This window comes from Cornus florida, unplaced genomic scaffold (genome assembly GCF_030987335.1).
Source record: "Cornus florida cultivar Cherokee Brave unplaced genomic scaffold, ASM3098733v1 CherokeeBrave_3.0.0_Hap2_Chr04, whole genome shotgun sequence".
In the NCBI taxonomy this organism is placed as follows: Eukaryota; Viridiplantae; Streptophyta; class Magnoliopsida; order Cornales; family Cornaceae; genus Cornus; species Cornus florida.
Genome location: NW_026775574.1, coordinates 10,292,311 through 10,364,399, shown reverse-complemented (window position 1 = coordinate 10,364,399; position 72,089 = coordinate 10,292,311). Strand labels below are relative to the sequence as shown.

General features: G+C 37.4%; 2 protein-coding genes and 2 long non-coding RNA genes across 4 annotated transcripts; 2 read left to right on the top strand and 2 right to left on the bottom strand.

Annotated features, from left to right (window-relative positions):
- Positions 1-30,213: 30,213 nt before the first annotated feature.
- Positions 30,214-51,324, bottom strand: LOC132302712 (uncharacterized). The gene is made up of 4 exons (XR_009480903.1): positions 51,165-51,324; positions 50,937-51,054; positions 30,543-30,634; positions 30,214-30,434 (listed from the first exon to the last, which is right to left on the bottom strand). It is a non-coding gene; the product is annotated as an uncharacterized LOC132302712 (long non-coding RNA).
- On the bottom strand, positions 44,517-45,113 carry LOC132304567 (uncharacterized). The gene is made up of 2 exons (XM_059802324.1): positions 44,955-45,113; positions 44,517-44,852 (listed from the first exon to the last, which is right to left on the bottom strand). The coding sequence occupies exons 1-2, from the start codon at positions 45,111-45,113 to the stop codon at positions 44,517-44,519; spliced, it is 495 nt and encodes a 164-aa protein (XP_059658307.1).
- A 7,377-nt stretch (positions 51,325-58,701) lies between the features above and the next one.
- Positions 58,702-61,812, top strand: LOC132302711 (uncharacterized). Its single transcript, XR_009480902.1, has 4 exons — positions 58,702-59,269; positions 60,227-60,354; positions 60,914-61,428; positions 61,553-61,812. It is a non-coding gene; the product is annotated as an uncharacterized LOC132302711 (long non-coding RNA).
- A 6,974-nt stretch (positions 61,813-68,786) lies between these two features.
- On the top strand, positions 68,787-69,476 carry LOC132304706 (uncharacterized). Its single transcript, XM_059802437.1, has one exon. It carries the CDS (start codon positions 68,787-68,789, stop codon positions 69,474-69,476), a length of 690 nt encoding a protein of 229 aa, XP_059658420.1.
- The last annotated feature ends 2,613 nt before the right edge of the window (positions 69,477-72,089 follow it).

The window sequence follows — 72,089 nt, the reverse complement described above, 5'->3', positions numbered from 1 at the left end:
TGATCATCATTAGTTCCTAAATGGATGTGTCTGATTGTTCAAAAATAAATGCTAGTACACGGTGTTTTGAGGGAAAGGATATGTGCCATTGTTCTCTTTCTTTCTATTTCTTTTTGCTTTTTTTGTTCTGTTTTCTCTCTCTTGATGGGTGAAAGACACCACCGTTGTAAACTATAATAAGGTGTTCTGCCTCATTAGCCATAATAAATAGTAGGCCATCGTTTGTTGTTGTTTTTGTTATATTATCATTGTTTGTATTGTTGCTTCTCTCTCTTGATAGGTGATGGATCTGTGAGATATAATTTTATAATTGACAATATTTGTTGTCAAAACAAATTTGATGAGTTGCAATTTTAGTTTAAATTTGGAGTCACGAGTAAAAGCGGAATTGAAGTATTGGGAACATGTCATGTTCCATGAGTACAAATATTGGACAACGTAATTAAGTGTGTGAGGACACATTATTTTTATCTTTGGTGAGTTTAGGGTACTTTCAAGAGTATCTTTATAAAAGTGCCCTGCCGTAACGGAATGGTCACATCTTACGCAACTGATTGCTCACGTCTTACGCAATTGATTGCGTTGGTTGAGTTTTGAAATTTACTTTGAAGATTTATTCACTACCTTAGTAGAATCGGTTATAATTATGCACGAATTAAACTTGTTTTTAAAGTAATTTTAGGTTTTCAAAAATCTATATAAATATTTTTTTTTAGTTTGGATTTTTACAGCTTTTGCACACAAACTCAAACACACGTATCTCCACTGAGGCTCGAACTCTTGAGTTCCCTGTGAAAAGTAGGGGTTTGGTACCAGGGGTGTTCAAAAAATCCAGTAAATCGAAAAACCGGACTGGACTGCGGTTTAAACTAGTTATATAGCAGTTTGATCCAGTCTTGAGCCCAAAATTATGGAACCGTAATTTTTGGATCCGGTTATGGTTTAGGGTTTTGCTGGACCAGACTAACCCAGACCGAACCGTTACCATGTTATGTTATAATATATATATATATATATATATATATATATATATATACATATATCATACAAGCTAAATCAAGTAAAGTTCTCACCTGCCCTCCCTAAAATTTTAAATTCTATCCTTCAATTTCTTTTAAAGAAAGTCAAATTTCCCCTTTTCAAATATATCTCAATTTTCTTTCCTTTTTTCTTCTTAAAATTCTTCTTTTTGCGTGTTATATCAATACTCCTTTCGTGCTTTAGGTTAGGTACGTTAGTTAAATTATTTATTTATTTATTTTTAACTTTGTCCCCTCTGAATTAAAATAAAATAAAAAGGAAATCAACTGAAACTAACAAAGGTTTGGTTTGGTTTGATTCCATGGACATTATAGTTTGGTCTAGTTTCAAAAATAGTGGAACCGTTATAAATGGTTTGGTCACAAAAAACTCTCAATCTGGTCCAAACAGAATCATGTGCACCCCTATCTGGTACCATTAGGCCACTAATTTTTAGCATTCTTGAGAGCTAAGTTTGTGTGATTTTCTTATTGTTTATTTTTCATAGTTCAGAACATACAATACACATGAGTGATTTAGGATGATTTTCTCTATCTAATCGGAGTCCGAATCAATTAGGATCTATTGATATTGTTGAGAAAAGCAAAGCTTTTATTTTTCTACATCAAATTCTGATTTGAAGAAATAAAGAGAGCGATTACACTTTGAAGGGGTCAAAGCTTTCAAGGAGTGTTGTTTGATTTACCAGTAATCATTCTACAAGAATCAAGGTAGACCTGAAGTCAATAGCTATTTGACTGGGGAGTCACAAAGCTAAAGATAGTCAGTAATTGGTTCTTGGTAGAGAGGTTATGAGCCTAAGTCGGTCCATTGTATTTTACTTCAAACATAATGAATCGTTTCGCTCTAGATCACGTGACAGTCTTTGAAGTGTTTTCGATTTGTTGGATGATTTCTCCAACTAGGTTTCCTCACTAAGAACAAGGTGTCGCTCAAATTTTATTTTACTTATATTTATTCTTACTTTTTGGGTTGTTTTATTTACTTTCAATTCCATAAATTTATTTTTAAATTTTTTTGAGTAAAGCGTGCAGCACGTTACACTTATTCACACCCTCTAAATATTTTTAAAACAATATTCCACAGCCTATTTTGCACGGTCCAACTCACAAGCCACTCAACTAACTATAATTTATAAGGTATTCTTCCAATTCACTAGCTTCTCTTTGATCATCAGCACAAAGGTGGTTGCATAGCATAGCCACCACCTTGCTGGAGTTCTGATTGTTGGGATTTTGTGTATTTAATTATTAATTCTATTTAACTAAGCGTAAGCCAGTAAATGAAAACACATATCTATTTAATCATACTAGAATATAAATAGTATAATTATTTGCTGAAAATAAATATGAATAGTATAATTAAAGTATTATAAAACTATAGAAAAAATAAACTAAAGTAAAAGAATATATGTAAACAAACTTTTGGCTTATACAATGGAGAGCACCTAATACTGCATTGTTCCTGTTCAAGATCAGAGAGAGTGAGATAAACAATTGAGTTGTCTATAATTCTGTATATTCAAATATGTATGAATCATGTACAAAATGAGATATAAATAGGCTTGTGATTAACTTAAATACAAAAATCACGACAATAATTTTGGCAATACTCACTATACAACGGCTATAATATAATATAATATTATTATGTTAACATCCCCCCTCAAACTTAAGGTGGTAGAACAAAAACCAACTTAAGTTTGGAAACTAATTCCCGAAATTTTCCTGGTGGATAAGCTTTGGTAAAGATGTTAGCGGTTTGATCAGCGGAAGTTACAGAATGAAGATGTACAGTGCCCTGAGCAACATGGTGACGCATAATATGACAATCAATTTCAATATGTTTGGTGCATTCATGGAAGACATCATTATGAGCAATATAAATAGCACTATAATAATCACAGTAGAGAACAGTGTCGGTAGAACGAGAAACACCCATATTTGTTAAGAGCCATCGAAGCCAGATAAGTTCTTATGTGGAGCAGCAAGAATACGATATTCGGCCTCTGTACTGGACCTGGAGACGATGGATTGTTTTTTGCTTTGCCAAAAAAATAAGAGAGTTCCCAAGGAAAAAGCAGTAGCCAATAGTAGAACGTCAGTCAGTCAGATCACCTGCCCAATCAGCATCAGAGCAGGTGCGTAAATCAAATGAAGAATGAGAAGAAAAGTGAAGGCCATGAAACATAGTCCCTTAAATGTATTGAATGATGCGTATTACATCAGTACAATGAGTAGAACGAGGTGCAGATAAAAACTGGCTGACAAGATCCACAGCATAAGCAATGTTAGGTCGAGTACCAAACTGCCAGCCAACTGTCAATACAATATAGCATCACTAAGGAGTGTACCATATAGAGGAGTAAGATTGACATTAGTCTCAAGTAGAGTCGGAGATGTTATGCAATCTGTGAGTCAAGCAAGGGTAAGAATGTCAGAGGAATACTTGGCTTGGGAGAGATAATAGTCATCCGAATAAGAGAGAATCTCCAAGCTGAGGAAATAATTGAGGCGCCCAAGATCCTTCATATCAAAGTGATGACTAAGAAAAATTTTGAGTGCAAAAATACCTGCAAGATCATTTCTAGTGATTATCATGTCATCAACAAAAAGTAAAAAAAGAGTAATACCAGAGCCAGTCTTGCCGATAAAAAGACTGAAATCATATGAGCTTAAAGTAAATCCAAAATCTTTAATTATAGAACTGAAATTTGTTAACCAAGCCCTTGGAGCTTGTTTAAAACCATACAGTGCTTGACGAAGTTTACAGACTTGGTGTAGAGAATGGTCATATCCTTTAGGAGGTTTCATATATACTTCTTCGTTCAGATCGCCACCAAGAAAGGCATTTTTCATATCCATTTAAAATAATGTCCACTTATGGGCTGCTGCAATAGCTAATAGGTTCCGGACAGAAGTAAGTCAAGCAACAAGGGAAAATGTTTCCTCATAGTCAATGCCATATTCTTAGGTAAAGCCCTTTGTAACTAGACAAGCTTTGCATCGTTCCACTGAACCATCGGAATGAGTTTTGATTTTTTGAACCCATTAACAGCCAACAATAGTTTTATCAGAAGGGGGATCAACCATGTCTCAGGTATAAGCTTGTGTAAGAGCCTGTAATTCTTCTGCTATAGTTTGTTGCCAAATGGAGTTATAACTAGCCTCGTAGTACGATTGAGGCTCATGATGAGACATGATAGTAAAGAATGTAATGTTCCTCATTTTTCCTAATTTCTATTGTTCGAGAATTTTTCAATTTTTAAGATTATTTTATTTTTATTGCCCTTGTTTTACATACCGGACACTGTGGGGTTTGCCGGGTGAATTCTGAGAGTTGTTAGGGCATTTCTTCGAGTTCGGGACACCTAGAAATATATTGTCCGTCATTTCGACATTTTTTGGATTATTGGGCCAGGAGTTCTCGGGTAGGACCTGCACCCGGATTTTTCGTGCACGGGATTGTGTTTTGGGGCTGTTATATATTTCTTGCATCTTTATTTAGTGCATAATTGTGCAGTTAGATGTTTAAATTCATTTGTGTGGTGCATATATATGTGTATATATATATATGTATGCATGTGTGGGGACAAAATAATTTTTATTTTTATTTTTTATTTTTATTTTTATTTTATTTTATTTTTTTTTGCGGTGTGTAGACCCCAAATGGGGTTAACCTTTGACAAAGGGGCCAAGGCCCCTTTTTTCCTTTCAATTTTTCTTTCCTTCAGCCACTATTCTCTCTCCCTCCTTGCTCCACTGTTCTCTCTCCCTCCTTGCTCCACATTTTTTTTTTCTTTTTCTTTAAAGCTTCAAATTTCTCTTCTATTTTTCGGCCGATCAGATTGGTTTCTGAGCTCAATTCCTTGACGGAAAGTGTTTTTCTCATCATTATTTACCGCATATTCCAAGGGTTTAATTTTTAGTTAAGCAATGAATATTTTACAAATTTTTGAAAGTTTTAGATCTAAGACTTCGGAGGGGGTTTTGAGCCATTTCGAGCTAGATTCTGGAGATGTTCCTTTGAGACAATTTGCTCTCCTCGTCGTCGGCTACATTTCTGCTGAATTGTTTTCCATTCAGCCGGCGTTGAGCAGAGTTGACCAGCGTTGACTTTCCGGCCGGAGACCCCTTTTAGCTGCATTTTGAGGTAGGGGTGTTTAACGCATTACGTTTTGCCTCTGTTTAAGTTTTTCCTATTTGACTTCATCCCATATTTGTTTTAAATGATGTTGATCAAAAGTTAAAGTGATGTATATGTTCTTGGTGAAAATGTTATGTTTATGCATGTTGAAGGTATATTTGAAATGCTAAATTTGTTGAGAGCATGATATATATGCAAGTTGTATATTGAAATTTCATGATTCATTGTGAGAATAAGTTGCATTGATGCTAAACATGCTTATTTGAGTAAGGAATGTATGATCTGTGTTAAGCTGTTTTTGAAATGATATATGAACTTATTTCACGACATGAGCATGGTTTGGGGAAAATGAGGATTATAATGATTTTAAAGAATGTGTTTGGAAAGGGATGTGAGGAAATAGTTTTGTGAAAGAAACCGGTTTTCGCGAGCCCGGGGCTAATTCGATCTAGAAGGAGCACGGCCCAATGTAGGGCGTGAAAAAGTTGATACTTGGCCCCAAATGGTTGCCAGATTTAGAACCAAAGATAGTTATCAATCTTGCCTCGGTAAAGATAGTTAGCGTTACCGGGGTATTGGTTGGGAAGACAATGCATTTCATGACATATTGACATTTATAATAATGATTGATTGATGTGATGATGATATGTTAATGTGAATGGTGTGAATTGTATTTTGATAATTTCCTGAGTATGATCCCGACTTCTTTTTCCCGTTCTTTGTTTATTGGTTTAAGGGAGTCCAAAACCAATGTTTTAGGCATTTCCTACTGAGTTGTTGAGCTCACCCCCTTATCTTAATATTTTCAGGAAACTGAAGGAGAATGGGCGTATGACTTACGTTCACGGACTTAGACGACACTAGAATTCTTTATATTATTATAATGTTGTATTTACCGCCTTGGTTGCCTCATTTACGTACTTAAATTCTTTGAAATTATGTAAAGACAATTTTTATAATTTGATTATTAAAGATGTACTGGATGATTGTGTAATGGATGCATATATATATGTTAATCATGCATGTTTTCGTGACGTAGTATCATATTTGCCATGAGTTGGGACAGGTCTGACTATTTGTAAAGCCCCAAGTGAGGCCGTTCCCTTTGGGGAGATTGTGAATATATATATATATATATATATATATATATATATATATATATATTGTATATTGGCTAATTTTGTTGTCAAAACAAGTCCGATCAAGTTGTAATTTTTTGATTCATAATTTCAAGCTTGAAGATCGGATGCAAATTTGAAGAAGTTCAAGTGTTCATGGTATACTACACTCTGAGATGATGACAACAATGCTTTAGGAAGTTTTGAGAGGTAGTGAGAACATTTAGGAAGAGTTTTAGAAGTTTTTAAGGGAGATTTTACATTCTGTCCATCTTGAACTGGTTCAAGAATAATCAATTAGGTTCAACATCAGCAAAACTTCAAGACTGTCCATCTTGAGCCGGTTCAATGGGGCTGAACCGGTTTAAGAATCAAAGTGATTCACGTTGAAATCTTGCTGGCCATCTTGAACCAGTTTAACCCCTTTGAACCGGTTCAAGGCATCCTGATAGTTAAAAACTATACAAAGGAAGGGCAAAAGCCCACGGCCCAAAAGCGACAACCCAGGAAAGCTACAAGCAGCCCAACCTAGGGACAAAAGAAAAATGTTGCAATAGAAACGAGAAACAGGAACAAAGTTGCAAAGGCAACACAGGGCAAACCCTCAATGATCTCCATGAAAAATCGAGGAAGGCAAACTCCACGCAGCAGCGATAGACCTCGTAGACCTCGAATCCTTCAGCTTGCAAGACATGAGACGATTCCTCCCACTATTGTAAATCAGTTTAGTGACCATAGCAGTGGAAGCCATTTGGTTCAAGGCATGCCACCTATTCCTCTCATTCCATATGAAATACACTGTAATTGTAAGACATAATTTGAAAACATACGCCTTTAGAGCCTTGGTACCATCCTTCCACATTGACACAATCTAATTAGTGATCTCGTATAAGTTGTAATCTCCAACATAGATACCACAAAGGTATTGGAAAAACATCTAAATCTTAGAATCAAACTTGCATTTGAAGAAGAGATGTTGGTGAGTCTCAGCAGTAGTAAGACACAATGAACAATAATTTGGGGCAATTTTCTTTGCAAGAGCAGGACTGTCCCTTGTCTTGAGCTTATGACTAAAAGCAACCCATGTAATGAATGAATGCCGCATAATATGCTTTGAAAACTAGACGACCGAGTGCCACAGGACAGCCGGAGATGGTGAAATGAGAGTTCTATAGGTGGTAGCCAAATGAAAGCTACTCGTAGAGGAGAGGGTCCAAACAACAGAGTCTTGAGATCCAACACTCAGTTCAGGAAGGTGATCTGTAGTCCGAATGAATGGAACTAAATCTTTGAAAAGCCGTGGAAGTTTCTATTGATCATGCCTAATCAATCTTTGGATTTTCGCCTAATCTTCCCATTGAGAGCAAACAATGAGGTTATGGTCAATTCTGGTGTCAAGAGGACCTAATGGGAGCCAATAATCATGCCACAGTGAGACATCCTTCCCATTCCCCACCAAATGCTTGATAAAAGGTCTAGCAAGCCCTCTAAGATGGAGAAGCATCCTCCAATTCCAAGAGCACACCTGAGGATGCTTCAAAATCCAGAAACTACGATTTTTGATAAGGTTTTCATGAGCCCATTCAAACCAAATGGATTGACCTTCATCTTTGAATAGGTTCTAGATATGCTTCAGCATGGAAATACAGTTAAGAGCAGCTAAGTGAGGTATTCCTACACCCCCAAAGTCTTTAGGTTTGCACATATTCCACCAAGCAACTTGAGCACCAGTAGCTTTCAAATTAACTCCAGTCCAAAGAAAGTTCCTTAGGACAGTGTTGAGTTGCTTGATAACCATTTTAGGGAGGATTGATAGACCACTCCAGAAACTAATCATGTTGAGGAGGATGGATTTTATTAGTTACAGCCTGCTTACATAAGATAGGAATGTAATTGTCCAATATTTGATTCTAGCTGTGACTCTCTCTACTAAAATTCTGCAATCTATAGCATTAAGTCTCATAGAGTTTAAGGGTATCCCCAAGTATCTAATAGGAAGACTTCCCAACTCAAAATGACACAAGTTGATCAATTGTTGTTGAATGTCTTCAGGCACATTGGTAATAAACACCAAGCTCTTAGAAAGATTAGGAAATAGTCCAGATAACTCAGAAAATGTTGTAAGAGATTTAGTAATGGTAGAGAGGGACTGAACATCACCACGGTAGTAAAACGTAAGGTCATCAGCAAACATTGAGTGAGATAATTTGGTCTTCTTACACTTCCAGTGGTACAAGAAATTGTGATTATTATATATAGCTTGTTGTGTGATAGAAGATAAGACATCTAACACAATAACAAATAGGAAAGGGGAAAGAGGATCACCTTGCCTCAGGCCTCTAGAACCCTTGAAAAACCCATAGAGCTCACCATTGATAGAGGCTGAGAACCCAGGACTTGTAATACACGCACTGATTCATTTAACAAAAATAAGAAGAAAGTTGAAGATTTGAAGTGTGTCCAACAAGAAGGTCCAATTGACAGTGTCATAATTTTTCTTCAAGTCAACTTTCAGTGTATATCTAGGGCTATTGGAGTTAGAATGATACCCTTTCATCAATTCCTGAGCCAAAAACACACTGTCCACTAATCTTCTATCATTTATAAAGGTAGTTTGACTCTTATCCACAAAGCAGGGTAGAATAGGCTTAAGCTTATTAGTAAACAACTTTGAAATCACTTTATAAATAGTGTTGCAGGAGCAATTTCCTAGTAACAATCAAGAGTAAGCAAATGTTATGTTTTCCAGGTCCGGAAATAATCCATGTTCCAATACCTATAATCCGGGATGGAGAGATCATCCAAATTTTTCGTGGAGGCAACCCACCCCACAAATTTTGAATTTTCAAAATCAAGGACATCAAAATCAGCCCCCTTCTCAATTTCCTAATAGGCAATTTCAAACCTCTTCAAGTTGCCGTTCACCTTATAATCCAAATGTCTCTACTTTATCTCCTATGTTTCCAACTGATGAAATTCTCGCTGCAAACAAGCAAATGATGGAATTATCTAAACAAGCAAATGTTGGAATCTAACAAGCAACTCTTGACATCATTGCAGCCCACTCTCCAAATGGTTCATTCTCATACTCAGTCAATAGCTAAACTTGACAATCAAGTAGGACAAATAGCTACTTCAATGAACCAACTTCTTCAAAGAGATAAGGGAAAGCTTCCCGCTTAACCATTTGAGAATCCTAGAGGGATGCGTGTGATTGACGGAGCCCCTCCTCCGAGTGGGCCTACTCATGAACAAGTCCAAGCAATCACCACCCTTAGGAGTGGTCAAATTATGGATAACAAGGTTGATAGAGGAAAAGATAAAACACTCCTTCCTCCCAAAAATCCAAATCCTAGCTCATCTAATCCAAATTTCACTTCTAAAAATCCAAAGTCTAGCACTAAAAATTCCAAGCTTGTGCCACCAAATGTGAAGACTTCTTATGAGCCTAAGGTTCCGTTTCCTCAATGTCTCCAAGAGTTGACACATTTTGGGAACAAAAGTTGTAAAAATCAGGACATGTGGGAGGTTTTTAGGCAAGTAAAAATCAACCTTCCTCTCTTGGATGCTATCAAGCAAATCCCTCCCTATGCAAAATTTCTCAAGGATTTGTGTACTCAAAAACGCACTTTCAATAATCATTTACCAAAGAAGGTAATACTAACTGAAAATGTGAGTGCAATCATTTAGCATAGCACTCCTCCAAAGTATAAAGATCCAGGCACCCCAACAATCTCATGTGTCATTGGCAACAACAAGATAGAGAGGGCCCTCCTTGACTTAGGAGCTAGTGTGAACTTGATTCCATATTCAGTTTATTTACAGCTTGGTTTGGGAGATCTAAAGCCAACCTTCGTGGTCTTACAGCTTACTGACAGATTGGTCAAGCACCCACAGGGCATTCTTGAAGATGTCATAATCAAAGTGGACAAATTCTACTTCCCGGTAGACTTTGTGGTTCTTGACATGGAACCGGTCCATGATCCAAAGAAACATATTCCCGTGATCCTTGGTAGGCCTTTCTTAGCTACGGCTAATGCTTCAATAAATTGCCGAACTGGGGTGATGGATATCGCCTTTGGAAATATGCAAGTCAAACTCCATACTTTCCATGCAACTCAATATCCTTCCGAAGAGGATGATTGTTTCCTCATTGATGTGGTAGATGAAGTGGTTGAAGAATCTCTCTCCTTCATTCTAAGCAAAGATCCGCTTGAAACTTGTATGTCTCACTTTGATTTTGCAAACTTTGATATCCACCAATCCATCCAAGAAGTGAATTCTTTACTCGACATTGGTGCTATCATGGACTTTCCTCCTTGGAAGGTGCCAAGAGAACCACTTCCTCAACTTTCCACCACTCCTCCAGTCCCTTCCTTAATATCTACACCACAACTTGGGTTAAAGCCGCTCCTGCCCCACCTCAAGTATGTGTTTCTTGGTGCAAATTAAACTTTTCCAGTCATCATTGCATCGGACCTTTTAAAGGACCAAGAAAATAGCCTTTCAGCGGTGCTATAAGAGCACAAAGAAGCTATTGGCTGGGCAATGGCTGATTTGAAAGGAATTGACCCTTTTTATTTGTATGCATCGCATTCACATGGAGGATGACGCAAAACCTTCTAGAGAGGTGCAACGCCGGTTGAATCCCAACATGAAGGAAGTGGTTATGAAAGAAGTGATCAAGCTACTAGATGCGAGAATCATCTACCCCATCTCTGATAGCAAGTGGGTGAGCCCTACTCAAGTTGTTTCCAAGAAATCCGGCCTCACCGTTGTTGAAAATTCAGCGGGCGAGCTCATGCCATAACGCACCACTACCGGGTGGCGTGTGTGCATTGACTACCAGAAACTCAACTCTACCACTAGGAAGGATCATTTCCCACTCCTATTCATTGATCAAATCCTAGAGAGGCTAGCCGGCTAAAGCTACTACTGTTTCCTTGATGGTTATTCCGGCTATAACTAAGTGGCAATTAATCTTCAAGATCAAGAGAAGACCACATTCATATGTCCCTTTGGAACATTTGCCAATAGACGCATGCCCTTTGGGCTATGCAATGCACCGGCAACTTTCCAAAGATGAATGATGTCCATATTTTCTAATATGGTTGAAAAGTTCTTGGAAGTATTCATGGATGATTTCTCCATCTTTGGATCTTCCTTTGACTCATATCTCCACAATCTATCCCTTGTGCTTCAAAGATGCAAGGAGACAAATCTGATTCTAAGTTGGGAAAAGAGCCATTTTATGGTCCAAGAAGGCATTGTCCTGGGACATGTCAATTCTAAAAAGGGAATCGAGGTCGACAAGGCCAAAGTCGAATTGATCTCTAATCTTCCTCCTCCAAATTCTATCCGACAAATCTGTTCCTTTCTTGGTCATACCGACTTTTATCGCCCCTTCACCAAAGATTTTAGCAAAATATCCCGGCCCTTGTGTAATCTACTTGCCAAGGATATTCCCTTCAATTTTAATAAAACGTGTTTGGAAGCTTTTAAGAAGCTCCGTACTCTTCTTTCATCAGCCCCAATCATGAAACCGCCCAACTGGTCTCTTCCATTTGAGATCATGTGTGATGCATCCGATTATACATTGGGTGCGATTTTAGGCCAGTGTGTGAACAAGCTTCCGCATGCTATCTATTACGCTAGCAAAACTCTATCTGATGCTCAATTGAATTACACCACCACTGAAAAAGAGTTGCTAGCTATGGTGTACGCCGGGGATAAATTCCGCTCTTACCTTCTTGGATCCAAGGTCGTTGTCTTTTCAGAGCATGCCGCTTTTAGGCATTTGCTCGCTAAAAAAGAGACCAAACCCCATCTAATTTGATGGATACTCTTACTCTAAAAGTTTGACATTGAAATCCGGGATAAAAAAGGGACAGACAATGTTGTCGCTGACCATCTCTCTCGTTTACTCATTGAGAAATCCTCTAAATTTGTTGTAGTTCGTGATTTTTTTCCAGACGGGCAACTATTTCAGATTTCTCATTCAAATCTTCCTTGGTTTGCGGATATTGTAAACTACCTTGCAGTAGGAAAAATTTCGTCCAAATGGTCTAAACAAGAAAAAGACCGGTTCTTCTCCAAGTCAAAATTTTTTTTTGGGAAGATCCGGAGTTATTCAAGTATTGCCCGGATCAATTTATCTGGCGGTGCATTCCTGAAACTGAATTCTCCAGTGTCCTGAATTTTTGCCACACGCTTACATATGGAGGCCACTTCAGTGCCAAAAAAATCGCTGACAAAGTCCTTCAAAGCGGATTTTATTGGCCTTCTTTATTTCGGGATGCTTACAATTTCTGTAAGTCATGTGAGCGTTACCAAAAGCTCGGATCCATGTCTAGAAGAGATATGATGCTCTTAACCCCTATCTTAATCATAGAAATTTTTTATGTGTGGGGAATTGACTTCATGGGACCGTTTTCATCCTCTTATGGCTATGAGTACATTCTCGTAGCGGTGGATTACGTGTTTAAATGGGTTGAGGCGAAGGCTACCAAAACCAATGATCATAAAGTCGTGGTCAAGTTTGTTAAATCGAACATCTTCAGTCGGTTTGGTATGTCTAGGGCCATCATCAGTGACTGAGGATCCCATTTTCAAAATCGTTACCTTAAATCTGTCCTTCTTAAATACTCCGTCATTCACAAGGTTGCCACACCTTACCACCCTCAAACGAGTGGTCAAGTGGAAGTATCTAATCATGAGGTCAAGCATATTTTGGAAAAAACGGTTCGACCGGACCACAAAGATTGGTCATTAAGACTAAATGATGCGCTTTGGGCCTACCGGACAGCGTATAAGACGCCCATCGGCATAGCCCTATATCGACTTGTCTTTGGTAAAGCTTGTCATCTCCCAGTCGAGTTAGAACACCGTGCTTTTTGGGCTATAAAAAGGCCCAACTTTAATCTTAAACAAGCCGGCTCTACTCGCAAATTGCAGCTCAATGAGCTTAAGGAAATTCGAAATGATGCGTATGAAAGCGCTAAAATCTATAAGGCAAAGACTAAAGCATTTCATGACAAGCACATTGTCAACAAGTTTTTTGCCCCTGGGCAGAAAGTTTGGCTTTTCAATTCTCGCTTGAGACTCTTTCCCGATAAACGTCGTTCACAGTGGGACGGTCCATATGTCATCACATCCGTCTTTCCTCATGGTATAATTGAACTCCAAGATCTTACCGATGGATCTCTCTTTAAGGTTAATGGCCAAAGGCTTAAGCCTTATTTTGATGGCATAGTCCCAATCCACAAAGTAGAGAAAGTCCTATTGACGGACCCAATTTACTAGGACTAATGCAAAATCATGTTTGTCTAGCTATCGACTTTAAATTTAGCACTCATGGGAAACAATTCTTCTAATTTCCAAGCTTCCCTTTTTCTAAGTCGCCTTGGCCAAGGTTTTTTCGGAAATTAACTAAGTATAGCCAAAATGTGACCTCTTACAGAATTGTCTCGAATTGCGTTCCAGAAGCTGCATTTGGCTTTCTTAGTCGTTTTAAGATCTCGGTACCATTTTTGGAATTTTTCAAGGTCTTTCCGGTAATTTTCTCGTAAAATCCAAAAATCACGGGAAATTCGAGCCTAAAAAATAATGCTTTAGCAAATGAGCTCCGATTCTCGTTCTAAAGGTTTTACACGGGCATTTGGGTCCATAGAAGCTTAAATTTCAAATTTGGGAATTTTCAACCCTGGCCCGGCCTTCTAAGCAACAATCACTTTCTAGGAAGGTTTTTGCCCAAGAGCCTTGCGGGTACCGGCTAAAACAGGCAATGAGCTTGAGGAGCTGTGGGGCCCCACCGTGCCTCACGGGCTCCCGCCGTGTGTCATGCCGCCAACCCCGGGCCAAGCTTGCCAAGCCGCGGGCGCCCGCTAAAAGGGGCCGATTGCTTTGAAGACCCGCGGGTGCCCGCCCCTCATCCGGGTTTTGCATTAAAACCCCCCCTTTGGCCCATTGTTTAAGTCCTCTCACTCTCCCTCTCTCTTTCCCTCTTAGTCCTCCTTCTTATTTCCTCTCTCTTTCCCAAACCATTCTTCCTCACTTCTTCCTCTCCCTCAACTATCTCCATCATCTCTCATCCATAATCCCTATCATCCCAACCTTTTTGCACCAACAAGGGAGCTGATGAGCGCTGAAAAGTGCACTTTTAAACCCCTTAAGCTCGAGTGTTCTAGGAACTTTATCTATCTTATTTTCCCGTTTTAGTACTTATTTGTGTTTTTGTCTATTTCAGGTCAATAATGTTAAAATGGGCTAAAGGCCTTTTTGGAGTCAAACTAAGTCTTGGAGAGGATTCGGAGCAAAAGGAGGCTGATTTGGAGCAAAAAGAGGCTGATCCTGAAAAGCTGCCGAATGAGATCGATCGTGAGATCGATCAGAAAAGTAAGATCGATCAAAGTTGGATCGATCTCACTTTTTTTATCGATCTCACGATCGATCTCACTTGGCAGCTTTTGGATCGATCGAAAATCAAAGTTGGATTGATCAAACTTTTCTCTGATCGATCGAACTTTTCTCTGATCAATTGAACTTTTTCTCTGATCGATCGAACTTTTGCTAGCAACGAGCTGTTTTATTCCCGTGCGCGCCCAAAAGTCCACCTTTCATATAGTACGGGATTAGATATTTTTGGAGCTATATTCCTAACTTAGTGACTAAGAAAATGACCTTCTATATAAAGGGAAGTGACCCATTTTGTAAAGAGCTTTTGATCTTTTTATTTTTTACATGGTATTTTTTATTTCTCTCTCTAGCAAAGTTAGAGATTAGGGTTAGAAGAAAGGAGGGAAGTGGAGGCACATCTCAAGATCCATCTCTAGACCACTCTCTCTCTCCATCTCTAGAGCTTCAAAGAAGAAAAAGAAGAAGAGGAAGAAGAAGATGGAGCCATATTTGGAGCTTGATTCCATGACCACATCTACCTCCTCCATGATTGGCTAGATCTACACTTAGGGCTTGGATGAGCCCTAAGTCTTGTGTAATCTAAACCTTTGTATTTCTATTTTTGGGGATTTATATATATATTGTTGTGATTAGTGCTCTAGCCTTGTGAATTTAATGAATCTTGGTCCATTTCTATGATTTCTATGGTTTAATTCTTCCTATTAATTCTCTAGTTTATTTACATGTCCATGTGTGATTAAATTAGGAATTATTTCTTACATGATTCATATGGATTAATTCTTTCTATTGATTCTCCATTTGATTACATGTTGTTTTATGTGTGATTATTTAGGAATTAATCTCTACACTAGATTCTCTATGTTGGTTGCATGTCTATGTGTGATTAATTAAGGATTTAGTGATGGCTAAGCATGGGTTTTCATTGAATGGATTTGTCAATTAATTTGATGGTTTATACTTATGCTTGATGGGTTGTTCTACAATTTAATTCATACTTGTAGGTAGGTAGACAATCTATGCTTGCTTAGATATTTCATGGCTTATTATTGCAAATTCCATGATTCTCTAGATTGATGTGTGCTACAATTGTTGCTACTTAGATGGGTCATGCTTAAAATTGATGGGTTGTGCTATACTTAGTTTAGGTAGACAATTCATACATAAATTAGATGGTCCATGCTTAATATTGCAAATTCCATGATTCTCTAGATTGATGTGTGCTACAATTGTTGCTACTTAGATGGGTCATGCTTAAAATTGATGGGTTGTGTTACACTTAGTTTAGGTAGACAATTCATACATAAATTAGATGGTCCATGCTTAATATTGCAATTGGTAGTCGCATTTTGTTCAAAAAAATGTATTCCCCATTAATGGAAAGCAAGTGGTTAATTACACGAGCTTAGTGGTGATTCCAACACCCTAAGTCCTCTCTTCATATCTCTTAAATCCCTATCTCTAATTAGTTTTATTTCACTTTCATTTTAATTAATTGTTTTCTAGTTTAATCAACCAATCTCTATCTTTTGCAATCTTGTGATACGCTAGAGTTGAAGTTAAATTCCAACACGTATAATTCCTCGGGACAATCCCTACTCACTCTTGCTACATTAGTAGTAGTGTTGGTAATGGTTTTTATAAATTTAAACTTGACCTAAAAGGCTTTTCTTGAACCGCACATTCACTACATTATTTTGGCGTTCACAAGCGGCATCGTCAAATTTTGGCGCCGTTGCCGGGGATTGACGCTTTTGTTGGAATTAAACTAGACAATAGTATTCATTTGATTGCGTCTATTTTAATTTTATTTTCTATTGTATATTCTTTTCTCTTGTTCTCATTATTATTTGTTCAATTAGGTACTTGACTATAAGGAAGGCAAACTTTGGAATTTGAAGCAATAATTGGAGCTTAAAGTTAATATTAAAATTTGAAGTTGCTTAAGGACCGTTGTGAGCAATTCTTGGAACTCTTGTATTTTAATTGTTTCACTTCTTTGAATGCTTGTGATAGCCCTTGTTGAGGCTTATTATATTGCTTTATCTTTGTCCAAGCATAGGCCCTTGTTGAGGCCATTATTTGTTGCATTTGGGTTTTAATTGTGAATGGAGGAATTGTTTGATCCAAGTTTGGGGGGAAATTATATCCCTTCACCTTATGCTCCTCCATCATATTTTAATTCTTTTGAGATTGAGTCCAATTTATTTCATGCATCATCTTATTATGGAGTTGATCACTCATTTAATCATTCTTATGACTATTACCCTCCCCCACCATTTTATGAATAACCAACCCCACCACCTTCTAGGTATTCACCCAGATTTGAAGAAAAAGTATTAGCTTTACTTGATGTGCATATTTCACAAACTCCACTTATTAATTCTCATTCTCAAACTTTAGCCAAGCTTGAAGCTCAAGTTGACCAAATTGCAAGTACTCTTTCTCGTCAAGAGGAGGAGGAAGAGGCAAATGAAAAAATGGCAAGAACTTCAATGTATATAGATGAGGATGATGAGAGTGAAAAGGATGAAACAAGTGAGCTAATGCCTAGCACTTTATCTTGTATAGAGGAGGAAGAGGCAAATGAAAAAATGGCAAGAACTTCAATATATATAGATGAGGATGATGAGAGTGAAAAGGATGAAACAAGTGAGCTAATGCCTAGCACTTTATCTTGTATAGAGGAGGAAGTGGCAAGTGAATTAGTGGCTAATCCAATAGAGCATAACATGATTAATGAGGACTTTCTTTGTTTTGATTATGATTTTATCTATGACATTACTACTCTAAAGAGTGAGGAGATGTTGGCCACACTTGAGGTAGGAGAGAAGGAGGATGAACTTATTGAAGAGGGCCTTCCTTCTATTATCTCCAGTGACCCTCTTAAGGAATGCCTTTTTGAAATGTATAAAAATTGTGGTTTTAACCTTGAAAGCTCTAAAAATGAAGTGAACTCTCTAATGAACTCCTTAGCTTACTTGGAAGGTGAGGAGATGGTTATTTTTGAGGAAGAGAAAAATGATGAAGAGAAGGTGTTTCTTGATATTCCAAATGAGTCTTTGAAAGACATTAACTTGCCAATTCACAAAGGAAGTGATTCTTTGAATACACTTCAAGAGCACAAAATTGAGGCAAGGATAACCATGATCGATTTTGTTTTCAAGACCGTGGATGAAAGAAACAATATTATCTCTTTCATTTCTTTTCAGGTCATTCTTTTGGAGGATGATTTCATTGTTGTAAGTGGGACATTAAATGAGAAAAGTGAAAAGAGAGTCAATAAGGATGTTTCATATCTGGTTTTTGATTCTTTTGATTAGTGAGTTGACCCAACGTCTTGCTAGAGACGTTAAACACTAGTATTCATAGAGTTTTACAACTCTATTCCTCCCTCATTTCTTTTTGTTTTTCATTTCTTATGAAGCCTAGATATCTGTTTTGGGTTCATATGCATTTCAAGGAACTGTGATAAGGATTGCATGCACTTTCATGTCATAATTGAGCATTTGGCACAAGTTCGATCGATCTCAAATTGGAGTTCGATCGATCAAACTGTGGATTGCACTCAATACTTAGAAATTTTTTTGACCTGCATCCACCTGCATCCAAATCACCTCTCTGTCCAATCGATCAAAATTCATTCCTTGATCTATCTGAAGTCTTCGATTGATCCAATTTCAAAATTCGATCGATCTTGAGTTTTGACACTTAGAAAAATTTTGAGCCTTCTTTCAATCCAAAAATGTCAACTCTCAGGATCTCTATTTGAGCATATTTTCACATATTTGATCGATCGAAAATATTCCTAGATCGATCTGAAGTTCTTCGATCGATCCAACTACATCATTGGATCGATATGCAGTGTTCCCACACTTAGAAAAAATTTTGAACCCAAAAACCTGCATATTCTACCTCTCTGTCAGATCGATCGAACATTTTGTTCAGATCGATCTCACGTTTGGAATTTATTGTTTTGACTTTTAAATTTATAAAATTTCAAAAATATATATTTTTTATTTTATTAATTTTCAAAAAAAAAAAATTATTCTTTGCATTCTTTATTTCCTTGCCTTTTTACTTCTTGCATTTTTATTTACTTGCCTTTTTATTTTTATTTGTGCACATATTTGTTTTGTCTAAAAATAAAATTTTAAAAAAAAAGAGACGGTTTTTCAAAGAAACATTCCGTCTTGCTAGAGACGTTAAACTTAGCACTCATTTTGCATATTTCTTGTATTTTTCATTTCTCTTTGCATGTTTTCACATATAAAAAAAAATAAAAAATAAAATAAAAATAAATTTTTTTTTTTGTTTTGCATCCTTTATTTCATTGTATGTTTATTTGTTTTATTTGTGTGTGTGTGTGTGTGCATACTTGTTATGAAAATTTAAAAAAAAAAAAAAAAAAAAGTTTCACCATTGTGCCCCTGTGTGTATTCATGCTTTCATGCTTTAATTAGGGCTTGATCTCATATCTCTTTTTCATCTTATGCTATATTGCCTTAGAATGTTTGATTTACTTATCTTATCGCATTTGATATTTGATGTGAGTTTGCTAGTGTGGTTATTCAAGTAGGTTGTTGATTCTAAGTTTGGGGGAGACGTCTTTCGAAGTGGATCATTATCGGGCTTCATGCTTTTGCCACCACGGTATACTCTTTCCATTTTTTTCATTATTCTAATTGCACATTGAGGAAAATGTGCGGTTTAAGTTTGGGGGTAAGGTGTCTTGTTGCATTCTACTTAAAGTTGAACTTTAAATGCATGATTGAGATTTGAGATTGATTTTAGCGATGATTTTGATCTTTTGAGGACTATATTGCTTAGAATTTAAAAATTGTTTGACTTGAGAGTCCAATACTCCTTGTATGCCTTGTGGATGCCATTTAGGAGTAAATTTTTCGAAAGATTGATATCTTGCTTGCACTTGTGGTCTACATCATCTTAATTTTGTGATTGTTTTGAAATTCATTATAGTATTCTACACTAGCACAGGCACACACTAGCATTCATTTGTGGGGTACATGTTTTATTGATTATTGAATTGGTTGTATCCCAATTGGGCTAGTAGTACATTGAAAGCTTTCATTCTTGATAAAGGTGGATAACAACCCCTTTTCACTAAGTAGCCGGGATTCTAGCCTCATCAAGCATTGAACTTCTCGCGCCGAAAGGTGGAGGGCCCAAACTCTAGGTTACTAATTGAATTGAAAAAAAAAAAAGAAAAAGAAAAAGTTATAAAAGCAAATAAAAAAGTAAGGACTTCTCCCAAAAGGTAAGAAGTGGGAAATGATTAGATGGAGGTTGTCTTGATTTGTAGCCTAGTTGATTTGAGCTTGTAAGTCCGTAGGGGTGTTTGAACATCTAGTGCCCTAAAGCCGTCTGGTTTGGGAGTCATTGACCTAACGCTCGACCTCATGGATCGCTAGAAAGCTTAATAGATCAACACATTGCACTATGCTTCCATCTTCGATCCTTAAAAAAATAATAATAATAAAATAAAATAAAAATAAAAATTGAGTGAAAATAATAAGCGCACCTAGAACAATAAAACTTTAATAAAAGGTCCACTTTTTGTCTTGATGATCGGTACTAGATTTGTGTGCTAGTTTGAGGGTAATGATATGATTAATTATTTAGTTGGTTTAGATAACAACATATTCGATGCCGGTCTACTCAAAAGGATTCTAGAGTTGTTTTGATTTGTATGATCATTTTCTTGATGTGTGGAGGACCATATTTGCTTGCTTGGTGTTGAGATTTTGGAAGATTGCTTAGAAATGTTTGAAAAATTACATACTTGAGGTAGTTTTCTCCCAATGCTTGTTTGCAATATTGGTGTCTCTTTTGTGAGAATGAGCTTAATGTTTGTGGGTATCATTTCTGGAAACCCTCACGAGACTTCACTCGTCCACTAGGGGTAATCTAAGGGTTTAAAAGGCTTATTGTATATGCTAAATGCAATCGTGTTCCCTACGAAAGTGGCGTTATCCATTTATTGCTTTCTAGTTATAGTTGTTTAGTTGTTCATTTCATTTCTTTACTTCGTAGTTCATTACTAGGGACTAGCAATATTTAAGTTTGGGGGTCTGATGAGCGTTGAAAAGTACACTTTTAAACCCCTTAAGCTTGAGTGTTTTAGGACGTTTATCTATCTTATTTTTCCGTTTTAGTACTTATTTGTGTTTTTGTCTATTTCAGGTCAATAATGTTAAAATGGGCTAAAAATAGTTTCTTAAGGCCTTTTTGGAGTCAAACTAAGTCTTGGAGAGGATTCGGAGCAAAAGGAGGCTGATTTGGAGCAAAAAGAGGCTGATCCTGAAAAGCTGCCAAGTGAGATCGATCAGAAAAGTGAGATCGATCAAAGTTGGATCGATCAAAAATCAAAGTTGGATCGATCGAACTTTTTCTCTGATCGATCGAACTTTTGCTAGCAGCGAGCTGTATTATTCCCGTGCGTGCCCAAAAGTCTATCTTTCACATAGTACGGGATTAGATATTTTTGGAGCTATATTCCTGACTTAGTGACTAAGAAAAGGACCTTCTATATAAAGGGAAGTGACCCATTTTGTAAAGAGCTTTTGATCTTTTTATTTTTTGCATGGTATTTTTTATTTCTCTCTCTCGCAAAGTTAGAGATTAGGGTTAGAAGAAAGGAGGGAAGTGGAGGCACATCTCAAGATCCATCTCTAGACCACTCTCTCTCTCCATCTCTAGAGCTTCAAAGAAGAAGAAGAGGAAGAAGAAGATGAAGCCATATTTGGAGCTTGATTCCATGACCACATCTACCTCCTCCATGATTGGCTAGATCTATACTTAGGGCTTGGATGAGCCCTAAGTCTTGTTTAATCTAAACCTTTGTATTTCTATTTTTGGGGATATATATATATATTATTGTGATTAGTGCTCTAGCCTTGTGAATTTAATGAATCTTGGTCTATTTCTATGAATTCTATGATTTAATTCTTCCTATTAATTCTCTAGTTTATTTACATATCCATGTGTGATTAAATTATGAATTATTTCTTATATGATTCATATGGATTAATTCTTTTTATTGATTCTCCATTTGATTACATGTTGTTTTATGTGTGATTATTTGGGAATTAATCTCTACACTAGATTCTCTATGTTGGTTGCATGTCTATGTGTGATTAATTAAGGATTTAGTGATGGCTAAGCATGGGTTTTCATTGAATGGATTTGTCAATTAATTTGATGGTTTATACTTATGCTTAATGGGTTGTTCTACAATTTAATTCATGCTTGTAGGTAGGTAGACAATCTATGTTTGCTTAGATATTATTCCATGACTTATTATTGCAAATTTCATGATTCTCTAAATTAATGTATTCTACAATTGTTGCTACTTAGATGGGTCATGCTTAAAATTGATGGGTTGTGCTATACTTAGTTTAGGTAGACAATTCATACATAAATTAGATGGTCCATGCTTAATATTGCAAATTCCATGATTCTCTAGATTGATGTGTGCTACAATTGTTGCTACTTAGATGGGTCATGCTTAAAATTGATGGGTTGTATTACACTTAGTTTAGGTAGACAATTCATACATAAATTAGATGGTCCATGCTTAATATTGCAATTGGTAGTCGCATTTTGTTCACAATAATGTATTCCCCATTAATGGAAAGCAAATGGTTAATTACACGAGCTTAGTGGTGATTCCAACACCCTAAGTCCTCTCTTCATATCTCTTAAATCCCTATCTCTAATTAGTTTTATTTCACTTTCATTTTAATTAATTGTTTTCTAGTTTAATCAACCAATATCTATCTTTTGCAATCTTGTGATACGCTAGAGTTGAAGTTAAATTCCAACACGTATAATCTCTTGGGACGATCCCTACTCACTCTTGCTACGTCAGTAGTAGTGTTGGTAGTGGTTTTTATAAATTTAAACTTGACCTAAAAGGCTTTTCTTGAACCGCACATTCACTACATTATTTTGGCGTTCACAAGCGGCATCGTCAGGAGCTTTTAGTTCTTCAACTTGGGGTAAGTTTTCTTCTCCCTTTCTTTCAATTTGTGGATCAATGGAGGACGGGATTGATTATGTGGAGGATTTGTGATTGTTTGGGAGTTGTATATTGCAATTGTAGGGATAAATTTTTGGGTTTTCACATCTCTAATGCCCTTTTGTCTCTCTTCCTAATTTTTATGCATGCCAAGTGTTCAAAAATTGCCTGAACTAACTTCTTCTTCCTAAATGGCACCTAAAGTCTCTTCCAAGCATGCTCACTCATTCGAGGGACCTTCCAATGACCCTCCCAAACCAAATTGGGTGGAATGGTCCATTGAAACCGAGGCCAAATTTGTCATCAAAGACGGCTTCGAAGACCATCTGAAAACGGCGTGGGCGGTCAAAGAATTGACAGACCGTGGCCTCTAATCTCTATTCAAGCCACGCGCCTCGTCACTAGCGCTTTCTATCCGCGCCTCGTCCGCCAGTTCTATTCCAACATGTTTTATACATGCACGGAGCCGGATGTCATTAAGACCACCATCGATGGCATATCTGTTAAGTTCGACCTTGATGACCTTGCCACGGCCTTGGCATGTCCATTGGAATCTCCTGTGGATGGAGCGGGCTTGCCTTTGTACGTTGAGCCTTCAGTTAATCTGACTTTAGCAGACATGGTAGAGGAAATTTGCCACAATCAATTTACCGGTAATCGCAAAACAAGCACAAATAAATCATTCCTTCCGTGCCGGCTCTGGTTTGTGGACTCTGTCATTGCTAAAAACGTCCTTCCCATTCCCAAGCATTCGGAGCGTAAAGGGGTTTTTCTGTAAACCCTTTATGCCGCTGAGACGGGATGTTGGTTTTGCGTCCTGCAGCTCATCTGGGACCAGCTGCTTAAGGCTTACAATGACCTTTTTGTGACTCAGTCGAATAAGGCCCTCACTTAGGCACTTCCTTTTCCATACTTGGTCACTAGGCTCATCAAGAATAAGCAGTTTAGGGTCCCCCATGGAGAAGAGAAGAACACGGAAGTTTTCCTTTTTGACAATAGTGCTTGGAGAACGAACACTGTCCAGCTTAAAACGTCTCGACAGGCACGCATTGGTGATGTGTTGGATTGGGGAGGTCCAGCTGCTCCTGTTGCTCCTGCGAGGGCTGCTCCCGCACCAGTGGCACCGCCACCGCTTGCTATGCCCCATGCCGGTTACAACTCACTCATCACTCGTCTTGATACAATTCAGCTGCGAGTTGACACTATCGAGGGCACCCTTACGAACTTTCGTAGGGAGACTCAGGAGAGACTGAAGGCGACTCCAGATGGACAGCAGGTCTTACAGACCATGCTCCAGACTCTGATTGACCGTACCCCAGGTAGCGTCGGTGGTTCATCCTCCGCTCCGATGGAGTGATTTTATGCTTTCCATATCTATTTTGCTTTGTAATAGTACTATTTGGATTTATTTTGGGCCATTTTTGGCATGCTTTTCAATTCCTATTTTGAACTCTTAACTACAATTGTGTTGCTATTTTGTACGAACACTTCGTTTTTAGTTAAATAAATTGCAGTTGTTTATATTTCTCTCTATCTGGATTTATATGATGTTTGTTGTGCATACATGTGTTGTCGACAGGTTTTCAGAATTAAGTTTGGGGGCGTGCTATTGAAATTCCCATGGTGGCATATTTGTACACTATCACTGAATTTCCTTCTCCACTTGGTAATATTGTTCTTGTACCTTCGCTATTTTTCATTAATCATTCTTTGTCTTCTCACATTGAGGACAATGTGACATACAAGTTTGGGGGTGCATTATTGCATTTTTGGTATTACATTTTTGTTTGCATGCGCTAATTGTTCATGTAAAGTAATAAAAATCATTTTTTGGAAAATAATGATAGAGTAATCTTGGAACTTGTTGGAGATTGAAGTATATGTTTAATACTTTGTGTATAGAGGCAAATGATAGTTTTAAAAATAAAGAAAAATCTGAAATGATCATGTTGATTCAAACTGGTTTGTAGAAATGCTTTAATTAGATTTTCGTCGAATTTCAAACTCTTCTATGCTTCACACTGCACAGATGCATACTGGAAACTCAATTGTGAGGCATGCAACCTGATTGACCTTGACTTTGACTCAGTTGATTTGAATTGATGACCCTAATGAATGGATATCTTTAGCATTGAATCTAAAACAAAAGAAAAGAAAATAATAAGGACAATGACTAGTTTAAGTTCGTAACCTTGCTAACTCGAGTTATTAAACCCTTGGAGTGTCCTTACACTTAGTACCCTAAAGCCATCCGGTTTAGGAGTTGCTGGCCTAACACTTGCTACATAGGTTGGTTAGAAAGCTTAAGGGACTCAGGTATTGCACGGTCATTTACAAAAATAAAAAAATAATAAGTAAATATGGTTCGTTGGAGTACGTAGCCTTGCCAACTCAAGTTATTAAGTCATTGGAGTGTCCTTACACTTAACACCCTAAAGTCATCCAGTTTGGGAGTTGCTAGCTTAACGCTTGCTACATGGGTTGGTTAGAAAGCTTAAGGGACTTCAGCATTGCACGACCATAATATGTATATAAAACCAAAATAAAATAAAATAAAATAAAATAAACATTAAAAGTTGTATTTTGAATAAATTTATACCTTGATACTTCATTTAAAAGGGAAATTCAATTATTTGAAGACTTATGTTTTGAAATTAGAAAAAGAAGGTAAAAGCCACATATTGGGAATCCGATTCACTTTCATTGAAGTTAGAGTTGATTTCTATTAAAGAGATGATAATTGAAGTATTTATATAGACTACGATGTTGATGCATGAGATTTGAAGTATGTTTAGTCATTTTCTTATATCAAGGCTTCATATACGTAAGGTAGTCTGTATAATGATTCCGCCTCTAATTTTCTGTTTGTTCCAAGTTGCTAGTGAGCTCTGTGTGTGAATTTTCTTGCACCATGTTGATGCATGTAGATAACATTTCAAATGTTGTCATTTTGTCAAGAATTTCATTTTTGGTTTTGCTATGGGACTAACAAAATGTAAGTTTGGGGGTGTGATAAGCGCCGGATTGCATATTCAAGCGCCCTTATTTGCATTAGTTAAGTCCATTAGTTGATCTTATTGTACATATTAGCTTTATTTGCGTGTTTTTGTCTACTTTCAGGTTGGTTCCCCAAAGAGAGTTAAAAGAGACGCTTTGATGAATTTTTGAAGAATCAAAGCATGCCGTTGCCGAAGACCTCCATTTTGGCCAAGCCTGTGATCCATTGGACTCACGGTTATCCCTGCAGGAAGCGTTAAGGATGATTTTCACGTTATCGGGCCAAGCTAAGCCAAGATCATTTCTTGAAGCAAAGTGGACCTCAGCAGCCCTGCGGGCGCCTGCCAAACAGGGCAGAATGCTTTAAAAATCGCAGGGCCCCGCCATGCCTCACGGGCCCCCATCGAAGACCACCCTCGAGCCCCTTGACACCAAGCGGGTGCCCGCCAAATCATCCAGTGAAGTTCGATTTTTGCAGGGCCCCGCGGCTTGTTGCAAGCCCTCGCCAAGCATAGTTGTGACACTGCGCGGGCGCTCGCCAATCTACAGACAAATGTGCATGGGCTGCATTGTTTCATCCAATGCTGTCCCATTGACCCATTGTGTGGCTCTGCACTCTTCTAGGGATGTGAAGCTACGAAAATGGGTGGTTGGGAGGATGTTTTTGGCTAGATAAGAGGCTTGAAGCATGGATATAGAGAGGACACATTTTTTGTAAGGTTTTAGAGAGAGAAATATTAGGAGCTTTAGGGTTTGTGTGTTTTGGGTCCTCTAGGTATGAAAATGGAAGGCTTCTTCCACTCTTTTCTTTCCTCCACTGCTCCTATAGGTAACTAACTCCCTTTCTAGGGAAGTGATGCAGTCCTACTTTGTAAGCATACTCTAGTTTTGATTTTAATTTGGGGAATGGAATGTATATATGGTGGTTTCATGATCTAGAGCATCTTACTTGTTGTAATGTATTTTAATGTCTATAAATGATCTTGTTGAGTTGATTATCTTGTCTTAGATTGTTTCCTCTCTTGATTATATTGCTTGCATTTTTATAGTGACAATGGAAATGAGATTGTGAAATGGTTTTAATGGCATGTTGTTGGAGAACCTTGATAGTCCATGGCTTAAGTCCTTCCTTGATGGTCTATGCTTGATTTTTAGCTTCATGTGCTTTATCTTTTGATTAAGGGCTTGATAATCTCTAACTTAGTGAGCATGTCTAAGGCTACACCCTAGTTTAGGTAGTTCAAGCATATGAAACTTTGATAGGTTATTCTTGCCTTTTGATTTAATAAATTTCTTGAAGATAATGTAGCAACCATGTGTTGCTACATATCATGACCACTATATATGTTGTTTCCCCATGTTAATCACCATCTAGCATGTTAATAGGGTAGGTAGTGGATTCACTTCCCTAGTCCTTTTTACCTAAGTTTTTCTCCCTCAATTTCCTTGTAATTATTGTTTTATGCATTCTTTAATTCCTATTTCGAAGTGATAAACAAAACCAACTCTTACACCCCCTTTTCATCAAACTAAAAGTGATTTTACAATCTTGGTTGTCATAAACTAGCAATCCCAATGGTTCGACTTACCCATCCAATAGCCCTATTTTACAATGATTTATACTATTGCAAAGGGTTGATTATTATTGATAGTCGACGAGACCGATCAACCCTTACCTCATTATAGGATTGTCCCTCTAGAATCCAAGGCAAATGAACTCAAAACGTAAAACTGAGAAATGGTCTTCTAGATCAAGAAGAGAGGAAGATTTAATCTTCAGGGTTGATGACCAAAATCCTCAAGCAAAGGTTTCGAATTTTAGAAATGGAAAAATAGGTTTCAGGATTCCCCAAACTGCCTACTCGAGATTCACCCATCTGGAATCCCATGCAAACAACATCATAATGTAAAACTGGAAAAAGGCGTTCTAGATCAAGAAGATAGGAAGCTATGATCTTCAAGGCTTAAGATCAAATTCCTAAGGCAAGGGGTTCAAACTCTGAAAAATGGTAAAGAGGGTTCTGTTTGGCTGTAAGGTGGCTTTGAGAGGATTCAACAAAATCTCTAACTTTTCCACCCACAATGGCTATGTTAGCCAAACACACACACACACAAACACATCCACACCCTCCATTTGTCACAATCCTAGGGCTCCTCACAAGGCTTAATCTCAAGCCTACACTTGTCACTAACCTAAGCCAACAAGTGCACCAACCAAAAGTCTACAAGTGGGTGAATATATATCTTCACCCTCCATTTGTCACCATCTAAAGCACCTTCACAAGGCTTAATCACAAGCCTACACTTGTCAACATCCCAAGCTAACAAGTGTTCCAATCTAAGGCCAACAAGTAGGTGAATCTACACCCAACACTTGTCACCAAAACAAGCTTCCGAGTCTCTCCACCAACATGCCTACAAGTGGTCCAATGAGAGTGTGACACTTGTCACACTTTTAAAAAATTACAAAATGGTTCTATCCCAAAATATCTTGCAAAATAGACCCTAAGACAAAAATAATTTCCAAAATATAAGTACACAAAGTACCACCAAAAGTGTAAATGTTTCCGAAGAAACTATACATCCATACCCCTACGGGAAAAGTAAATAAGTAGTATGTTTTTCTACAAAAGTAAGACTATGCATTCATGGAAATAAAATAATATAGATGCACGTGAAGTTGGAAGTCAGATCTGAACTCAAAACCGAACTTAAAACCCTACTTCTAGTCTCCAAAACCCTAAGGTTACTTAAAAAAAAAAAAAAGAATGTTGGAAAATAGGAAAATGACCAGGTCATTACAGAAAAGATCACTGCTAGGGTTGGAAATTGGACATCAAGATTTCTTTCATATGCTGGGAGGGTTATGCTAATTAAGTCGGTACTATGTGTCATTCAAGCTTACTGGTCTCAAGCATTTGTTCTTTCAAAGAAGGTTATTGATCAAATTAATCAAGTCCTAAGGTGTTTTTCTGGTCTGGGGTGGATATGAAGAATATGGAAGCTAAGGTTGCTTGGTAAGATATTTGTAGGCCAATAGTCAATAGGGGTCTAGGATTCCCAGATTTGGAGTTGTCAAACATTATTGCAAACTTAAAGCATATTTCGAAGCTTTGTTTGAAGAAGGATATTAGTCTTTGGGTGGCTTGGTCTCACAATTATTTTATCAAGGTGAAGAACATTTAGACATGCAGTAAAGGCTTCTACACTTAGTACAGGGTTTTGGAGGAAGCTTCTTAAGCTGAGGGTAATGACAAAAGGGCTAATAAGACATAAAGTGGGGGCACGCACTGATACTAGCTAGTCTATGGTTAGACTAATGGTTGCCAAATGGTCTAATTGTGCAGCAATTGGGACTCACTGGTATGGAAATTCTTTAACTTCACACTCAGATTTTAGTTGATAGCCTAATTTTCAATAATCAATGGGTCCATCCTAGTCCAATACAGCTGTACTAGTTCTTCCAATCTAGAAGTTTCATTTCACAATTACAAGAGCTGCTTCCACCATCATCTATTCCAGATTACATTGAATGGCTGCCTAGCCCTACCAAAGTGTTCTCTATGTCACACACCTTAAGTTACTACACCTCTCCCTCCCCAATTTTTGTATGGAATAAAATTGTGCGGTTCAAATTAACATCATATACCAAAGCATGGTTTTATCCTATGGTTAGTTGTAAGAGGTAGATTGTACAATTTTGATCCTAAACCAGTGCTTTACAAGCATTATACAAACTACTGTTATCTCTGTCACTCAGATTGGGAATCTATTGACCATTTATTCTTTAAATGTAAGGTTGATTTTTTTTTTTTTTTTTTTTTTAGCCCAAGTTAACTTCAATTACTTTAAATGTAAAGTTCAGTGCTCACATATGGAAGTAATCCAACGGGTTGCTGGATTTTACATCATGCCTAACTGTTGGTTAGATATGGTTCAGTAATGTTCATCACATTGGAGTTCATCTGCAGGGTATTTGATTCATAAACTTCTATGGTCTGCTGCAATCTATTTTATCTGGATGGAGTGGAATGCATGGGCATTCAAAAACCAGACATCGTCTTCCCATCACATTATTTCTCAAGTCAAGAATTGCGTCAGAGCTAGACTTGCTACCATTAAACTAAGAAGTAGTTCAAACCTGAGGCAAATTACTTCTCTGTCAAAGCTTCATCTTCTCTTCACGCAGGGTTTTTCCATAGCTTCTGGACAGTCCTGGCTACTGTCCTAACAATGTTAGCTTTGATGTCATGCTATGAAAGCAAATGGTGGTCATTTTGGATGCTGCTGCTAGGGTTTTACTTCTTTTGTTGATTACTTCTTTTTGAAGATTGAAGTTGTGTTTATTTTCTTATTCTCTTCCCTGTTCAAGGACTCAACATTCTTCTTTACATATACACAAGCATATTCTTTAACCACATATATATATATATATTAACAAACCGAGAATTACAAAAGTTTTTAAAGACAACTGTCTAACTTCCACTAGCTTTATTAGAAATTAAGTGACAAATAATTAATGTTGAGGGATTTGACTAGTCTAAACCATACTAGAAAGTAGTTATTTAGTCACTATCAGAAAAAATGAAATTGTAATTAATAATTGTCTCATGATTTAGGACCCCTGATTGGTCTTAATCTTTGCATTTAATGTCACTTGGATTTCAGGTTTTAAAGACCTATAATAAGAATTAAAAGAGCTTATAAGTAAATCTGTACAATCATCATTCACACACAAAAAATTAATAATAAAAAAAATAAGAGTAGAATCATGAGTCGAATTTTACCATTCTTACGATGTTATCCAAATATTTTGTGGGATCGACTTTAATCCAGATAGAGATTGAAATTGCACGTCTCCAGAAAATCATGAATGTACCTGTTTTCAAACCAGATATGATCTTCAATTTTAATGACTCCAATATATCATTGGGTGAATGAAAATCGGACCATCTCTTCAAGCCACCATATATGCCAAGATCAATCATTATTCTAAGACTCAAATATATATATATATATATATATATATATATATATATATATATATATATATATATATTCCTGAGCAAACTTTTATTAACCAACCTGATTATATATATAGCAAACAACAAGGAGATCCCCAGTTACAACCAAATTAAAACACCCACTTCCAAAAGTTGGCAAGCAGGAGTAGGAGAAAGAAAAAGCCTATAAATGGAAACTCCCAACAAAACCAACAAATATAAACAATATCAACTACACTGCGAGACTAGAGGGCTTCTCAGTTGACTGGTTCCTAGTTCGATCTAAGTCTGATCGGAATTCAGCTCATTAAAAAGGCTCCGAGGACGCCAACAAAGCAGGTCCAGGGGACCCAAGCAAGGTTTGGTGGAAGCAAAGAGGCAACCACGGAGAAGAAAGCAAACATTAAAGAAACGGCACCAAATAATTCAACACCGTCAGAAAACATGTTACCATTCCACAGTGCTGTCAGGCCGATAATGAGGGACACTAAAGTCGACAAGACGGCAAGAACTCCTGTGGTCATGGGTTCTACATAAGTGAGAACTGCTTCACGAAGAAGTTGGCCAACCCGATTCATTATTCGGGGCTGGCCTGAGAGAGGTGTCTGTGAATTAACCGGCTGGACCGTGGAGCTATGCCCAGCTTCTGGACGATCATCTGAAGAAGAATTCGTGGTGCTTGGGTCAACCATGGCCGCCGTCCATGGAAGGGCTTCAAGAACGGATGAGTTGAAATGGGCTAGGGCGTCTGAATATATATATACTAATTTTTCAAGCCTAATAGATAAGAACGTGTTTTTTTTTTTTTTTTTTTTTTTTGCCTTGAAGAGTAAAAATACATCATTTTTTCTAAAGATGAAGTCCTTAGATAAATATATGATGAATTGATGATGCCATCCCACAATATGATGAAAGATAAAAAGTACGTCATCCATAAACCCTTAATTTTAATTAGGTGAATTATATATGGTGATTACCAATTTGGTTTTATGGAATAACTTATTATTATTATTATCTGTATATGAAACTTGGGCCAAAGTTGCTGTCAAGTTTTTCTTTTCTTTTTTTTATATTATTAGTGTTATTATTATTTTTATTCGCTTTGCACTAATTTCGTATTGATATCATAATCAATTTCTAATAAAAAATGAGAAGAACGTTTGTAATCTCAGGTCAGATTAGAGCATCTCTAACAGTTTGTTAATTTTTTTTCTTTTTTTTGTTAAAATATATACTACCACGTATGATGTGTAATATATATATATTTTTTATCTTCAGTAGTCTGTTAAGATACACGGCCACGTTACCAATGTGTAAAATTGTTATGTATTTTACACAACCTTTTTACAAAGTCACATCAGTATATTTCATTTATCTTCCCTCTTTCTCAGTCCATTAACTTATCAACCTTATATTAAGTAGGTTTATAAAAATTATGTAGGATCCAAGTATAACACTAGTTGATTGTTATTAAGAGATATATTTTTACACAAAAGATATAAAACAATTGTTGCAGTTAAAAATAATAATTCAAAATTTTTGTGTAAATCTATTATGAAATATCAAATTTACACAAAAATATATATATATATACAACCATTAGAAATGCTCTTAGTGAGATGCCAGATTCAAAGAATGATGGTGATATTCCACGTCATTTAGGAAAGAAGTTGTCATTCATATATGTGAATATTGATACATTTTAAAAAGTGATTATGGAGTGGTGAAGGATAAAAAGTATGTCATCCTTGAAACACTTAATTTTAATAAGGTGAATTATGGTGATTACCAATGTAGTTTTATTGAGTAACTTTTATTACTATTATTATTGTCTTTATATGAAATTTTGGTTGTCAATATTTTTTAAGATTTAAAAGGGTTATAGATTTTACCTACCATTTGTCACGACCTACTCGCATCATATATATATATATATATATATATATATATATATATATTTTAAAAAGTGATTATGGAGTGGTGAAGGATAAAAAGTATGTCATCCATGAAACACTTAATTTTAATAAGGTGAATTATGGTGATTACCAATTTAGTTTTATTGAGTAACTTTTTATTATTATTATTATTGTCTTTATATGAAATTTTGGTTGTTAATGTTTTTTAAGATTTAAAAGGGTTATAGATTTTATCTCCCATTTGTCACGACCTACTTGCTTCATATATATATATATACATTTTAAAAAGTGATTATGGAGTGGTGAAGGATAAAAAGTATGTCATCCATGAAACATTTAATTTTAATAAGCTGAATTATGGTGATTACGAATTTAGTTTTATTGAGTATCTTTTATTATTATTATTATTGTCTTTATATGAAATTTTGGTTGTCAATGTTTTTTAAGATTTAAAAGGATTATAGATTTTACCTACCATTTGTCATGACCTACTCGCATCATATATATATATAATTCGTTTTTCACTCTTTTTGTATTGGTGTCAAAATCAATTTCGAGTCAAAAATGGAAGGAACGACAAATTCATGAGATCACTGATCAGGACACTAGGACTCAAGGAGTGATATATTTTGACCTCCCACATCACCTGGGAAGAAGTTGTTGTCACTCGTATGTTTGAACATCTCCTACGAAGTAGATACATTTAAAATATATATATAAATATGGAGTGTATGCAAAGTGGACAAGACACTTTGGGATACCAACCCCTACGAAATTATTTGTATCCAAAAAAAAGTTGAAACAAAACATATACCCTTGGCCAATGCATATCTTTTGTTTTGTTTTTGTTGTTTTTTAAATGAATTACTATTGAGAAGGAAAAAAAAAAAAAACAAATTATTGAAAATTTTTGCCAAAGTCAGCAACCTAACTGTTCTTAGTATAAGAAATAAAGAGGAATAAGAAAGTGAAATAATGCACACACATATTATTGTTTCATTGAGTTAATTATATACATGTAAAATCCTATCTAAGTATGGTAAATAAATAAAGACAGATCATAATTATATGATACATTCAACTATCAAAAATAGTAAAAACTAATTATATAAATTGGTGCTATAATTGAGAAATTATTTATATAAATGTTGCAGTAAATTAGCCAATGATCGCATTGACGATTGAAACTTGATTGATGAATAAGTATCTCTACTATGCCCCTGCAAGATGGTGCTCCCATCGGAGACACCAATCTTGAACCGAAGATACAAAAGTCGCTGCCTGGACATTGGTTTTGTGAGAGCATCCACGAGTTGGTCCTTTGTCGAATCATGGGAGACACGAAGTTCACTTCTAGCTAGTAACCTTGTCACAAACAAAGTGAAAATTAATAGCGATGTGCTTCATCCTAGAGTGAAACACGGGGTTGGCGCATAAATAAGTGGTTCCCACATTGTCACAGTAAATAGCAGGTTGTTGCGGGAGTGTGACACAAAGTTCCTTTAGTAAGGATTGAATCCATGCTAATTCAGTTACTGTTGCTACAACTGATTGGTACTCGGCTTCGGTTGAGGAACGAGCAACAAAACGTTGTTAACGTAGGCACTGGTGGAGGTACGATAATCTTTATTTCCCGCCCAATCAGCATCCGAGAAGGCATGCATGAAGATGTAGTGGAGAGTTATTTTTTAGAAGTAGACCATGAGACATCGTGCCCTTGAGGTATCAAAGAAGACGTTTGGTAGTAGCCCAATGAAAAGTAGTGGGCTTGTGCATAAATTGCGAGAGCTTGTTTACTGTGAATGCAATGTCCGGATGGGTGATTGACAAATATTGAAGACTGCCGACGACTCGTCGATACTCAAGTGGCGTCGGAGAGGTTGGAACCAGCAGTAATAGTGAGAGATGAGTTTGTGGATAGGGGTGTCTGAACCTCCTTTGCCTCAAGCATGGCAGTTCTATCAAGGAGATCTTGTATATATTTGTGTTGAGACAAAAGAAGACCTTAACGAGTGGGAACGACCTCAACACCAAGAAAATAGTTGAGAGCCCCAAGATCTTTGATAGAGAATTTATCTGAAAGCTGAGCAATAAGGTTGTGAATCATGGATGTACTGGTACCCATCATAATTAAATCATCAACATATACTAACAAATAAATTAAAGTTCCATCATGAGAGTATATGAACAGTGATGTATCCGAATGAGAAATTGAAAAATCTGCTGATAATAAAAAATTCTTAAGTTCAGTATACCACGCTCGTGGTGCCTGCATGAGTTTGTATAGAGATTTATGCAATTTACAAACATATCTTGCAAATGTGGGATTAATAAAACTCGGAGGTTGAGACCTGTAAACTTCCTTAGTGAGATGCCTATGAAGAAAGGCATTGCTCACGTCAAGTTGGCGAGGTGGCCAACCACGAGAAAGTGCAAAACAAAGAACAACCCGAATCGTCGTTGGCTTGACAACGGGACTAACTGTATCTGTATAATCAATTCCAGGGCGCTGATGAAATCCCTTTGCTACAAGACGAGCTTTGTAGCGTGAAATTGAGCCTTCGGGATTTCGTTTAATTAAACACGGAATACCTACTTGCGACCAATAAGATTCAGAGTTAGATGGGAAGGAACTAGTTGCCAAGTGCCGTTCCAAATAAATGCATCAAACTCCTCCAATATAGCAGCTCTTCATTCAGGAATTTTCATTGTTTGCGAGACACATGAGGGTTCAAGTGATGCACTGGGACAGTGAGTAGTAGTCACAAAGAGCTTCTTCAGTTTGTGTATGTTATTTTGCGAATGGGTGACTATGGTATGGTTCGCATGGGTTCGAGAGATGATTCCATGGTAGGAGGAGCTGTAATAGTAATAGGGTATATGAAATTCTCACGTGAGAGAAGAATTTGGCATGAGGAGGAGCCACCCAAAGGGATTGATTGAGTCGGTGAGCTAGGCATCTCATGCATAGAATTGGAAACTGAGGATGTGGTTGGCGAGATTTCTAGGGAGGAAATTTGGCTAGAGAGGGAAGGAGTAGGAGAATTGGGGATTGGAATTTGATAGATGGGAGGTGTAGTAATTGCATGGGAGGTCCACGTGGAGAGATTCGTGGAATTAATGTGTGTAGAGTTTTGGTTAAGAGAAAAATATGGAAAGATGCAGTTGGTCGTGGGATCTAGACACTTATATGCACTTTGTGTAAGAGAGTACCCAAGGAACACACAAGGCTAAGAACAAGGTTGAAGTTTGTTGTTAGTGTAAGTCTTTAACTAAGGGTAACATAAACATCCAAAAACACGTAGTTTGGTATAATTTAGTGAATGACCAAACAAATTTTCAAATGGAGATTGGAGAGACAAAATTGGTGTTGGCATGCGATTAATTAGATAGACGGCGGTGAGAAATACATTAGACCAAAATTTTAGAGGAAGCGAGGCTTAACTCAAAATTGTGAGACGAGTTTCTCGAATGTGACCGTGACTGTTTAGGGGTATAGGGTGGTCTGAGAAGGTGTGTAATCCCATAGGATTCAATAAATGATTTCAGTGCGCTAAATTCCCCGTCACCATCAGAATAAATGGAGGTAATTTGTCTTTGGAAAAAACATTCTACCACTTGTTTAAAACGAATTAATATACTGGAGACCTCATATTTTAATTTGATCGAAAAAAGCCAAATATACTTTGTGAAGTGGTCAACAAATATAACGTAATATTGAAAACCATTATGAGATTTAACCCCAAGCATTACATACAATTTCACTAGTAGTAGACGAGGACAATGGTAAGGTTTGAGAAGAGAGACAATATGTTTTAGGATTTTGGTAGATGGATGACCCAGACGGTTATGCCACTGTTAGAAATGAACCTTGACACTAGCAAATGCAAGAATTGGCTTGGAAGAGTGAGATGCATGAGATATCCATTCATAAACTCTGCCTTTATTCGCTCCTTTCATGAGAGGTGCCCTCGTGCGAAGATCCTTCACCACAAAAGAAGAGGGTGAGAATTTTAAGGAACCTGTTCTTAGAAAATCACAACTAGGCGTTGCTCAAAAGAATTGATGAATTTGAAGAGCGTTAATTTGATGGATTTTGATGACTAAGATAGGAAGCAAATATAACTGGTAATGACGAATTTGTATATATTTGGGTTGCCATTTTATAGGGTTTTGGTGGTGCAAAGGGAGTGCGCGGAGGTGCACGAAAATTCTGGTAGGACGGTTGAGAAGGCATTGATGAGAAAGACCTAAAGCGAGTACAATGTTTGGCAGTATGACCTTGTTGATCACACAGTTATTGGGCGGCCCTTATTTGTTTTGAGTATTGCCTTTCCAGTTCTGACCGGATTTGTTAGCGACATGTATAGTGATGGAGGAATTTTCAGATCTGTGTGTCTCACGTTTAAGAAAAGTTTCATGATCAGACAACTTTTCATGTAACTCTTTGAGGAGGCTCGAAGTGACATGGGCCGGATATGACCCGCGAACACGACATCCGGTCCGTGCAGATGTGTCAAGCCCATAGAGAGACACTGCCATATGGGCCGAACGCGAATAGCCCATCAAAGATGACCAAAACTCACAGAGGAACGGGCCCAGATCTAGCAGTCCATTAATGTTTGTAAGTATCTATAAATAGGAGAAGTAATGGATAGAGGAAGGGGATTTTTTCTGTTGAAGTGTAAGAGTTCTAGAGAGAGAAAGGAAGAATGAATTTCTTGCATCTTCAATTGGCGCCGTCTGTAGGAAACATGGAAGATTGATTGATCATTGATCAATATCACGTGGATTCAGACCAATTCGTGGAAACAAAACTCGATCTTTGGGAGTTGGATCCAGATCTGAGCGATTGTGACCTACTCTGGAGGAATTTTAGTTCCTGTTGCTTTGGCGGAAGTGGCTTCAGATCTATGCAACAACGAGTTGTTCGATTGTGGCAGGATCTGACGGATTTAGAATTCGGACAATTCAGATCTCGTCAACCGTAAGCATAATTCGGAGAATTCGAAACCAGATCTGAAAAATTCGCACTCACGAAGCTCAGATCTACTCACGAACTTGAGATTAATGCCTTTACTCCATTCAGGAATAATGATAGGTGAAAGCTCCAATCCAATGGAGGCTGTCCAGCAAACGAAGCTTGAGGAGTTGATGAACTTGATCGAAGCTCTCAAAAAAGAGAATGCAGAATTGAAAGCTGGAATGCAACATCAGCAAATACCCGCGGTTTCGCGTCCACTTCCGGCCGGTGAAGGAGGTGTTCAATCTAATATCGCACATCAAGGCGAGTAGGACGAGAACAATCAGTCAGCTCTCCACCGTGATGAAAGGAGGATGGACGATTTGCCGCCAAATGTTCGTCGAGTTGAGGATCACGAAGGATCGACTCACGTTGATCCGCGACATGAGCAGATCAGACAGAACGAAGCCATGACCTTCGATCCGCATCGGGAAAGGTTCAACCGAGAGGAAGTGATAGAGGTTGATCGCCGCCGAGTTGTGTCGCCTTGGCAAAGAGAGCTCATAGAGGAACGGTCGTTCGATCCGTCTTACCGGCCCTCCATGGCTACAATCACTCATCGCGGTTCGGAGAGCAGAACCGTAGCTCACAGAGCTACCGCTGGGCTCCAGAGAGAGAATGAAGCACTCCGATCCGCAGCTCGGACGGTTGATTCAACATTCACTGACGAGATCCTGAATGCCCCGCATCCAAGGAAGTATGCTATGCCAGTCTTTATTCTGTTTGACGGAACAACCGATCCGATCGATCATGTGTACCATATCCAGTTGAAGATGGCCCTGAATACGGAAAACGACTCTTTAATGTGCAAATGTTTCCCTACAAGCCTAGCTGGACCGGCGCTCAGCTGGTTCAAGAACTTGCCTAGGAGCTCCATTGATAGCTTCCGAAACCTGTGCGATCGGTTCATAAGCCAGTACTATGGGAACAAGCGTCCGCCGAAGGACATCTCGAGCCTATTCACAATGAGACAACACAAAGATGAACGTCTCCAGGCTTTTCTCACCAGGTTTAATCTCACTAAGAGTATGGTGATCGAATGCCACCCTTCTACAGCGGTTCAAGCCTTCAAGTTAGCCATGACACGTGGCACTCCGTTCCATACCAGTCTGGTAGTGAATACGCCGACGACTATGGATGAACTCAATGAAAGAGCCGATGGCTTTGTGCGCCTAGAAGAAGAGGAGGCAGCCAATGCTCGGAGAGCATCGGTCGTGTCGACCGAGGAAAAGTCCAAGGCAAAGATCAGGCAGAAGCAGGCTCAGCCGCAACGTCAGACCTCCTGGAAGGCAGAAAAGAGGTCCAGGGAGGAAGAACTGATCACTCCGCTGAAGGTCACTCTGGCGAGGCTATATCAGGCGAACAAAGATAAGTTTCATCCACCACTGCCAATTAGGCAACCCCTCGAACAGAGGGATCAGACTAAACATTGTGCTTTCCATTCCGATTTCGGTCATCAGACTAACGAATGCAGGAATTTGAGAAGGCAAGTGGAGATGTTGATAGCTAGAGGGGAGTTCGCGAGTTATGTTCAAGGATCGACGATAGAGCAGAATCGACCGATGGAGCAAGTAAAAAGGAGTCATAAACAAAGCTCCCACAATTCACAACCAGTTCGTATAATCAATGCTATCCACGGTCGACCCGAGCCCAGCGAAGATTCAGATGAGCTACTCCGAGCGCGCCTACGGCAGGCACAGATGAAGAAAATGGTCAGCAGTGTGAATACTCTGCACCAACAGATCACATCGATACAGATAAAGTTCGACAGGACAAACCTGCAGCGTGTTCAAGTCCCCCATGAAGACCCGTTGGTAGTCAGCTTGACAATGGCGGACTGCCTGGTGCGCAGAGTTCTGATCGATCCTGGAAGTAGTGCGAATGTCATGCCGAGGGACACATTTGATCGGCTCAAGATTAAACCAGAGAGGCTCAAGCCCACTGGAAATCCCCTGTTAGGATTCGATGGCAAGAGGGTGGAGCCCGTCAGAATGGTGGAAGTAAAAGTTCAAGCTGCAGAACGAGCTCTTATGGAAACTTTTGTGGTTGTGGAGATTCACCCCTCGTACAATCTCCTGATGGGAAGAGGATGGATTCACAGAGTCCAAGGTGTACCCTCAACTCTGCATCAGGTCATGAGGTGCCTCGGACCCGATGGAAATAAGGTGATAGACATTCGTGCGGATCAGGTTGCAGCCAAAGAGTGTTATTCCGTCACACTAAAATATGCTGGGAAAGGGAAGGCGCCCGTCCGTTCGGCGAGCCCCAGATAGCAATTACAGGAACCTCCGCCCAAGCAGAATAGGGTGGAGGAGTCAGTTGACTTGACCGAAGAGCCCCTTCTAGATGTGCAGATCGATCAGTCCAGGCCAGAGCAAACTACCAGAGTAGGAGTAAGACTGACCAGGGAAGAGCAGCAAGAGCTAATTGACTTCTTGTCTCACAATGCCGATGTATTTGCATGGAGTCACCTAGACATGCCTGGAATTAATCCCTCCGTATCCTGTCATTCCTTGAATGTCAATCCCAATTTCAAACCAGTAAAACAGAAGCAACGAAGATTTGCTCCAGAACGTAACCAAATCATAGCCGAGGAAGTTGATAGGCTGCTTGATGCGGGATTCATCAGAGAAGTGCACTACCCTGATTGGTTGTCCAACGTCGTTGTCGTGCAGAAGAAGAATGGGAAATGGCGAGTATGAATTGATTTCACCAATTTGAACAAAGCCTGTCCGAAGGATAGCTTCCCGCTGCCAAAGATTGATCAAATGGTGGATGCCACCACCGGGTATGAGCGTTTAACCTTTCTGGACGCTTATTCAGGTTATAATCAGATCCCTATGGACCCGGCGGATGAAGAAAAAACTTCTTTTGTAACCGAGCGAGGGACATACTACTACAAAGTTATGCCTTTCGGACTAAAGAACGCGGGAGCAACTTATCAAAGACTTGTTAGCAAAATTTTCAAGGATCAAATAAGAAAGATTGTGGAAGCCTATATTGATGATATGGTGGTAAAGAGTAGGAAGAAGGATGATCATCTGAAACATCTGCAAGATGTATTTGATGTGCTGAGGCGATATGGGATGAGGCTCAATCCAACCAAGTGCTCGTTCGGTGTGAGTTCCGGTCAGTTTTTGGGACACGTGGTCAACCGCAGAGGCATCGAAGTTAGCCCCGCTCAAGCAGAGGCTTTGATTAAGAATGCCGAGCTAAAGACGATCAGAGAGGTGCAAGCCCTCACATGACGAATAGCTGCATTAAGTCGATTCATTTCTAAGTTGTCAGATCGCTGCAAGCCGTTCTTTGACATGATCCGGAGTCATGGAACACAGGTCTGGGGAGATGAACAACGACAAGCATTGACCCATTTGAAGGAATATATGCAGAATCCACTAGTCCTGTCAGCCCCGGATCCAGAAGAAAAGTTATTTCTATATCTTGGAGTATCTAGTGTTGCGACAAGTGCCGTTCTGATTCGTTGCAAGGAAGGGGTGCAACACCCGGTATTTTATGTCAGTAAAACAATAACCGAGGCAGAACGAAGATACTCGAAGGCCGAACGAGTGATACTTTCACTTGTAAACGCAAAAAGAAAGTTGAGGCATTATTTCGAATCCCACCCTATAGCTGTTCTAACAACTTTTCCAATCAGAGTGCTTATGTACAAGCCAGAACTCTCGGGCAGAATGACAAAGTGGGCCATAGAGTTAAGCTCATTTGACATAACGTATTAGCCGAGAACAACTATCAAAGGATAAGCGGTAACCGATTTCCTGCTAGAATGTGACTCTGAGGATACGGAAGAAGACCTTAGATGCGGCTCTTGGAAACTTTATGTGGATGGCTCCTCTAACCAGATGAGGGTAGGAATTAGGGTTAAACTGCAAACCCCAGAGGGTACTTCTTTGAGTCAAGCACTCAGACTTGAGTTCCGAGCCACCAATAATGAAGCGGAATACGAGGCGTTGCTGAATGGGTTAAAGTTGGCCAGAGAGCTACAGGTCAGAAGTTTGACTGTTTATAGTGACTCACAGTTGATTGTTCGGCAGGTAAATGGTGAGTACGCGACCAAGGATGACACGATGGAGGCATATCGTTCTGCCATTCTGCATAAATCCAAGGACTTTGTAAAGATTGAATTCATACAGTTACCGAGGGAACAGAACGTAGATGCGGACCGGTTAACATGTAGTGCTTCGAGTTCTGGCGAGACATTGGCGAGGGTGATTCCAATAGGAATACTGACCCAGCCATCTATTTTTGAAGAACCTTTGGACTCTGACCCTTGGCAAGTCAATGTCATACCGTATGAACCGAGTTGGATTGACCCCATCATCACTTATATTCGAGATGGCGTTTTGCCTATGCAAAGGGATGAAGCTAGGAAAATCAAAAAGAATGCAGCAAAATACGCCATCGTGCATAACCAGGTGTACAGAAGGTCCTACTCTGGCCCATACTTGAAGTGTGTCACCCCCACAGAGTCGCGGCAGGTGTTGCGAGCTATTCATGAAGGCGTATGTGGCAATCATTCTGGGGGAAGATCGTTAGCGCATAAAGCAATGACACAAGGATATTTCTGGCCGAACATGTCAAGAGATGTGGAGGAGTTCTCTCGAAGGTGCGATAAATGCCAACGGTATGGACCATTGATCCACCAACCACCTGAGGAATTGCACGTAATGGCCTCGCCATGGCCTTTCGCGCAATGGGGGATGGATGTGGTCGGTCCTCTGCCAACGGCAAGAGCTCAGAACAAGTATGTACTACTGGCCACGGATTACTTCACTAAGTGGGTGGAAGCAGAACCATATCCAAGCGTAACTCAGACTCATGTGAGACGATTTATCTGGAGCAATATTATCTGCCGTTTCGGCGTTCCAAGGTCAATAGTCATGGATAATGGCACGAACCTCGATAGCAAGCAAGTAAGAGAGCTGCTGGAGGAGTATGGAATTAATCAGAAGTTGGCTGCAGTAAGTCATCCCCAGGCCAATGGACAAGTAGAAATTACAAACAGAACAATTTTCGCCTGCATTAAGAAGAAGCTGGAGGACCATAAAGGGAAGTGGTTAGATGAGCTCCCGAACGTCCTATGGGCTTACAGAACCACCCCAAGGCGGCCGACTGGGGAGAGCCCGTTTGAAATGGCGTATGGTACCAAGGCGGTTATACCGGTTGAGCACTTGGTCCCAACTATCAGAAGCTTAGCATAGAGTCGAAATCAGAACGACAGAATGTTAAGATTGAACCTCGATATGATAGATGAAAAGAGGGATGCTGCAGCAATAAGGTTAGCATCATACCAGCAAGTATTGGCGAATAGTCACAACAAAAGAGTGAAACACAGAGATTTTGCCCCTGGCGATCTGGTTCTGAAAAGAAAGGTGGGGATAGTCAAAAAAATGATGCCACCCTGGGAAGGCCCATACAGAATTGCAGAGGTCATAGGGAAGGGAGCATATACATTAGAGACCATGGCGGGAAGGTTGGTCAGTAAGCCCTGGAATGCTACGTCTCTGAAGAGGTACTATCAATAAAAGCTAAGTTTCAGTTTTGTTGGGTGTTGTTTGTTTTCAATCAAGTACGTATGAATGTGCAAATTCCTGAGACTTATAAAAATAGCTTTCCTTTTCAAAGGGTTTTAAAAAATGAAAAGCCAAGTGGCAAGTGGCATTCTAGCCGAGTGCCAGGCACTTAAGCAAGATAAGTGGCAGCTGGCACCATAAGCCGAACGCCAGACACTTGCTAAAAAACGAAAAGCCAAGTGGCAAGTGGCATTCTAGCCGAGCGCCAGACACTTAAGCAAGATAAGTGGCAGCTGGCACCATAAGCCGAACGCCAGGCACTTGCTAAAAAATGAAAAGCCAAGTGGCAAGTGGCATTCTAGCCGAGCGCCAGGCACTTAAGCAAGATAAGTGACAGCTGGCACCATAAGCCGAACGCCAGGCACTTGCTAAAAAATGAAAAGCCAAGTGGCAAGTGGCATTCTAGCCGAGCGCCAGGCACTTAAGCAAGATAAGTGGCAGCTGGCACCATAAGCCGAACGCCAGGCACTTGCTAAAAAATGAAAAGCCAAGTGGCAAGTGGCATTCTAGCCGAGCGTCAGGCACTTAAGCAAGATAAGTGGCAGCTGGCACCATAAGCCGAACGCCAGACACTTGCCAAAAACACGCACACGATAAAGTTAATATGAAAAAATATTGAAAATGGGTTTGAACAGAACGTAGCACAAAGAAAAAAGAGAAAAAAGAGTTTTATCATCTCATTCATAATAAGCATTGAAGTTACAAAAAGTGAAGTATTCAAGTCACATAGTTACAAAAGAGTATGGAATCGAAGAGTCTGGAGGAGTCCTAGCTAGCTGCCTCAGTACCGACAGCCTCCTGGTTGTGCTGATCCGCCTCCTCGTTCCCGTCAGCCATCTCACCCTCACGAGGTGGGGAATCAAGATGAATAACAGAGCCGTTCTGCTGGGGGCCAACGTCAGCAGTGACTATGGGAGATACCACAGTTGACGAATGAAGAGCGGTTAGAGGCTGAACGGTATGAGGAGCTGTAGTGATCCTGGAGGAAGCAATCTCCTGACATTCATCAAATATGTGCTCGGCTTCGGTGGGTTCTGGGTCAACATAGACCCCCAGAGGGTCAATCCCTAAATCCTTATCAATCTCATCCGGAGTTGAGCTGGTCTGGCCCTCAGCCGGAACTCGGTCGGAGAAACCATCTCGGAATCCCTAAGCATATCTAAGAGCTCCAACTCTTGAGAATCAAGCATGAAGAGCCAACATTCCACCATTCACTCTGCTGATGGTATCAATCAGAGCGTTTCTCAAAAGCCATCCGAGCAGACTGTTCATCAGCCAGAAGGCGCTGGAGCTCTGCCTTTTCATCTCTGATTGAATCACGTTCAGTCTGCCAGACACTCTTCTCAAGCTGGAGGGCATCCTTTTCATCCTGAAGAGAGTCGTTTTCTTTCTTCAGAACATCTCTTTCTTTTTCGGTTTGTTCAAGCCGAGCCAATATCTCGGTGTTCTTGCTGGCAAGAAGGTCGTTTTCCTTATTAGCCACATCCAGGCTATCAGAGAACTTACGGGCCCTGGCGTTCCCCATTTCCACCTGTTTCTGCATAGCCATCATACCGAACAAAGTCTGCATAGATATACATGAATACTGGTTAAACTGATCGCCTGGTCGGACGAAGGCAAGAGCAAATAGTATGAGAGGATTCATGAGTTAGAAAATAAAAGTCACCTCCATGGCTGATTGGGGAAAGCGGCTGAACACATCCTTTTGGGACAGACCCTTCGCCGCCTCAAGGTCTTTCGGAGTCCACATGCTCCTATAATACGCCATGGCGGTCTGGCCATCCTTTAACATGGTCTCGTTCGGCTTCACGAACGTCCCATCCATTCGGGTGTACCGAGGAGCCTATGGTGGTAAAACAGGAATAGAAGGAAAAGCTGAAGCTGAAGCAGAGGCACCAGCTGCAACAGGCCCGGAGGGGGCAGGAGCTCTGACTGGGCGATGCAAGAAAGCGCTTGGCCCAGAGACTCGGGTCCTTCTTATAAGAGGTTCCTCCTCAAGGTTAACTCCACCGTCAAGATAAGGCCTTTTGCCTCGTTTTTTGTCCCGAGCACCCCCAGCGGCAGCAGGGGTAGTAGTGATTTGTGGAGATGTGCTCGGGTTGGTAGCAGGGGTGCTGACAACAGGATCAATAGCCACCGTACTCGGGATGGTGTCAGAGATGGTGGCTGAAGAAGAGGCTGATGCAGGAGAGGAGGTTGCTCCAGCAGCAGAAGTGGCTGGGGGAGGATTTTTCCTCCTACCAAAGGAAGGAATCTGAAGCCTGCTCATGGTATAGCCGAGGGATGAGAGCGCTAGAAGGTTGTCTGAAGTGAGGAGATCTGAGCAAGAAGGAATATCGTTCAGAACGTATTTCTTCAAGTAATTACTCCTATCCCTGCAAACACTGTAGCTCAAGTCATCACAAGGTATGCCTAAGGAGCGACATAAGAAAGTACAAAAGCGAGGAACACATGTTTCGCAGGGACAATCATTTTTATGAGATTTGAATTTCTTATATGAGGAGACAGAACAGACGCCAAAGGCGCTCGGGATTGGGTAATCCTCTGCAGCCGGCGAAGACCAGGCCCCACTAACACCCACAATGTTATCCCTCCAACCCTTTTCAGATTTGATTGTATCCGTACATATGGACATCTTGTCGATCGGGTAGAGGTGGTAGAATGGCTCGTCAGTTCGGATCTTACTGACCTTATAGCAAAGAAGAAGATTTATGAGGTCAAGGTCCAGACTTCTGTTACGAATCAACAGTAACATAACGGATATGATTCTAAAGAAATTGGGGTTTACCTGCAGGGGGGATATCCCCAGTCTATTGAAAACATAGTTAAAGAAGGGATGCAGAGGGACCCTAACGACATTCAGTTGAAGGTTTGTAAATAAAACCTCGCCGGGAAGAAGGCCGGCACCGGTCATAATATTAACATCCTTAGGGCAAACCCTAACTTGGATGTTGTCAGGAAGTCTAAGTCTCATACGAAGAACATCTAGATCTACAACCATGGTGGAAGCGATTGAAGGGTCTAAAAGGGTAAAAAGAAGTCTGCCGAAAGTAAAAAAGGAATAAAACTAACCTCTGGGGTAGAAAGCAACAAAGAGCACTGCAAGATCGCTGGAAGAATGACTCTTGAAGAATTTCACCGGATGAAATTTAGCACTGTTCTAAAAAGATGAGCGAGAGATTTGACTGATGATGGAGACGGTAAAAAGGCATGAAGTGGCATTCTAGAGCCTTATAAAGGCGAAGTGGACCCGAGGGCCGAAGCGTCAGGGAGGTGAGAAATTTATCGAACCTCGGAACATTGATTCCGGATCTGATCGTCCGTTCCCCCATAAGGGTTTCTCGAGCCGTCAACATCATGATGAGACGCCTTTAATAATTACCCCCTTATTAAACAAGGAGTAATTATGGGGGCAGTTGAGGAGGCCCGAAGTGACATGGGCCGGATATGACCCGCGAACACGACATCCGATCCGTGCAGATGGGTCAAGCCCATAGAGAGACACTGCCATATGGGCCGAACGCGAATAGCCCATCAAAGATGACCAAAACTCACAGAGGAACGGGCCCAGATCTAGCAGTCCATTAATGTTTGTAAGTATCTATAAATAGGAGAAGTAATGGATAGAGGAAGGGGATTTTTTCTATTGAAGTGTAAGAGTTCTAGAGAGAGAAAAGAAGAATGAATTTCTTGCATCTTCACTCTTCAAAGGAGATTAGACTGTCTCTGGCCCGCACAGCTGCACTGATTTCTTTGAAATCAGGGTCGAGTCCATTCAGTACACGGATGACAAGATCTTCATCATTGAGAGGCGCATCAATGAGAGTAAGTTCATCAGCATAACTTTTGATGATTTGCATGTATTCAGTCACACTTTGGGTGTCCTTCGAGAGTTTCGTCAGTTTGTTTTTAATCTCCATGACACGACCACGGGATGGTTTGGCATACATCGTGCCAAGTTTTGACCATGCTTTCTCGTGATGTTTTGGCGGAAGCAATAAATGGTGTAATTTTATCAGAAAGGAAGCCAATATAGCACTAAAGAGAAGTTTGTCTTGGCGGATTCAAAGTGAATAACTTGTATTAACTTTTTTCCGTTCCATTTTCCTTGAGGATAAAGGAAAGACAAGGTAGAGCTCCATCAATATAACCCATAAGGTCATATCCAATAAGAATATGATCGAATTGAGCTCTCCAAGATGTGTGGTTAGAAGGAGTAAGTTTTAGTGGGGCTTGAGCTACACCATTAATGGAGATAAGAGAATTGTTGGATCCTAGAGGATTAACAACAATATTTGAGAAGGAAGGAGAGCGGGTGACGGTATTGAAAGAGGATTCGTTATCGGCCATTGAAGAACTCGTTTGAGCAAAAAGTTTTGATACCATATAAGATAAATAAATAAAGGCAGATCCTAATTATATAATACAATCAACTATAAAAAATGGTAAAAACTAATTACATAAATTGGTGCTATAATTGAAAAATTATATATGTAAATGTTGCAGTGAATTAGTCGAGGATCGCGTTGATGATTGAAACTTCATTGATGGAGTATCTCTAATACATAAGTCGCTGTTAAATGTCTTTTGAAAGTTAGTAAATTGACCTTTAGTTTAATTTCACAAAAACCCTACTCAACCAAAAAAAAATTGTAATGGGGGGAGTAACCGTCAGATGCAATTTTTATTTTTTATTTTTTATTTTTATAATTCAGAGTAACTTATTTAATTAATTCAAAAGAATATATTGAGATTTTTAAAAGTCCCAATGCTTTCGCTTATTTTATTAACACCAGCTTACAATAAAACTTGCAAATTTTAATTTCTATTTTGTTTGGATAAGGTAGGTATATATGTCGACACAGACACTTTGAGTGTAAGAGGCTCGACATTCCCATGCTTGAAGACAAGACTTCTAGATCCACCTTATGTGTGAACTGAGCTATTCTTGAAGAATAATTTTTAATATTTCAATAAAGTTTTAAACAATTAACTATGTTTTTATTGTAAAAATTCTCACCTAATTACCCTATAAAATATTGTTCATAGCTTTTTATCAATGCCATCTAGAATCAATGAAGCTTCGTGGAAGTTTTGAGTTGAAGGCATATGGGAAAAATCATTTCTAGTCCAGCAAGAAGGTTGATCCGTGTGTGTGTGTGTGTGTATATATATATATATATCGCTACAAGTTGCCATTTTTCATTGACAATTTTGTTAGCAACAATGCAGCTTCTTGGAAGTTTCAGTTTGTAGACTTTAAAAGACCACTATAATATATAAAATTGAAATATCTCAAATGCTCTTAAAATTAAAATTAGAGAAAAATTAATTTAAAATAAATTTTCTCTTTAATTTTAATTAAAAAATACTAATTTTATAGAACCGAACACAACATTTTAATTATATTTCATTTTGACAAACAAAATAATTATTTATAAAAATGAAAAAAAAAAAATTGAATAAGGACTTGTATGACTTTTGTATTTTGAAAGTGAGAAAGAAAAATATATATTATACATATATATCAACCGAAGGGCATTATTAATCTTTTTCAATGAATTAAAGGAAGGTTTTGTCAATTTCTGAAATAGTAATATTATTATCCTTTTAACAATATAAGGATTTAGATGTATCATGTAAATGATAATAGAACCACTAATTATCCATTTTGGTACTTATAATTAATAATTAGTAATTATTAAATGAACATTTTCTTTTTTCTAATTATTAAAGTTAATTTGTCCAATGCATCTAGAATCATGCGTTCTGGTAGAAATTTAATTTTTCATGATAAGATGTCATTTTCAAGCATAATATTCATATTCAGCATGTCCCCTTGTTTAACTTGAAGGCGACCTTTGATTAGTTTAAATTTGAAAACTTTTGTCTAGTTAAAAATTATTATTATTGTAACGAGGACATTATATAAAAAATTTCATATATATAATATAAAAAAAATAATCATATATTAATATAAGCAGGTCAGGTAAGGGGCTTGCGACCCTAGGCATACACTAGCTGCGCCTGAGAGTGATTGATTATTCTTTTTGTATAAAATAAATAGCCTGAGCTTATAATACGGTCGACTTGGATCCATTTTTAACAATCCAGTTCTTTGTTTTTTTCATTTTTTTTTTTTTTTTTTTGAAAGTTAAATTTGATTAAGAAAGAGAGGATTACAAAGGCTAGCAATAGCTAACCACAAGACAAAAGGGCCCACAGGTCCACAATACAGAACATACAAAATTTTTCAGCCCAAGGTACAGGCCCAGAAATGAGCCCACACGAGAAGCTCAAAATTACAATCGAGTTCTTGCAAATAAAGAACCTTACACTATTGCACTCATATACATGTGTGTTTGTAGAAAAATAGATTTTGAAATAAGGGCGGATTCAGAAATTATCAATGGAGTGGGTTAATATTTATTTGGGTAAGTTAATACTAGTAATAAATTTTTTTTTTTTTTTTTTTTTGTTTGGACTAGGCTAAAATTGGGTATAGCTAAAAAAAAAAAAAAAATTTGGGTGGGCTAATGCTTTGAGATTTTAATTTTTCAAACTAAAAATAAAGTTAAACTCGAGTTAATTTGGAATTAAGTTAATCCTAAACGTATATAAAAAAAAATCTGAACACTTGTAAACAAATTCTTAGGGAACTAATACAATAAATTAAGATTTTTGAACAAAAGAAAGATGATTTTTTTTTTCATGGCTTAAATTAAAAGTTAGTAGATGTCGAGGTTCAAAGTTAGAACAACGGGAAACAACCCAATCACGGGACTACGAAAGCGTTAGGAAAGAAAGATTAAATGAAAAGCTTAATCATAATTTAATATATATATATTTAAAATTTTAAAAAATAAAATTTGAATTTGAGTTCTGACAACTTAAATGAAGCCCAATCTTAGGGTTGAAAATTTTCAACCCAGAGGCTATAAATTTAAACCTTTCATATATGTAGCACAAGCCATACATTTGTCCTACTGTGGACAGCCTAACTCAAATTCAGTATTAGTCCCAGAGGGATAAAAGGGAATAGATATTTAGTGTACCGGGCTAATCAGAGCCGTAAATGATGTGCACATACGGTTATGATTAGCCCAGCACCGAGCGCACCAAATACCTACTCGATAAAAGGGTTATAGCATTTTTTTAAACTTACCCGATTTGTGCTTGTGTAGTTGTGGGACGGACCGGATCTATGCTTGTGTTGTTGTGGGACGGACCCAATGTAGCTCTAGGGGGGCCACGTGCCCCCTGGCCTAGCTCTGCCTTCTATAATATATGTGGTAAATTTTATTTTATTTTTTTCATATTTATATGAAAAATTTTATACAATGCTCCTTAAATTTTTGCATTTCTAAAACTATCTCTTAACTTTTTCTTTATTTTCTATTTTACTTTTCAAATACCTTTAATTTCTTTCTTCTTTTATATTTTATATTTTCCTTCCATAATCAAACTCTAAGGTGCCAGTTGCAAGTTTGAAAAAACATAATGATTAGTTTAAAAATATCATTTATGAACAAAAACTAAAAACACTGAAAACAAAACGTGTACCAAAGCTATTACTTCTTAGACATTATAAAACACTTGTTAAATAACCGAAACAAAACCAAGGAGACCTTAAATACAAGAAACTAACCTGAGATTGACAGACATGTAGGTGAAAAACAGGTCATATATTTTGAAACTGATGATACTCCTTCATTACATGCCCGTGTAGTTGGTCCTTCTCAGCTCCGAGATACAACCAACAGTAGCTGGTAGAATTTTCCTCCATTTAATTGTCTGAAGAATGACTGACCTAATAATACCAAGAAAAAAAAAAACATCTTCTACATTCTATAAAAAGATTAATTACAATTGTTACCTCATTACTCCAGAATTTACAATCAGTAGCAGTACTCTGCAACTCTGGTTTTCGAACTTCTGTGTAAATGCGAACTTCAGGACTATGCTATATAAAAATAGTAGCTCGAACAGGAACATGCGAAGCAATTTCGGTGGTGGTCTCAAAGGACATACTGTCTCTAATTTCTTATTGTTTGATTAAAAAATTTAGACTTGGAACAAGTCATGACTTAGGTCAACCTGGACTAACGCGTGGTGACTTGACTTCTTGTGCATTGACGAGTGTTGACTTGAAATCAGGCAGACAACCATATCAATTTACAATATAAACCACCCTTACTTTTAACCTATTTCAACCAAGAATGTAATAGAAATAAATGTATAAAATTGTGCTTATGAAGAATGTAATAGAAATAAATGTATAAAATTGGAGCACCAAAAAATAATAATAATAATAAAATATAATAGTATATTACCTTCCTTATATTAATATTTTTTTTATGTGTTATGAAAATAAAATAGACAATTAAATGTTGTAAAAAATTAAAATAGAATAAACGATGGTTTTAAAAATAGGTTTAAGAATGCCTTCTTTTAAGTTTTGGAGTGACTATCAATTGTGCATCAAAACGGCAGCGCTTGAGGCACATGATGTAGTCTTGCATGTGATTCCCCACCACAGGAGGATCCCCTATTCATGATTTAAGCATTTCGGACTTAAACTAACTACGGTTCATGTGGTGCCCCTCAGCACTCCTTCCTAGAAGGCGTTATCTCTCCTTTTCAAAAAAAAAATTAGAATACGATGCAAATATATATATATATATATATATATAGTGTGAGTGTATCTTTGTTTAATCTTTTTTTTTTCAAAAAAAAAAAAAAAAAAATTTGCTAATACTTTGAAGTGAAGAAGTTAAATTACAATTTTTGGTGGTTGATATTTTTTTGTTTTTGTTTTTGTTTTAATTTCATATTCAAATTTTCAAATCCGTTCCATGCACTTGCCACTATTCTCAGGAAGAATAAATTAATCATACCTAACTATGTAGACTAAAAACGTAACTTGGACATGGTGTTATCTGCTGATGGTCACAAACATTTACTACCACGTACTAACATGCCAGAACTTACTACTACATGTACTTCAGTTCATGAACATGTTTTAAAAATGATTTCTTTTCTATATAGATGCTGAGTCACAGATTGACTTCATGGAATGACGTGTAATACACGTATTGTAAAAGTTCATAATTAATATTTGTTGCAATCAACGAAACGTAGAAAACTAGTTTTCCGAAAGAAAGAAAAAAATATATGTAGCAATCAACGAAGATTCATTTGAAGGTAACATATAGGAAAAATCAGACGTAGCCTAGAAAGATGAGAACCAGTTTGGTGGTCCGAATGCATTGGTCAGCAACTTTCCACCATACATTTTCTAATAATTCTCATAACAAAGTGCCATTTTTCAATCATAGCATTGAAAGCAAATAATGGATTGATCTTCCTGGAAGTTCAAATCTGTTGGCCATAGATTTAATGCTACCATAATATTTAAGGCAATACAGCCCCCAAGAGATTACTACACCTTGGAATGAAAGAAGTTGGGTATATAATATTAAGATGATTCTTATAAATTCATTCGAGGAAGTGATTTTTGGAGTTGCATTTGTGACTGTCTTTGCTCTTCCACAACTGCAATATGAAAATATAGATGGCAACCCAGTTCCAACCGTCATCTTTAAGAACAAACCTTCCTCCTTTACTGCATTTGTATTAGCTCTCAATTTCGCTTTCACTGGCACGGTAATGGCTATGTCTCTACCTGCCAAGGGATATCCGACAATTGCTAGCCATGGTCGCGGGCATGCTATTGTTTCCATAGCAACAGCAGTTGCAATACCCATGTGGTTACTCATATAACCCTCAACTTTTGGAGGTTGATGTGAGTTTGTACCTAGCGAAATATTTAGAAAGTTTGATACTTTTATAAACAGATTTGTGTCTTTCTAACTTTACTTATTTTATCAATTAAATAATTAATCATATGCAAGATAAAATAAAGTAAAGTAATAAACTTAGAGATGACACCACTATTTTTAGCGAAAAAACCCCAATTGGTAAAATAGACCAATTATTTGCATGAGAAAAATCTCGTGGACTGTGCAGTTTAAAGTAAACCGATCCACTATGTTTAAAATAAAGTACACTAAACTTTGATTTAGACTCGCACCTTATCGTTCTACTAAACACCAATAGTTGACAATCCTCTAGCTTTGCGACATCCAGTCCAATAGTACTTGACCTCAAGTTTATTCTTGATCTCTGTAGAAGGGTTGCAGGTAGATCAAATAACACTCTTTGAATGTTTTGACTCCTTCAAAGTGTGATCGCTTTTATTTCTATTCTTCAATATCTGAATTCAAGGTAGAAGTAGATCTGTTTTTCTCTGATCGTTGTAGATGCAAGACTTTGATCATGATCATAATTTGAACAACTCTCTATTGTTTATGTGTATGTTCTAGAAAGAATGACAGAGAAATCAATTAACTTGGATTTTCTGTAAAAATAATCTTTCTAAGGCTTTTAGGATTTATGAAGTTGTATTGCAAAAGCCGTACTAAACCTAAATGTATATCAAGGTTTATATAGAATTTTCAAAGACTTAATCCTTCATAAAATAAAGAAAATTTCGTGCATAAGACTTTTGATAATTTTCTAAACTAACTAGGAAGTTTGAAACAAAACAGGACAAAGTTACCTTAAACTGTATCAACAGTGGTACCAGTAGCCAGATGTGGAACCGATTCTCAAAGGACATAATGTTTTTCTTCGAAGTTATGGTTCTTGAACCGGTTCCCAAATATGGTTCCAGTTCCCACTTGACAAATTTCAAATAGAATTTGGAAAACTCTATTTTTGGTAATTTCGAAAAACACACCACATAGGTATTGTGTCCTAAGTGGGAAACGACTTCCTAAAAGTGTTATTCTTCCCTATTTTGATTATCTCAATTTTTCATTATCGAACAACCTTTCAATTACGTAGTCGATGTCGATCTTGATATAGTAACTTGAAATTACAACTCGATCAGGACTAGTTTTGATATCAAAATTTGCCAATTACAAATATCTCACAATCTCCCCCTTTGGCAATTTCATAACAAAACCTTAAAAACAATTATGTAAACTACCCAAGCAGGAAAGTAAAATACAATTTTGTTAAAGAATTACACGTAATTTTTCTTCTTTGTTCTCTTCTTCTCTCGAACAAAATTTTACTTGAATTCCTGCACATGGATCAAGCAAACTACAATAAAAGTTTAATAAAACAATTTATAAAAACTCCCCTTGAATAAATTATCCAATTTTTCAGAATTTTCTCCCCCTTAATTAACCAATGTGTTCTCCCCCTTTTTGGAACAAATTGACAAAATAATTAATAATGATCAGAGCAAAGAAATAACTAGAAGAGAAATAACTAGAAGAGAAACAGTCAAATAATTTATAACATGTCATTCATCCAAAGATAATATCCATAGGAATAGTTTTATCCTTTGATTAACTATAAGAGGTAGATTGTACAATTTTGATCCTAAACCACTACTTTACAAGCATTATACAAACTGTTGTTATCTCTTTCACTCAGATTGGGATCCATTGACCATTTATTCTTTAAATGTAAGTTCAGTGCTCAAATATGGAAGTTATCCAAGGGGAAGCTGGATTTTACATTATGCCTTACTGTTGGTTAGATATGGTTCAGTGGTGTTCATCACATTGGAGTTCATCAGGGTATTTGATTCATAAACTTCTATGGTCTGCTATAATCTATTTTATCTAGATAGAGAGGAATGTAAGGGTATTTAGAAACCAAACATCCTCTTCCCATCACATTATTTCTCAAGTCAAGAATTGTGTCAGAGCTAGACTTGCTACCATTAAACTAAGAAGTAGTTCAAACCTGAGGCAAATCACTTCTTTGTCAAAGCTTCATCTTCTCTTCACGCAGGTTGTTCCATAGCTTCTGGACGGTCCTGGCTACTTTCCTAACAATGTTAGCCTTGATGTCATGCTATGAAAGCAAATGGTGGTCATTTTGGATGCTGCTGCTGCTAGGGTTTCACTTCTTTTGTGGCTAGGGAGTCAACAGTCTTCTTAATATATACACAAGCTTATTCTTTAACCACACACACACACACACACACACACACACACACACATATACATATATGTTAATACTCCGTATTACGTTGAAAGAAACCGAGAATTACAGGAGTGTTTAAAAACAATTGTCTAACTTCTACTAGCTTTAATTAGAAATTTTGTGACAAATAATTGTTGAGGGATTTGACTAGTCTAAACCATATTAGAAAGTAGTTATTTAGTCACTATCAGACAAAATGAAATTGTAATAATTGTCTCATGATTGATTGGTCTTAATCTTTGTATTTAATGTCACTTGGATTTCATGTTTTAAAGACCTATAATAAGAATTAAAAGAGCTTATAATTAAATCTGTACAATCATCACACCAAAAAAAAAAGAAAGTAGAATCATGAGTTGAATCTTACCATTCTTACAATGTTATTCAAATTGTGGGATCGACTTTAATCGAGATAGAGATTGAAATTGCATATCTCCATAAAATCATGCATGTACCAGTTTTCAAACCAGATATGATCTTTAATTTTAATGACTCCAATATATATCATTGGGTGAATGAAAATCGGACCATCTTTTCAAGCCACCATGCCAAGATCAAGCATTATTCTACGACTCATATATATATATATATATATATATATATATATATATATTCCTAAGCATACTTTTATTAACCAATTACTTGATTATATAGCAAAATGTTGGGATTTTTATGCCCTCGCATAGCAAATTCCTATTTAGATTATAGTGATATATGTTCTAACATATTTGAAATATTTATGATTTATATAATTGGTGAATTTAATATATTATGTTTCGATTTATTATAGAATTGATATTGTCCACTTGTTTACAAGAGATATTTATATATATGTGTGATGGAGATCAATACATGAATATAAATAATAATCATAAATTGTTCATAGTTAGTAATTATGAATGAACTCATTATTAACTAAAACTTGAACTGGATTCGCGTTAGGTTGAGATATATTGTGTAAATCGTCGTATGCAATTACTTCCTATCACTGTCATGACATTTGATTCTTAAGTATGAGAGAAATATAGACTCTTTTAATTAGTAATTACTTTAATTTGTTCGGCAAAATTTTTGAAATCTTTAGACCGGTACTTTGGGTAATTATGTAATTAATAGTTAGAGAGTTAAATTTTCAATATTTGCATCATTGTTGCTTATATTTATTTTGTATTGATTATGGTTTATCACAAAGTAAATTCGAAAGCCTTCAGGTGTTTTTAGACAAAATGATTTATTATATATATATTTATTTAAATTATTATTTTTGTCAAACAAATGTTTTATTTTGATCAAGCCGGAAATAATCAAAGGTACCAAAATAAATATATTAATTAAGTAGTCGGATTGATAGTTTTATTTATCTGATAACTAATTATGCATAGAGGAGTCAAAGTGTAATATTGACTTAGATGTTATGTATTATTTAATTGGAGTTTAATGAATTTCTTTTAGTGGAGTAGAAATTAATGAATGAATTAATTTAATTGGATCCGTGAATCGAGCCAATTATTAATTCATTGTAGCAAATAAAATAATAAGCCCAAAGGATTCTCACTCATAGCCCAACTTGATATTGGAATCCTATTAGATTTGAAATATCACATTAGTTTTAGTGATTGAGAAAAATATAAGGTCATTAATTATTATTATGTTGCCTATATATACATGGAGTCTATGTATATTTTAGGTTACACTTTGTAAAATGATTTTAAAGGACAAGAAAATATTTTCTCTCTCTAGAATTTTAGGGTTAGTGTTCTCATCTAATGGAGTCTCCCACAAGTTTAGTTTTCCAAGGTCATTCTTGGAGGCTTATGGATGATTCCTAAAGGCAAGACCATTACCAACAAGATGGAGATCCAATGAGAATGTATCTAGCAAAGGGATTTACGATAAGTGAGAACATTCACTTTAGAGAAAAAATCTAAGATTTACTCAAACCTTAATATAAGTTTTCTATCCCTAAATTGAATGGATCATCATATTCTTCATATATAAAACTTGTCTCTACACATGAGTCAATATCTTTATTTAAAAAACCCTCATAAGTTTTAAAAACTTCCATTTCCCAAAACAAACAACAAGGAGGATCCCAGTTACAACCAAATTAAAATACCCACTTCCAAAAGTTGGCAAGCAGCCGGAATAGGAGAAGAAAAGGCCCATAAATGGAACTCCCAACAAAACCAACAAACACAAACAATATGAACTACACTCGAGACCAAACATTTTCCCCAGATCCTCAAAATCCATATCCCAAATAATTTGGCGAGCCTTTGATTTCTTTTCCACCATAATTGCCAGATTGCATCGGTGAAACTTAGCTTCAACAGCTTACTAAAATTGGATCGAGCAGTAGAGTACTGTAGAGCAAATCACTTCATCAATTTGATCAAAATCATGAACATTACTCCAATCCCATTTGAATAAATCAACCAACCATGCAATTTTGGCAAATAGGAACTACGCTAATGCCTCTTTATGACTCAAACTTACTTATCTCAGAAGGAAATTGCTTATCTATATATATAATTCATGAAAAAAAAAATGGTTATATATAAGACCTAAAAATCAAATAAAATAAAAAACAAGGCCGTAGTGCTTAGCAGAAGAAGGGTGTCTAGCCCTTAGATGGCCTCCACTGGATGGATCTAAGGGCTTCTCAGTTGGCTGGTTCCAAGCTTGATTCATGTCTGATCCAAATTTAGCTTTTTAGAGAAAATGCTTATATATATATATATATATATATAATTCATGAAAAAAGAAATGATTATATATAAGACCCAAAAATGATAAAAAAATAAAAAGTGCTGAGGATTCCACCAGATGGATGTAAGGGCTTCTCTGTTGAGTGGTTCCAAGATCGAAATTCAGGTCATTAAAAAGGCTCCGAGGACGGCAACAAGCAGGTCCATGGGACCCAAGCAAGGTTTGGTGGAAACAAAGAGGCAACCACGAAGAAGAAAACAAACATTAAAGAAACGAAAAACATGTTACCAGTCCACAGTGCTGTCAGGCCGATAATGAGTGGCAGTAAAGCCGACCAGACGGCAACGACTGCTTCACGAAGAAGTTGGCCAACCCAATTCATTATTGGGGCTGGCCTGACAGAGTTGTCTGTGAGTTAACTGGCTGGACGATCATCTGAAGAAGAATTTGTGGTGTGTGGGTCAACCATGACCGCTGTGTTGAATTAAGGAATTCAACACTACACCATATTAGGGTTTTAATCATAGCAGCACTTTTTAAAGAGCGCTGGTATAGGTGCAATCGTACCAGCGCTCTTTTAAAAAGCGCTGGTATAGGTGAACTAACACCAGCGCTCTTAGTACGAGCGTTGGTATAGGGCTAATAGTCTGAAATTTAATGCGGGAAAAATTGGCGCTTTAACATTATTTCACTTTTTTATTTTTTTTATTTTCCATTTATTTCTTCTAACCTTATCTCATCCGAGCCCTAGGTTTCTCTTCAGCCTCCCATTCACCAGATCTCTATTCTCAGTCTCAACTCTGAACTTGCCCCCTCTAGTTCTCTCTGCAACTCCCCAATCGCTTCCATCTCTATTATCGTTCTCAACCTATTGCACCACAGCCATCACTATCACTCCACCCCATATCCTCACACCACCACTGAAGCCAACCCCTCTCTCTTTATTCGAGCTCTCTGCTATGGGTTTTTCGGCGAGATCTCTGGCTAAACCTCGGCCTCTCGCTCTCGATCTCATCTCTTCTCCATCGGCTTCGTCTCCGGCCGACCCTTGGCCAAAGAGATAACATTCTCATCTCGCCGCCATCCACCACTGCAATTTTCGGTCATCTTCTCCGGCAAATCTCAGGCTGTCATCTCATCGTTCTCGTGTTGGTCTCTCTCTCGGATTTTTCTCTTCATTCCTTTGCTCTTCTCTCTATCTTTCGGGTAAGCATCTTTCCCCTGTCATTCATATAAATATATATATGAGTTCATGTTTGAAAATTTCTGAAGGAAGGGTTAATTAAACTGTTTTGGAGATTTTTGGAATTTTATTTTGAAATGGGAATTCGGGATTTTAGTTATGTGAGATTTTATATATGTTTTGCCATGTTACAAATATTGTGAAGCATGAAACTCTGATAATGAAGACTGTGGAAAAATTGAGAAATCACTATCAACCTGTATTTGATCATTGGGACTGCGATTTTAAGAATACTTTGATATATATTCTGTGATGTTGAAAAAGGAGGATGGTTAGTGATGATGGGCTATGTTTGAAAATTATTTCTGAAAATTTTGTCAAAGGTTATGTCCCTAACTTTGGAGATTTGAAGTTCCAAATTTATCTGTGTTATCATAAATAATTTTTGTGAAGCATGCTCTATGTTTTGATATATATTTCTATGTTTTAAGTTTCAAATTTTTGTGGAGGCTATAACCTTGATGATGCATATGTGTTATGTGTGTTGAAAATTTACTCTTTTATATATAGCTTGATGTGATAGGCAGTTATTATCTAACCTCTTAAATACTTGAATGCTTCTCAAATTATTAACATTGTATTATAAAATTGGGAAGAAAGATGTATAACAGTTTCTGGGGAAAAAATGGATAAGGAACAGTAAAATTGATAAGAAAGAGTCTAAAAACAGGAAATTTGATAATTCCAAACTCCTACAACAAATTAAAAATGAGAACATTTGCTCGGATCCTGAAATTTAATTGGTGTCTACATCTTGTTTTTTGAACAATTTTTTTATTTGCTCTGATTTTGTATCAGATTAGTTGCCAAGGCTTGATCTTATGCCATCTTTGGCTCGTTTTGTGTTATCCAATTTTTTTTCTAGCTTTTCTAGATTTTGAATTTTCCAACTAGCATCTCATATATGCGTGTTGTTCCAGATTTGACCTATTTGGAGACATTACTTCCAAAACACACGGGCATATCTTTTTGGTTGACAGCAATGATCCGGACTGTGTGGTTGAGGCTAGGGACGAACTGCATAGAATGTTGAATGAGCCTCAATGAGGTAATGGAGAACTTTTTTTTTTTTTCGTAAGTGCTCGCAATATTCTTAGTTATTAGAATACATAATATGAATGTTAGGATACATTTGGCAATAGGGAAACTTAATACTAGGAAATTGTTTTAGGCATAAATTTGTTAGGCTTGAAACGTATTATTATTTTGGCCGTGATAAGCACAAACCTCTTCTACTACATGCACGGCCCACCTCATTAAAGTTATTATCAGTGACATTTTTTCTGCCTATCAGTGGTAAATTCCTATGTTAATTGAGCAGAAACAGTCAATTTTGTCCTTTGGCTTCTACCACTACTATTTGCACGTGTTTGTTATACAGTTTCTTAGTTTATAACCAATTTGACTAAATCAGGGTGTTGCTTTTAACTACCCAAAAGATGTTTTAAAGTCTTGGCATGTAAAAGACATCTTAAAACATTCTTTAGTAAGCAAGTGATGAAGCTTTTGCACTTACTTTTCCTATTTCAGAAAATTATGATCAAGTTCTATATAATTTTCTTCATGTAGTTGTTCACTGATTAAAGTCATTTTTTGGAATTTGTCAGGAGGAAGCAGGTAAACTCAAGTTTGTATGCGTTTCAAATAATGGTATTAATGACCATATGGTTTGGTATCTTTTTCTCTTTTCTTGAATATCCATGCTTCATTTACTTTCGTTTTAGAATTTTAAGTTATATTTGTGCATTCCTACCTTTTTGTTCAGCCTATAACAGTATCTGGAATGGTTTCAAGTTTTAGTCATTCATCAGGATATAATACATTAAGATGAAGTTCAATTTGTTTTTTCTTTGGGAATGCTTCTATCTATATATATGCCTAGGGTTTGGATGAATTCTGTGTCTTTTTCAATATCTTGAACTTCTGATTATTCCTTGCTTATAGAAATTGGCATCTTCAACAGTTAATAAATTTTTTTGTCGATTTGTTGTTTCTGCGCCTGCTGGAGCAACTTGGGGCACAAGTTCTCTACACAATCTTCGCTACCTTTTGCTTGATAGCTGTGGTTTTTGTGAAGAGGAATGTGATGGAAATGAAAGGAAAATCACTCCAAGAAATTGAGGTAATTTTTCTAATAATGTCACTCGTGTATATTTGTTTTACCAATCTTTGAATGAAGCTATCAGAGGGTTTAGCACAAACATGTCATATTAATTCAATTTCTCTTTCCACGTGTCCATTGTAAGGGCGAACAGTTCTGAAGAAGGTAACGATGTTTAAGAAGTGTTTTTAAAGAAGTTTGAAGATGAAGTTGAAGCTAGAACAAAGAAATTTTGAAGATGGGCTCGTGGCTGTGTTTACTACTTTTGTGAAAAATTCTTTTCATTTTGTGTATAGTTCTTTTGTAAAAACTTGGTGTTCGGTACAACATTATCTATTAGTAGACATGCAATTTGGATGTTATTTTCATATTTGGCAGGTTAATCGGTAGACATTTGGATGATAATTGTTTTTATATATAAACATGTATTATAAATGGGTTTCTTTAGGAAAAGAAAAAAAACCAAAACCAAAACCAAAACCACCACCAAATAAAAAATAAAAAATAAAAATGGTGACCCTTTACCAGCGCTTTTTCAAAAAGCGCTGGTAAATACCTTATGCTAGCACTTTTCTAGAAGCGCTGGTAAAGGGTCTTTACCAGCGCTTTTCTAAAAGCGCTGGTAAAGCCTTACCGATACTGGATATACCAGCACTTTTTCAGAAGCGCTGGTAATTGAATTACCAACGCTTTTTAAGGCTTTAAAAACGCTGGTAAAGCCCTATCGACACTGGATTTACCAGCGCTTTTTCAGAAACTCTGGTAATTGCGCTTTTTAAGGCTTTTACCAGCGTTTTTGAGTGCTGGTAAAAGCTGAAACTGTTGTAGTGCAAAGATGTTTCGAATGTCAAATGTTTAAATTAGGCGTGTCAAAGATTTTAGGGATTGTGTTGCTTGATTCTAGGGATTATGTCTAGAATCAAGCCTATAAATATTCTGTAAAATTCATGAAATGATATGAATGAAAAAATACAATTCATCAAATAAACATGGTATCAGAGCATGGTTAAAAAAAACCCATTTGATTCATTGTTCTAAATGTTTTTTTTTTCCCCTTTCAAAAATCAAAACCCAGATATCCATCACCTCTCTGTGATCAATAGAACTTGCCCTTTCTCTGCAAATCACAAAATTTAGAAACCGGATCTCCAGTCACCAACCCACAAGATTCCATTCTGCCGCTGCCATACACCAAGGATCCACCACCGAAGAAGGAGCCCGTAAGCCTGTTGTCCTCTTGAAATATTTGAATGCCACATACGCCGCCGCGAAATTCAGCTTCGCCACAGCGAAATCTAGATCCGCCGACGACGAGTGAAACAAATGACGCCTCCAAGACTCGTTGTCGTCATCACTCATCACCGACGAGATCGAGTCGATGTCGTTGTAGTCATCGACGTCAACTACGTGAACCATTGCCAGATCTGTCACGCCGCCGCCCTTCCTCACAAAGTCGGACAGTTAACAAAATCCCAAACCAGTCGCCGATCTGCGGATGACCCACCACCGCCGCACCATCGTCGGTCGCCTTCCACAATCGGAGCTCACGGCCAAGCTCTACAGCCTGTTCGTCTTCTCTTTACCGAGTCTTGCTATCCAAGAAATCCTTCTGATTTATTCTTCTAATATATAGAACATGTATATGTTCTTCTAAAATATCATATATATATATTATCAAAAAAAAAAAACAAAAACAAAAACAAAAATGCCACATTTGGATGAGTGTTACTCTTTGGTTCGACGAGAGGCCCAGAAGCGATCTAATCGAGGTCAACAAGATTGAGGACAACCCAACAATAGTAGACCAACTAATGGTGTTAACAAGTCTTCCTACAAATGCACTCATTGCAGTAAAACTGGTCATACCAAAAGTCATTGTTTTGAATTGGTGGGATATTCAGAATGGTGGGATCCTAGTCGTGCAAAGAAAAATCAACAAAAGCTTTCCACTAGAGCAGTTGTCCAAACAAAGATGGAAGATGAAGTTGCTAGCAAAGCCTCAACATTGGTAATAGCTACAAGCAATAGTAAGTTTCAAAATATTTCTACACCTGTTTTGAATAATGCATGGATAATTGATTCTAGTGTAATAGATCACATGACATATGATTCTAGACAGGTTTCACAACTTTGCCCCTCCACACAAAAATTTGTCTCTACTACCAAAGGAACTTCGATCCTAGTTAGTGGGGAAGGATCTTTGACTCTAAACAATACATTCAAGTTAGATTCTGTTTTAGTTGTTCCATCTTTAGATTATAATCTTTTGTCAATTTCTCAAATAACCACTACCTTATCTTGTTTTGTAATTTTTTGGCCTAATTTTTGTGTGTTTAAGGACATCAAAACCAGGAAGACGATTGGTTGTGCTATTAGGCAGGGGAAGCTGTATTACTTGGACTTAGACTCAAAGAGTACCGAAAGTCTACGACTAGCTCTAACAATGGGTGGTTCTGAAGATACCAAAAGGAAAGAAATATAGTTATGGCATCGCCAGTTTGGGCATGCTTCCTTTAGCTATCTAAAAAAATTATTTCCCAGTTTATTTATCAAAGTTGATGTTTCTAGTTTTCATTGTGATGTTTGTGAACTTAAAAGCCATCGTATTTCGTTTCTATTACGATTGAACAAAAGTCCACTCCCTTTTATGATTATTCATTCTGATGTCTGGGGACCATCTAAAGTCACTACTTTGGGTGGGTCATGTTAGTTTGCAACATTCATTGATGATTATACCAGGATGACATGGCTTTGCCTAATGAATTCAAAAAGTGAAGTGCACTCGATATTCCAACAGTTTTATAAAAGGGCTGAAACTCAGTACAATAGAAAGATTCAAGTTCTTCGTAGTAACAATGGTGGAGAATATCAGAGCACTGAATTTCAACGTTATTTGGAAGCACAAGGAATGATTCATCACACCACTTGCTCCAACACACCGCAACAGAATGGGGTGGCCGAGCGGAAAAATCAACACTTGTTGGCAGTTGTCAGTACAATGGAAAGCAGCTATGAACGAGGAGATGACATCTCTGAAACAAAATGACACATGGGAACTAGTTGATCCTCCACTAGGGAAGAAACCAGTTAGATGTTGGTGGGTTTACACCATGAAGTACAAGGCTGGCGGCAAAATAGAACGCTTTATGGCAAGACTAGTAACAAAGGGATACACTCAAACCTATGGGATTGATTACACAAAACGTTTGCACCTGTAGCCAAAATCAATACAGTTCGTGTCATGCTATCTTTAGCTGCAAACTTGGGTTAGCCATTACAACAATTTGATGTAAAAAATGCTTTTCTACATGGTGAGTAAATCGAAGAAGTTTAAATGGATCTCCCACTAGGATGCATAATACCCGAACAGCATAGTCAGAAGGTGTGCAGGTTAAAGAAATCATTATATGGGTTGAAACAATCTCCGAAAGCATGGTTTGAAAGGTTCACAAAGTCTATGATAACCTTTGGCTACCATCAGAGCAATTTAGACCACACTTTATTCCTGAAGAAACAAAAGGGTAAGATCATTGCACTCATTGTATATGTGGATGACATGGTGGTTACAGGGAATGATCCTAAAGAAATGAAGGCTCTCAAAAACTACTTGTCCAGAGAATTTGAGATGAAAGATCTAGGTCATTTGAAATATTTTCTTGGGATTGAAGTATCTCGATCTAATAAAGGGATCTTTATATCTCAAAGAAAATATGCTTTAGATTTATTATAAGAGATAGGTATGACAGCATGTCAACCAGCTGATACACCAGTGGAAGAAAGACCGAAGTTATGTGTCGAGTCCAACCAAGTACTTACTAATAAAGGAAGATACCAAAGACTTATAGGGAGATTGATGTACTTAACACACACAAGACCGGATCTGGCGTACGCATTGAGTATCGTTAGCCAGTTTATACATGATCTTAGAGAGCAACATATGAATACAGTTATACGCATTTTGAGGTATCTGAAATCTGCTTCTGGAAAAGGAATTTTGTTCATTAAAAATGTTGATTATCAAAGTATAGTTGCATATACTGATGCTGACTGGGCTGGATCCACAGACGATAGGCGATCTACCTCTGGTTACTTTACTTTCGTAGGAGGTAATCTTGTGACATGGAGAAGCAAGAAACAAAATGTTATAGCTCGCTCAAGTGCAGAAGCTAAATTCAGAGGTTTGGCAAATGTACTTTGTGAGGCATTATGGCTGAGAAACCTCTTGCGGGATTTGGGTTATCTATTTAAACAACCTATCCGACTGTTTTGTGATAATAAAGTAGCATGTGACATCGCACATAATCCAATTCAACATGAACGTACAAAGCACGTTGAGGTAGGCAGATTTTTCATTAGGGAAAAGTTGGATGGAAAGCTTATAGAATTACATAAGATCCGATCAGAGGATCAATTGGCTGACGTTCTCACCAAAGTAGTCTTAAATCGAGTATTCTTAAAGTTTTTAGACAAGTTGGGCATATGGGACATCTATGCACCAACTTGACGGGGAGTGTTGAATTAACAAATTCAAAGATGTCAAGAATGTCAAATGTTTAAATTAGGTGTGTCAAAGATTTTAGACATTGTGTTGCTTGATTCTAGGGATTACGTCTATAATCAAGCCTATAAATATTCTGTAAAATTCATAAAATGATATGAATGAAAAAATATAATTCATCAAATAAACACGCTGTCCATGGAAGGGCTTCAAGAAAGGATGAGTTGAAATGAGCTAGGGCGTCTGAATATATATACTCATTTTTCAAGCCCTAATAGATAAGAACGTAATTTTTTTTTGCCTTCAACAATAAAAATACAACATTTTATTTTAAGATGAAATCATTATATATATATGATGATGGCTGATGAGCGCTGAAAAGTGTGTATTTAAACCCCTTAAGCTTAGGCATTCTAGTACCTTTATCTATCTTACTTTACCGTTTTAGATTGATTTCGTGTTATTTCCATTTTCAGGCACTTATCCCAAAAATAAGCTAACTCAGCCAAATAAGAGCAAAAATGAAGCAATTCTGGGATGAATCAAAGAAAGGCGCCAAGTGGAAGCAAAAGCTGGAATTCAACATCTTCGATCAATCTCAGATCAAAGTTTGATCGATCCAACATGATCGATCTCAGCACTTCAAGGTGGATCTGAGCCATGATGACATTTTCAGAGATCTCAAAAGTTCGATCGATCCAACATCATTCTTCGATCGATCGAACTACCTTGTCATTATCCAAATGATTGATCTTATCTAGTTGTACCACCCTACCAACCACTTTTGTCCTTTTCCCAAAAATATCTTCGAAATATCTCAGATTTGTTTTTATCCAAAAAGGCGCCGCCATTGAGGATTGATCCAACTTTAGTTCGATAGATCTCAACTATGTTCGATTGATCCAAGTCCAAGGTTCGATTGATCGAACTTCCTCCAGTGCGAAAAAGTTAAATTTTCAGCTCATTGAAAGCTGTCCTTATCCAATCATTGGGGAATATTTTGTGCACAACCCCAGCTCATTTTGTGTGTCACTTGACCTACCTATATATAGAATATGATACACTTTTTGAAGAGGATCCATCTATCACAATAGAGGCTATTCTAAGGGAGGAAGAAATGAGGAGAAGGCTAGAGACACAAGCTTGGGAGCTCTTCATCAACCAAGGAGTAGATTTCTTCCATGGAGTTTGCCCTTGACGGTTGGAGAAGTATTACCATGAGTGGCTAGACATCCTCTTGGGGCTAGAGTTAGCCCCAAGCATGCTTTCCACATCTTAATTTTGTGTATTATTGAGGGATTAGTATTGTAATACATGTTTTGACACTTTTATATATATAGATCTTGTTTATTCAAGGATTTATGTGGTTTAATGCTTCCAATTAATCATTTCATTCTATCCATATATCTATGTATGCTAGAATAGATGTTTATGTGTTTGTCTCTATTTCTTGTGTTATTGATCCATGTCTATGTGTATTAATGCCATAGATCTAGAGATTGTCAAAACATAGTGCTTAATGGAATGCTCTTGTAATTTTCTTGATGGTTCATGCTCATTGCTTGATGGATTGTGCCTCTCCCTTACCTTAATTAGTTTAATTTCATATCATTAGCTTAATTGTAGTGTAGTGGTAGTATAGTTGTTAGATGGGAGGACAATCCATGCTTGTTGTTTGATGTTCCATACTTTTGAATGCAAGTAACATATGTTTCTAACCTTGTGATGTATTTGGCTTGTGAGCTTAATGAAAGGATTAATGACTTGCTAGATATATTGTGCTTTTTACATGCTACTTAGACAATATATACTTAATTGTTAGATATATTGTGCTTTTCACATGTTACTTAGACAATATATACTTAATTGGTCTTCCTTGCTAATTAATTCAACCAAACACATACACACATCAATATTGCAACACACATTTCCCTCATTAGTCACTTGTTAAGGGTGTAGAAAAGTATTGTTTGGTGGTGACCTCTAAACTCCAAGATCTCTCTTACTTACTCTTTATTGCATTCAAATATTTAGTTTAATTTGTTCTCTAGTTTAATCAACCAGCCAACTATTTGTTTGATCACTCGACCTACTAACCCTAATTGTGATTCCACAACCAAATTCGACTCCAATCCCTTGGAACGATCCCCACTTGCCCTAACTATATTTTTAGTGAAGGTAGTAGTGGCTTTTATAAATGTAAAACTTGGCCTTAGCCTTAATGCACACTCTTAAGCTTATGGTGTGAGCAGCAAAACCACCATCAATGGCATCCCATCACATATGGGGAAAGATAAAAAGTATGTCATCCATAAAACCCTTAATTTTAATAAGGTGAATCATATATGGTGATTACCAATTTGGTTTTCTGGAATAGCTTATTATTATTATTATTATTATTATTATTATTATTATTATTAGGTTTAAGTGCAAAAAACACCTTTCTTGTATTCAAAAGGTACAAAAAAAATCCCCTATTAGATTTTTTGGTGCACAAAACTGTTAGAAATTAAACTTGATTATAATTTTTAATATCTTTGAAGGTTATAGGTGTTTTTTATTTGATGTTGAATTTTATGTTTATGTGAGTTTTTATTGGAGTTTGTGGGGGGCATAGGAGTTATAACTAGTAATGGTCATGTTAGTGGGTTAGTGGGAGTTATGCCTACTAAATATTATGTTAGTGGGGTGTTTATTTTTATTTACAATTATGTTTTGAAGCCTATATAAACCCATGTATTGTACTCATTTTCAATCAAGTGAAATAAAAGTGTTTTTCCTCCATTTTTATGCTTTTTCAAATAGTATAGTGTTGTGTGTGTAACTAGGCCACTATTTTCAATAAAGTGGTATCAGAGCTAGTTTGTGAGAGAGAGAAGAAATGGCAAACAATTCGGTTCCATTTCAGATGCCTCGATTCACCAAAGATAACTATGAAAATTGGTGTATCCGTATGAAGGAAATTTTGGGAGCACAAGATGTGTGGGAAATTGTTTCCAAAGGTTATGATAAGCCAAAAGATGAAACAACTTTGTCTCAAGCCGAAAAAGATATTTTACAAGCCATGAGAAAGAAGGACCAAAAAGCGGTGATGACCATTCATCAATGTTTGGATGATGGAATGCTACAAAGAGTTGCTCGTGTAGAAAATGCAAAGCAACTATGTGAGATTCTTCAAAATTCCTTCCAAAGAGCTGATAAAGTGAAAAATGTTCGCCTCCAAACGTTACGAGGTGAATTTGAAGCATTGCATATGAAGGAATCTGAATTAATTTCATATTATTTTTCAAGGGTCCTAGCTATTGTAAATCAACTAAGAAAGTATGACGAAACCACCATGATTGATACAAGGGTCGTTGAAAAGATCCTTCGATCGTTGGATTCTAAATTCAACTACATTGTTGTAGCCATTGAAGAGTCAAAGGATTTGGATTCCATGACTGTTGATCAACTCATGGGTTCATTGCAAGCTTATGAAGAAAATGTGGTGAAGAAACAAGAAGCTTTGGAGCAAGTGCTACAAACAAAGTTTTCGTTTAACGAAAGAGATGAAAAACATGGAGGAAATTAAAAGTGCTAAGGGCGTGGAAATGCATGTGGAAGAGGAAGAGGCCGTGGAAGAGGAGAAAAAAGCAGTCAACACACAACCAACAATGAAGAAAAAGTCCATGACTCACAACAAATAAGAGGTTGTGGTAGAGGAAATTACTCAAGGTCATATAGAGGAGGTATAATAAGTCTCAAATTCAATGTTATAATTGTCAAAAGTATGGTTATTATGCTTTGGAATGTAGAAATGTTGCTAACGATGTTGAAGAAAAGGCTAATTATGTTGATGAACAAGCGGAACATACTTTGTTGTTGGCCTACAAAGGTGAAAGGAGTGAAGAAGATGTGTGGTATCTTGACACCGGTGCTAGCAACCATATGTGGGATAGCAGAGAGAAGTTAGTTGATATTAATGAATCAATAAATGGCAAGGTGACATTTGAAGACTTATCGCAAATTTCGGTAAGAGGGAAAGGTAAAATATTGATTCGTTTGAGGAATGGGCATCATCAATTTATCTCTAATGTTTATTATGTGCCTAACATGAAGAACAATATTTTGAGTTTGGGACAACTCTTAGAAAAAGGCTACAATATTTTCATGAAGAATTGTAGTTTTTCGATAAGAGACCCATTAGGTAATTTGATTACCAAGGTTCCAATGACAAAGAACCGGATGTTTTTGCTAAATATTCAAGCCGACGAGGCTAAATGTTTGAAGTCTTATTTTAATGATTTAACTTGGCTTTGTCACTTGAGACTTGGGCACTTGAATTTTGAAGGATTAGAATTGTTGGCCAAAAAGAAGATGGTGAAGGGATTGCCTTTCATTAGCAATCCAAATCAATTATGTGAAGGATGTCTCGTTGGAAAGCAATCAAGGAAAATTTTTCCTAAAGAAGCTACCACAAGAGTTACGGCGCCACTACAACTTATCCATTCGGATGTTTGTGGTCCAATTTTTCCATCATCATTTGTTAAGAATAATTATTTTTTATTATTCATTGATGATTTTAGCCGAAAAACATGGGTGTATTTTCTTAAACAAAAATCGGAGTTGTATAGAATTTTTAAGAAATTTAAAGCACTTGTTGACAAACAATGTGGCTATGATGTAAAGGCTCTTCGATCTGATAGAGTTGGTGAATTCACATCAAATAATTTCAAAAAAAATTGTGAAGAAAATGGAATTCACCATCCTTTAAAGGTTCCAAGATCACCCCAACAAAATGGAGTTGCAGAAAGGAAGAACAGAACCATTCTCAATATGGCTCGAAGCATGTTGAAAAGCAAGGAAATGCCTAAAGAATTTTGGGCTGAAGCGGTTGATTGTGCGGTGTACATATCCAACCGGTGTCCTACTAGAAGTGTGCAAAACAAAACACCACAAGAAACATGGAGCGGAAGAAAGCCAAGTATCTCTCATTTGCAGGTTTTTGGGAGCATTGTCCATGTTCACGTGGCGCATGAAAAAAGGACCAAATTAAACAACAAAAGTGAAAAAATGGTGTTCATTGGCTATGATGCAAGTTCCAAAGGCTACAAGTTGTATAATCCAAGCAATGGGAAGATTGTCATTAGTAGAGATGTTGAATTCGAAGAGGGAGCCACATTGGATTGGAACACTCCAAATGAAGATTATAATATTCTTCCAATTTCGGATGAGGAGCAAGAAAATGAAGGCATGGAACAGCCCATTTCTCCACCAACATCACCTCTACCACCATCAATTCAAGATCAATAAACTCCATCATCATCAAGTTCATGTGACACACCACCACTTCGCATGAGGAGTCTTCGTGACATATATGACGAAACGGATGAGGTAACGGAAAGGTTAGGTGATCTAAAACTTTTTTGCCTCTTTGCGGATTGTGAACCCGTAGGATTTGAAAAGGTGGCACAAGACAAAAAAAATGGAAAAATGCTATGGATGAAGAAATTAAATCCATAAAGAATAATGACACATGGGAGCTTGCTACACTTCCAAAAGAGCAAAAGGCAATTGGTGTCAAATGGGTGTATAAAGCAAAAAAGAATGCAAGTGGTGACGTTGAAAAATATAAAGCAAGATTGGTCACCAAGGAGTACAACCAAAAGCCCAGAATTGACTATGATGAGGTATTTCCACCTGTAACTCATTTGTAAACAATTAGATTGTTAATTTCTTTGGCAGCCCAAAATAATTGGAGAACCCACCAAATGGATGTGAAATTGGCTTTCTTGAATGGGTTTCTTGAAGAAGAGGTGTATGTTGAGCAACCCATGGGCTATGTTGTAAAGAGGCAAGAAAACAAAGTCTTGAAATTGAAGAAGGCTTTATATGGCTTGAAGCAAGTACCAAGGGCGTGGAATAAGCGGACTGACAAATATTTTCAAGACAATAATTTTTCAAAGTGCCTATATGAACATGCTCTTTACTCCAAAGTAAGTGAGAATGGAGATATATTTTTTGTTTGATTGTATGTGGATGATTTAATCTTCACATGTAGCAATCCAAAAATGTTTAAAGATTTCAAGAAGGTTAAAGCTCGAGAGTTTGAGATAACGGACATTGGCATCATGGCTTATTATCTTGCCATTGAGGTCAAGCAAATGAAGGATGGAATTTTCATTTACCAAGAAAGCTATGCTTA

What these genes read in the sequence shown, in the direction of transcription:
- LOC132304567 (XM_059802324.1), bottom strand. Translation starts at nt 45,113, where the DNA reads ATGGATGGGACGTTCGTGAAGCCGAACGAGACCATGTTAAAGGATGGC. An exon ending in TTCCCCAATCAGCCATGGAG is followed by an intron (nt 44,853 to 44,954) that starts GTGACTTTTATT and finishes ATATCTATGCAG; the next exon opens with ACTTTGTTCGGTATGATGGC.
- LOC132304706 (XM_059802437.1), top strand. Translation starts at nt 68,787, where the DNA reads ATGGCAAACAATTCGGTTCCATTTCAGATGCCTCGATTCACCAAAGAT.